General features: G+C 34.9%; 1 protein-coding gene and 1 pseudogene across 1 annotated transcript; one reads left to right on the plus strand and one right to left on the minus strand.

The window, feature by feature from the left end:
• The first annotated feature begins 27,672 nt into the window (after window positions 1-27,672).
• On the plus strand, window positions 27,673-30,480 carry LOC120178769 (probable serine/threonine-protein kinase PIX13). The gene is made up of 6 exons (XM_039184568.1): window positions 27,673-27,888; window positions 28,219-28,538; window positions 29,162-29,297; window positions 29,434-29,576; window positions 29,712-29,835; window positions 29,979-30,480. The coding sequence occupies exons 1-6, from the start codon at window positions 27,822-27,824 to the stop codon at window positions 30,416-30,418; spliced, it is 1,230 nt and encodes a 409-aa protein (XP_039040499.1). The 5' UTR covers window positions 27,673-27,821; the 3' UTR covers window positions 30,419-30,480.
• A 37,477-nt stretch (window positions 30,481-67,957) lies between these two features.
• On the minus strand, window positions 67,958-69,622 carry LOC120178152 (annotated as a pseudogene).
• Between the last annotated feature and the right edge of the window lie 2,467 nt (window positions 69,623-72,089).

Consider the following 72,089-nt stretch of genomic DNA (forward strand, 5'->3'; position numbering starts at 1 on the left):
CCCTGATAAAATGACAATCTATCTCAATATGCGTTGTTCTCTCGTGATACTTTATATTGCAACCTTACTATCATAATATAGCTTCACATGCTTCTTGTCTGCTACTCCTATTTCTGTTAGCAGTCCAATCATCCAAACTATTTCTATTGTAGTCGCAACTATTCCTCTACATTATTCTTCTGTAGAGGATTTCACTGTCGTATACTGTTTCTTCAACTTCCATGAGATCAAGGAGTCTCAAAGTTTTATGCAGTATCCTGTGATTGACCTTCTCGTCACTGGACATATTGTCCAATCAGAATCACAGTAGGCTTCTATCTGATTTTCACTCGAGGCCTTCAACAATAGACCTTGCCCCAGATTCTTCTTAATGTATTTCACTACCCTTAAAGGTAGCATCTAAGTGAGATTGCTTCGTTTTCTGCATAAACTGACTGAGGTAGTGTACTGTATGTCGTAACCGATTTTCGTTCGGGCACGAATTTTTTTACTTGGCGGGAAAAGTGATGTGAATAAATGGTTTTTTTAAAATATTTAAGGAGTTTTTAAGAAAACAACAGTTAAAAGATAAACTGATCTGCGTTTTAACCGAAAATTCATTCTTTTTAATAATAAAAAGGGATTTGTGGTCAATTACGTTTGGGGAAGGATTAGCACCCCACAACGCCCAAAATTGGTACTCATTAATTATAAATTGTCTCTATTATTGGAAATTTAAAAAATCAAAAATATATTTAATTCATAATCCTGTTATTTTGAATTTATTAATATAATTTTAAGAAAATATACTAATATATATATATATATATTATTTTTATAAATAAGATATTTATTTAATTGGAAATATCATAAAAGGACTTCTAGGCGTTTTAAGACAGTCCATTTCTTAATATTAAAAAATAAATATTAATAAAACATTAAAAAAATAATATATAATTTATAAAAGTAAATTATTTATTTAAAAATAATATATATAATTAATAAAAGTAAAATATTTATTTATTAAAAAATATCAGAAAATAAACATCCAGTTGCTTTAAGACTGCCCTTTCTTAATATTAAAAATAAATAAATATTATGAAATTATTATATAGTATTTCATATAAATATTAGTGAATAAAATATAAATAATAACAAATAAATAAAGTACTAATTTAAACATATTGAAAAATAAACGACAATATAGAAATAGAATAAAATTGTATTAAATAATGACTAAAATGAAATAATTTAAAACTGTGGAATTAAATTGTAAAATATATAAAATGAATGGTCAAAAATGAAAGTAATTAGAATATCAGTGATTAAAATATAAAATATCAAAATTAAAGGACATAATTCGAATTATTATAAAAATATACTTACTAATAGTGTAATTTAACCTAATTAATTATTGGGGATCATAATAAAAGTAATTAAAATTACCAGGGACTAAATAAAGTATTTACCCTTAAATATTTATAACTAAAATATAATAAAGTAAAATTGAAAGTTGAAATTAAAAGGAACAAAAACTTATTTCAGTGATTAAAATGACAGTTTACAAACTCTGAAGGGTTGCAGACAGGGTTTTACCCCTATGAAATTACACATATACCCCTCCCCAAAACGACGTCGTTTGGAGAGGGGTATATAAACCCAAAATTTAGCCCTTAAGGGTCAAGCTTCCTCATTTCTTTATTTTTTATTCTCTCTCTAGAGAGAGATATATAAATTTTTCTCTCATCTCTTTCCTAAAATCTCCGCCCGGAGAGAAATGATCACCGGCCGGCCGCCTTGTTCTGACGCCGGCAGCCACCGCCGGCCACCGTACATGGTGGCCAAAAATTACATATCTACCCTAAATCAAAGCCCCAATTACCCTAAAGCCAAATCTAAGGTTATTTTAGCCTAAAAACTCCCAAATCGGCCTAGATCTACACAAAACCGAAGGATTTACCTCGGTTTTCACAAAATCTTCCGATGGTTTCACGGCTGTGGTAAGTTTCCTTCCTTTTTTTCTCTTTGTATTTCGAATGGTTGCTTGTTGTTTGGTAGTTGTTTGCTTTGTTGATTCCTCATTTTTTTCTGCTTGTTGTCTTCGTTGGTTGTGCTTTCTCCTCCTCTTTTTTTTTTTTTTGCAGGGGATGGTGGCTTTTATAGCCATCACCGGTGATGGCTTCGGACTGGTCCCAAATGGCGACCCTAGGTGAGTCACCATAGCTATGGTGGTGACTCACCATAGAGCCCGATGTGTGGAGGGGCAACTGGCCTTTTGGAAAGCTCGACGAGGCTTGAAGCGTGGCAGCAGCAGCGTCGGCAAGGCGGCTGGACGTGGAGGCGACGCCGTGTGGTCCCTAGGGTTATGATAACCCTAGGGTTACTTCTGGAAGCATCAGGGTTGTTGGATCATGGTTAGATCCAACGACTGTGAATTGATGGCAGCTGGGAGCAGATGAGATGATACAAACCCTGTATCATTAGGGTTAGGCTTGGGCTTGGACCGTTTTGGGCCATCCAGGTTTTGTAAAATGGGCCAGAGTTGGGCCTTGTAATATTTATTAAATAATAATAATAATATATATTATATATAATGATAATGATAATTTTAATAATAATAATAATAATAAAATGAAATGAAAAAATTAGTGTTTACACTGCATACATGATGTCTGGTCTTATATTTGTCAGATAGATCAATCTGTCAATAAGCCTTTGAAACCTCACTTTATCTTCTAGCAAGACATCATCATTGTGCGGTTGCAATGTCTTATTATATTCTGTAGACGTGAGCTTTAAATTATGCTCTAAAGGAGTCAAAGACACCTTTGCTTCTCCCAAACCAGTTTCCCCAATCAATTCAAGAGCATACTTCCTTTGGTTTAGCAGAATTCCTTCCTTGGATCTCAACACTTTAGTTCCAACGAAAAATCTCAACTAACCTAAATATGTCAGTTTGAAATTTATTCAAAATTTGCTTCAAATCAGCAATCATACTTGCCTCATTGCTTGTTATTAATAAGTCATCTACATAGATGAGCTTGGCCACTATTTTATCTTCTTGTCTCTTAGTGAACAAGGAATAATCGTGCTTACTTTGACTATAACCCACTTTTAACAACGCCTCAGTTAACGGAATGTTTCATTGTCAAGATGCCTGCTTCAATCCATACGAAGATTTTTGTAGCCGACATACCAAGTTCTCCCCCTGGATACAAAGCACTCGAGGCAAATCCATGTATACCTCCTCATGCAAGTCATCATGTAAAAACGCATTACATACATCCATTTGACGTAGATACCAATGACTCAAATATGCAGTAAGAATGGTATGGACGGTAACAATCATAGCAACAAGACTAAAGGTATCTACATAGTCAGTTCGCTCTTATTGATTGTACCCCTTACTACTAGATGAGCTTTATACTTCTCCACCTCACAAGAAACCTTAAGTTTAACTTTATAGACCCATTTGCAGTCAATTGGAACCTTCCCTTATGGTAAAGGAACTACAATCCAAGTATTATTAGATTTTAAAGCCTAAATTTTCTCTTGCATATCAGTTTTCCACAAAGGATTAAGAATTACTTCAGAAAAAGATTTAGGCTCAACAATTGAAGAGACGTGAATAAAGTTTGTGTTTTAACAGGTAAATGAGAGTAAGAAAACGAAGTAGAAGACTGACTTGGAAGAGAGACAGATTGGTATGAGCAGACGAAATCATGTAGCAAAGATGGTGGTTTGAAAGCCCTAAAAGATTTACGAGAAACAACTAACTCGAGGACACCAAGATTTGGTGATACATAATTCGGGACAGATTGTTAAAAGTGCAAGAATGCCATAGTATAAAGAATTACTCGTTTTCCTTCATATCGATGAATACAAACATATATACAATCTAAAGAAACCAACTACAATGATAATTACCTACAACAAACCCCTAACAACCTAACTAACATAAACTTTACACTCCCCCTCAAGTTGGTGGGTAAAAATGTTTTTAACCCCTAACTTGAATAGTAAATACTCATGTTGTTGGGTCCCCAATGCCTTTGTCATAATATCTGCTAATTGTGTACCAGTAAGAACACACTCATCTTGAATAAGTCCTTGGAAGTTTTCCCTGATAAATAACAATCTATCTCATTATGCGTTGTTCTCTCGTGATATACTAGGTTCGCTGCAATTTGTAGTGCAACCTTACTATTATATTATAACTTCACTTGCTTCTTGTATGCTACTCCAATTTCTGTTAGCAGTCTAATCAGCCAAACTATTTCTGCTGCAGTGGCAACCATTCCTCTACATTCTGCTTCTGCAGAGGATCTCACCACCATACACTGTTTTTTCGACTTCTATGAGATCAAGGAGTCTCCAAGTTTTATGCAGTATCCTGTGATTGATATTATCGTCATTGGACATGTTGACCAATCAGAATCACAGTAGGCTTCTATCTGATTTTCACTCGAGGCCTTCAACGACTTGCCCCAGATTCTTCTTGATGTATTTCACTACCCTTAAAGCAGTGTCTAAGTGAGATTACTTCAGTTGTTGCATAAACTAAGGTAGTGTACTGCATACATGATGTCTGGTCTCATATTTATCAGATAGATCAATCTGTCAATAAGCCTTTGGAACCTCACTTTATCTTCTAGCAAGACATCATCATTGTGCTGTTGCAATGTCTTATTATATTCTGTAGATTTGAACTTTAAATTATGCTTTAAAGGAGTCGAAGACACCTTTTCTTCTCCTAAACCAGTTTCCCCAATCAATTCAAGAGTATACTTCCTTTGATTTAGCAGAATTCCTTGGATCTCAACACTTCAGCTCCAAGGGAAAATCTCAACTAACCTAAATATTTCATTTGGAAATTCTTATTCAAAATTTGCTTCAAATCAGCAACCATACTTGCATCATTGCATGTTATTAATAAGTCATCTACATAGATGAGCGTGGACACTATTTTTGTCTTCTTGACTCCTAGTGAACAAGGAATAATCGTGCTTACTTTTACTATAACCCACTTTTAACAACGCCTCGGTTAACCGAATGTTCCATTGTCAAGATGAATGCTTCAATCCATATAAAGATTTTTGTAGCCAACATACCAAGTTCTCCCCTGCCTACAAAGCACGCGAGGCAAATCCATGTATACCTCCTCATGCAAGTATAAAGAATTACTCTTCTTCCTTCCTGTTAATGAATACAAATATATATACAATCTGAAGAAACTAACTACACTGCTAACTGCCTACAACAAACCCCTAACAATTTAACTAACAGAAACTTCACTAGATATCCAAATAGAAAAAGATAAGGGACAGAAAACCATGCTCAGGACCTTAATGCTTAAAAAAAGTAACATTTTAAATGTCTTGTTCTTTTAACACATGTAATCTATTAAGCACAATGGAAATAGCAGAAAAAAATCTAATATTGGAAGTATGAAAAGTTAACCATCAATGACAAAGTTGCTGGATCAATGTTTAAATTTAGAATAATCAATGTCAAAGAACAAGTAGATACAGTTTCTCAACAGTTTAATAGTTTCAATGTTTGCATTAATACCAAATTCGGACATCAACTTGACAAAAGTATTTCCAGTATCTAATCTATAGCTAAAATTTACAACATTCTGGAGACAAAAGTGAACCTATAAAGGCGGTTAACAATGCGATAGTTTAGCAATTTGTATTACCTGAAAAAACATGGCTCTTTGCTTTGCCATGAAGATAGAAGGTAACAGAAGCGCACAAAGCTTTTCATAGAAATTGGGGTACTCTAGACCATGTTGTGTCATTAGGATGAAGAGGCTGCTAAGTGCCAGTACACTAACAACACCTCTAATATCATATGATCTTGTTAAGAAGTCACTGCACATTATAGTAAATAAATCAGCTTATTGTGATGATCAATAAGTGCTAAAATTATTACGATCAAATTGATTACCATAAAATTATAGGATTTGACATATAATGGATGGCAGCCTGATGAAGAGTGGCAAGAACCTGAGAAAGCACATGGAGGACCGGATAAGAACAAACATAAATATAACCAGAAATAGAAGATACATATTGCAAAGCTTAAAAAAAACAATTAGAGATTACCTCCTTGTTCACATGCTTTAGTAAACTTCAGTTTTATCTTATTGGCAATGGTGGCTGGAGACAACACCTGAATGCATCACTTCCCATCCCACAAAAACCACATAAAGAGGAATAACTTAGTATTGCTAAGTGTCAATTAAAGTTAGTAAAAAAGGCAAACTATATAGTATATACTAATGTGACTAAATCTAAAAGGAAATGATGAAACCTGTAGACACTAATTTTTTCATTTTATTTTTAAAATTATTATTATTATTATTATAAATATTATTATTATTAAATATTATTATTATTACAGGCCCAAACCAGAACCCAATTACAAATGAGAATCCGAAGGCCCAGATCCATAACCCGGAGGCCCAGATCCAGACCCGACCCAAAACCCATATAGGGTTTTCAGCATCTATCTCCAGCCGCCAGTTCTTCATAGCTGTTGGATCTGGCACGATCCAACGGTCCATATCTCTCCCAACAGAAACCCTAGGGTTCACCAAACCTAGGGTGATTTCGGCGCCGCCTTCAACCACTCCAACTGCTCCGCCGCCTCCAGTCAACTGCTCTGCCGCCTCCAGTCAACTGCTCTGCTGTCTCCATTCAACCACTCCGCCGTTATGTCCCTCCATCCAGTTGTTGGCACAACGTTGTAGCCGCAATCGAAGACTTCAGAAGACAAGGATGGTTGCACACGTCTTACTGTCCTATGGTGAGCCACCATAGCTTTGGTGACTCACCAAGGGCCACTCTTGTGACAGATCCAAGACGAGCATCATGGTGGCCTATAAAAGGCCACTGATCCTGTAAGAGAAGAGTAAAGGGGAGGAGATCGAACAGAAATAATAGAGAATCGAGAATAAATCCAACATCCACAATAGCCAAACAACGACCAAACAACAAACTCAAAGAAGAAAAGAGATCAAACAGACTTACCCGTGGTGTTCTGAGTCTCCACGCTTCATCGGAGACTTGAAACGTCGAAGGTAAAACTATAGATCTAGGTCGATAGGGATACTTTTAGAATGAAGAGAGGTTGGATTTGGCTTTAGGGTCGAATGATCTTTGATTTGGTGTATTTTTGTAAAACTCGGCCACCATGGGTGGTGGCAGGCGGTGGTCATCGGTGTTGGAGCTCGGCTTCCGGTGGTGGCCAGATTACCTTCGATGGGAGAATTTTAGAGAGAGTACAGAGAAAATTTCCATCTCTCTCTTTTAGAGAGAGAAGGGAAAAAAGAAAATGAGAGAGATGGTTAAGTTTAGGCCGATTTGGGCAATTTATTCCCCTTCCCAAACGACGTCGTTTTGGGAAGGGGTGTCTGTGTAATTTTTCTCTTGGGAAAAGCACGTCCGTGATCCCTCCAAATTTATATCCTTTTGCAATTTGGTCACTAAATTGATTTTCTAAGTCTTTTAATTTTGTCTTCTTATTTTATTTTATTATGTTATAGTCCCTACCATATTTATTAAATATTTAGGGTAAATACAAGATTTAGTCCTTTTAATTTTTAAAATTTCTATTTTAATTACCAGTTAATAATTATAGTTAAGTTACACTATTATTACTTATATTATATAATATTTCAAGTTATTTCTATTAATTTTGATATTTTATATTTTAATTCTTAAAAGCATGTTTCTATTTATTTTAATTTGCAATATATATATTATATTTTATTTCTTTTTAGTTATTTATACATATATTTTAGATAAAATAGTAGATTTAATCCGTGATAATTTAAATAGTTTTTATTTTCAACTATAAATTTTATTACTTTTTAATTTAATTTTATATCTTTAATTTTCTTTATTTTAATCATTATTAATTTTATTTTATTTTATTATTATCCCTTTTATTTCAATATTTTAATTTATTATTTCATTTTTTTAGTCCCTGTAATTATGAATAGTTTTTATTTTAATCCCTTAAAATTAATTATGAGTTCAATTAGTGATTTTAGTATGTTTAAGTCGATGATTTTAGTTTTCATATAATTATATTATTAAAATATCAATAGTTTTATATTAATATAACTAGATCTATTTTAATATATGTTATATATGAAAATGACAAGTATTGCATCATGGTCAACAATTCCCACGTGAACCTTCTTGCACCAATTGTCAAATTATGGTTTTGAAATTAATATAAAGCTAGTATATTTTATTACCTAACCTAAGAAAAGAAAGCATTAATAATTAAAATATTATTAACTTTGTTCCCACGCATGTTTTTTTCCTTTTTATTTATTATTTTTATTATATTATTATTATTATTATTATATTATTATTATTATATTATTATTAATATATTATTATTATTATTAATTATGTTTTTCTTGAAATATGTGTTTTATTTCTTAACATATTTTTAAATAATCATAAAATCTTATTCTAATTAATTTAACCAATTTTGTAATTTAATTAAAGGACAAGATTTATTTATTTTTGAATATTAAAAAAATGGACTGTCTTAAAGTAACTATATGTCATTTTCTAATATTTTTAAATAAATAAATACCCTATTTATGAAACCTAAGCATATATATATATACTTTAATTTTATAAAAATTATTTTAATATATTTTTCCTTAGAATTATTCGATTGAATATGGAATAATAGGATCGTAAATTAAATTCATATTTGAATTCTTAGATTTCCACTAATAGAGATAATTTATAATCGATGGATAGCAATTTTGGGCGTTGTAGGGGTGCTAATCCTTCCCCAAACATAATCGACCACGAATCCCTTTTTATTACTAAAATAAATAAATTTATGGTTATACGCAGACTGATTTATCTTTTAAATGATGTTTTCTTAAAAACTCTTTTAAAATGTGATTTTTAGGTATTCGACCTACCTAACCCAAAAGGCTCGATGGCGACTCTAAAACATTTCATTAAAAACCATTTATTTTATTCATTCGTTTTTCCGCCAAGAAACATTCGTGCCCGGACGAAAACCGGTTACGACAGCTTGGCGACTCCGCTGGGGACCTGGTCAAGATTTAAAATCAATTATAAATTGTTTCTATTAATTAGAAATTAAAAATTCCTATATTTAATTTATAATTCTTTCTTTTCAAAATTTTTATATATACTTATATTTTTCATAATATTTATATGTATTTTATTTTTTATTAATATTTTTATTTTATTTTATTTTCAAGTATTAAATTTCATTATTTATTTGTTTGTCATAGGTTTGAATATTTCTCCTCACACACAACACGTACATTGCATAACATAAGATTTATAATTAAGCTTGTCTCTTTTAAGTGGGAGTGAAAGCGACGTCTTCGTGAGAATTTATTCTCCGTGTCAGACCTAGTAAGTAGCTTTCGGGGTTCATATGCTCTATGTCTTCGTGAGAATTTATTCTTCGTGTCAGGGATAGGGAAATGTGTCCTCTCGAATTGAACTCGTCCGCTTAAGTCTGTAATGGACTAGGATTAAGGGTTTGGTAGCCCAAGGGGTACCAACAAGGACAGTTCGAGTACCTTTACTCCTAGAACTGAAAACCATGCATATAATAAACCCTAGAAATTCTCCTGATCTAAGGTTGTATTGAACCTCTGTCCGTAGGTGTACACAAAGGAGAAATAAGCTCTAGCTTTTAATTTATTTTATTTTATTTTTCCTGAATAAATGCATGTGAACTAGAAATAACGCAATTAGGTTAATTTTTCCAAACAAAGCATGGAACTGGAAAGCATGAGGTTAGGATTTATACCTTGATAGATAGAAAGTTTTTTCTTTCCATTAGTTGGTACTAACCATTTTATTTTTTTCTTATTTTTTCCCATGCATGTTATTTTCCTCTAACTTGTTTATATTGATTTCTTTTGTTTGCATTGCATGATCATGGCATAACCAAAAGGTGTTGACTTGAAAGGTTGTTCATCAAATTGGAAAGAATTCATAAATGGACAAAACGTTTTATGATCAAACAAAATATGACGCAGCCAAGGAAAGACATCCTGAGGAAACTCTGAGGATAGAAGCAAGCTATGAACATAAAGATCCTGTTATATTAATACCAAAAGTATTACGCAAAGATCCTGCCAGATTGATACCAAAAGCATTCTACGGCAAGAGTATCATTCAGGGAATTCACAATAAATGAGGTTTTTATGAAGCTCAAGCATGTTATTTGAAGGATCAAAACAAGAAATTGAGCACAGAAATGGAAACCATGCATAAAGATTTCCAAAAGATCAGTCAAGCCTTTCAAAATGTTGGCATAGAAAACACCCCAGAAGAGTGGATAACAGGGGTCACCAAACAGAAAAAGAACTACAACATATATGAAGATCTTATCCAAGAACTTCTTGGACGCAAAGGTTTTCTAACAAGGGAAAATGAGAAACTCCAAGAATTGACACAGAAGATGAAGGAAAAAGAGAATGTCATGGAAGAAGCTACAGTCCAGACAAGCAATATGGCCCATAAGCTGATAGACCAAGCTGACTTTACAAGGAATTGAAGCATACTGATAACTCAACTTTTGAGCATGAATGGAAATTATCTTAGTTTTAGAGAAGTTAAGAGGGAAAGTTATCCCCTATATGTAAAGTTTTGTTAAAGTTAGGACTGAAAGTTGTCCCTTACATGTAAAAGTTTTGTTTGATGCACAGAAACTTTTGTGTTCAATGAAATCTGTTCTAAGATAATCACTCTTGAGTAACACCTTTTCATACATGCATTTGCATTTTACATCTTTGCATTTTCATTTATACTTTTATGTTTGCTTTTGTATTGCACAATTTGCATTCTTATTGTTACATTCACATATTTACATTTGCATTTTTGCATTTTTACGTTTGTATTTACATTTTCATTTTTGCATTTGCATCTTTGCATAGTTACATTTTATTTCAAACTATTTTACATGCATTTAATCATGACAACATGGAATAATTCGTGGAGAATTCCATGACATAATTTTTTAAATCAAAGTGGAGCTAACTTGGTCTTCCTAAAGAGGGATAATAGCCATGAATGAGATTTTATCAAGGGTTGGTAGAATCGAGAAACTACAAGAGCAACTTATCAAGACTCAAAAAGAGATGATTGATCAAGTAAAAAAGTTCTGGGATAATTCAAATGAACAAATAGATCAAGCAAAAAATTCCAAGATGGTTCAAAAGAGCAACTAACAAAACTAATGGATATGGTGAATATTGTGATCCATGGAGAGAAACCCTTAGATGATCCTATTGTGAAAGATTTGAATGGGATTATGAATGATGTAGTTGATGCAATAGAAACAAATGATCAAGAACTCGTAAAGAGATGTGGAAATCCAATAAGGATCCCAGAAAAGGCGACAGAGGTCAAGCTGAAGCGAAGTATAGAAGAGGTTCAAAGGCCATTGAAGAAAGTTAAGAAAGGAAAAAATAAAGTGATACATCTCATTCCAATTCCAATCTCATATTCAGACTTGTTACCTTTTTTCTTTGAAAATGGTCTTATAACACCCATTCCTCCTAGAGCTTATTATTGGCATCCAAGTTGGCAAAATATTAAAGAATTATGCAATTATCATTCTGGAGACTTCATTCACACTGTAGAAAATTGTATAACTCTGAAATTAAAGGTCCAAGATCTTATAACAGAAGGGTTGCTATGTTTTGAAGATGGGAAACCTAAGCTCCTAAAAAACGTAAAACTGGTCAAAAAAGAGAAATGTTTGAATTACTGTCTGTCTCATGATGATGGTTAAGAATCAAACATTCAAAGCAAACATTTTGATCATCAGTCACAAGGTCTTAAAGAGAGCAAAGTAAACAATTGTAAGGAGACAGTGATGTCAAGGGAAATTCTACCCAAGTTTCCTTCAATTTCGTACATCAAGTTATATCCTGAGTTACTCAAAGCCCAACTTATTGCCCCATGTCAGGCTAAGCCTTCATTGCCTCCTTACCCGACATGGTATAATGAGAAAGTCTTCTGTGACTATCATGCTGGAGCACGAGGGCACTCCATCGAGAATTGTGGTAACTTCAAACGAAGGGTTCAAGACCTTGTAGTTCAGGGAATCATAGAAGTGGATGTTAGTCAGTCTATTTTGGTCAAACAATTGGGAATCAAAACCCAAAATGGAGTTGGTAGTATCAAAACAAGTGTAGTACATGCCGCAAAGATGAAGAAAACAAAATATTTGAGCAAAAGATAAAACGTTCAATTTTCAATACCTCTCTGATTATAAATGATAAAGAAGTAAAAGGAGAAGTAATTCAAGACTGACCCACAGGTTTAAGAGTGAATGGGAAATATGCAACTCTGAAGAAACCTCAAACACCTGTATCAGATTTTTTGAGGACCAGTGAGGCATTGGGCAGTACAAAGAGTCTGGATACAAAGAGTATGGTGAATATTACTCACGTTACAGCCGCAATATGTGTTCAAAATCAGGACAAGGCTATCTCCTTAGTAAAAGTTGTTTTGAATCTAAAAATGCGCTCAATTTCCAACCAGAGAAGAAAAAGATGATGATGGAGACTACTCAGGAGGAAAAAGAGTTTTATTTGAAAGTTTATCCAAAGGACTTGACACAAAAAATGATCAAGAAATAGGGGGCAAATAAAGATGAAAATCCTGGGCCAAGTACACACCCAACATTAGAGGAATGATATAGCAAGTTAAACAAAACAAGTGGAAGTTGTTATCTACCACTATAGTACCTTTCTATTTTCAGCATCATCTTTAAAATTGTTTTTTGTTCCTTTCTCCTCCTTTTGTGCAATAAATAAATTTGTGTTTCTTTTAAGGTTATGAGCATTGAGTCAATTTTGCAATCTTGCAGTTCTTTGAATATCAACTGGATTAAAAAACTCTTTAAATATTAGAGTTATAATCTTTGACAGAATATCAGGATTGAAAACCAGAAAAATAAGGACCCTTGACCTTACCTCAGAAGAAATATACCCAAACACTACCCTTTCCACAAATATGAGATAGCCTTCTCCTATTGAAAGGAATTATAAAAAAGCTTGGTATTTACATATAAAGGTGTAAAATGTGGGGCATCTTATGTAACATTGCAAAGCTGACTAGATTGATTTTCTATTGATGAAGTTCGACGACGAAACTTTGACAAATCTAGTCTAAATTCATTTGGTTATGATATTTTCTGAACTCCATCAAAACACCTAGACTATAACAGGTTCTTCTTAACAAGCTTAAGAAATTGGATTTGGATACCCATGTTATATTATTATATATATAATAAAGTTTGAGTTATCCCTCTAGAGCAAATGGTTAATAGCCCCGGCTTTATGGATAATATTCCGCTAGTCTGTTATGCTTGAGTTGTCCCTCTAGAGCAAATGGTTAATAGCCCCGGCTTTATGGATAATATTTCATCTAACATACTATATTATTATATACAATAAAACTGTCCCTCTGGAGCAATTGGTTAATCGCCCCGACTTTATGGATAAGTTTCAACTAACCTGATAAAGGTGATTATGTTATTATATACAATAAAGCTGAATTCAGCTAGCCAAAATGGAAAATGTGTTAAGAAATGGACTAAAAATGTTAAGAAACACCTGTTATAGTCAACTTCACATGAGCACTCAGAAATTTCATTATTAGATCGATGTTTTCACATTGCTTTATCAAGGATTTCAGAGAATTGAAATGGAAGTATTCTAGAAGGTCTAGTAACTGTTATGCTAGATTGTGTCATTTTGTACGTATTCGGTTAAAATACCAAGTCCTTAAAGTGAGGCATATGACAAAGTTCACAAAGAGTGAGAGAGGAGTGACATCTTAAATAGATGTAACCATAGAAAATAGGAAAGCCATCCTCAAACTAACACATAAATCTTGATACTTGTCAAAGAGCCATAATTCTCAAACATTAAAGAATTGTTGTTTCTTTTGATATTCTTTGAATTCATGCTTATGATTTGATTCTATTGTGAATCTGTGATAGGAAACACTTTACAAAATTCTTTCATTTTTTGATAAAGAAAAGGAAAAAAAAATTCAAATAGGATAGTCTCAAATGAGGAAGGTCCTTGAAGTTGTTGCCTATTCTACCTCTACTGAAGAAAAAGAATGAACGAGGCCAGAATGATGAAGCATTTCACTTTCTTGAAAGCAAGTGATCCAAGAAGCCAGAAAGTCTGGAGAATTAAACTTGTAGCGATCTCCTGTGACATTATTAGCAACTCATCAAGAAAGATTATCATATTTAAAAGGGACACTTATCTTATGCTGAGGGCGATAAGCATCACCAGAAAAAATTACTTTCCTCATCCACCAATCCATGTCTCTAGCAGATCCTCCAATCACAGAGCCATAAGTTTCATTAGGTGTATTATGGGAATGAACAAGTCCACCACCTGCACTCTGGTTATACCGTGAAGCTAGATCAAGTTTTGTTACATCATTGCTGCCTCTTCCATGTCGATCATTTTCCTTGTCAGGATTATATCCATTATATCCTTCAAAACATTGGTTACAGAATTCCAAAAGTAGAGATAACCAGTTTTTCTATCAGCCAAACCTTTCCATGGTTCGGGAAGAGTGGGATATGGAGGTATGTATCTTGAAGAAATAGAAAAGAAAGTCGTTGTACCAGTCATTGCAAGAAAATGCACCAACAAAAATCTTCTAGTTCATCCTGATGATGTTTATCTTTTCCAGTAAGGTTGTTACACGGGATGCCACCAACAACAAGGTCAAATCTGCCAAATTTACTCATTAATTGCTCCAACTGATCACCATTCAGTTCTTGCGCATCTATTTTCAAAGGTATACCAAGACAGTAGAAGATAACCTTTGTGTCACTAATCCAGAGAAAAGAGACAGGACATTGATACCACCGGGGAACATGTCTCTAGCAGATCCTCCTCCTCATGTATGGTTTTTAGGGAAACCTAGAAGCATTTCCACCTCATCAGGTTCAAGTGTAACAACTTTATTCTTTCCAACCCATACCAAATTCCATTTTTGGCACTCATCAATAACATACTTCTGGATACTCGAAGGTGGCTCATCGTCATAAGCTTCAAGAGCCTGACGGATCATTTCTGTCAATTTGGCACTTCCTGTACATGTTTGTAAACAATTCAAATTTGTTTCTTGGATCCCAGGAAGGCCACCATTTTTTTTGTCAATGGAAAAGCATCATGTATGGTGCATGGAGGAAGCGGAATAAGAAGAATTTGTTCTTAATTGGCAGATTATGAACATAGCCCCTTTTCCGTGTAGCAGCAAAAAACTACTTCGAATCTACAAATTCTGGCTCTACATCGTATAAGTATAGTGACATTTCGGTCCAAACAATAACTGGAGCAAGTGCCACGTTCTCGTAGTAGAAATAAGGAGGCCCAATAGTATCTTATGGAAGTGTTCTTTGAGTTATCTGATTTGGTTCGGTAGAAACCCCATAACCAATCATTGGATTTGGAAGATGAACTACATGATTGTCTTCATTAAGAAGCTTCTTTTCAAGCTTCCTCTACTTCTTTCTTTTCCAAAAATCATAGCCTGAGTTTTGCATTTTCTTGTAATTGGGGTCATTGCATAATGACTTCCTATCTTCTACCGGAAGAAGTGCGTCAGCAACCTCAACTATTTGAACAACACATCTAAAATCTGTCAACTCTACAATTGATGAATCCAGACCACATCTCTTCATGGCTATTGAAGCCTCAGCCTCTGAGTACCCCATTTTCGTCAAGTATTACAGTTTATTCTCCTCATCAAAATTAGAATTCAGGATTTCCTTTGTATCGGAAGAACTATCAATATCTGTGAAATAATCCTTAAAGATCGCTTCATAATCAAATGAGTAGTTATCATAATCAACATGTTGCATGGGTGCAGATTTTTCAAGAGCTTGTACCACTGTATATGTAGTCTTACTATTGCATCAAATTACTGTTCACATAAATTGGTTTCTATCCTACAGAAAAGTATATTCCAGAAATATCATTCACAGAAAATAAGGTTCACTGTGTCGGCTTGGAATGAATTACCAAGCGATTTATACCACTCTGTCCGATTAGATCCCTCCAGATCCAAAAAATGGGCACCTCATTCAGAAGAGGCACATATCTCAGATATTTCTATCAGAATGATTTATTACTTCTTAAGTTTGTGAAAACATGAAAAGAATTTCTCAAATTACTTGAAAACATTTTTGTTTAGTAACATCAGAATGAGAGTATTCAAGATTAACAGATTTGTGCACAAATAGAGACACGAGTACCCTCAGTGGGGCTTTAGCAAAATTAGACCTCGTGGGGATCATGAGATTCAAATCAAACAAATATTGAGAGTAAGCCTTACATTTTACAATTTTGAAGGACCAATTCAGACAGAAATGATCCATGTGGGATATCTCGAAGGCCCATTTCAACCAGAAATTGAATATTGGGGCATTTTGAATGGCCAATTCAGCCATATCCATATGGTGCATTTTAAAGGCTCACATCAGTATGAAAATTTGGGGCATTTTGAAAGCTCACATCAACAAGAAGCAAATGTTGGGGCATGCTGAAAGCCCATTTCAATCAGAAATAGGAATGTTGATACATTTTGAATATTCACATCAACAAATGTTAGGGCTTGCTGAAGGCCCATATCATCTTATGGAAAGATCATTACTTTGAGCAAATATTTCCAATAAGACAAAAATGTATGAAGAATGAAAATGGTGAAACAGTGACAATCAAGATAACTATACATAATTGCTTTGTTCATCAGGCAGTTGCATTATTCTGATAATTTGATGATTGGCAAGCCAAAGCCATCCTTCTTTTCCACCAAAATAACCCACACAAATTTCCCAAGTGCCCCCTCCAAATGAAGATATCCAGATCTTAAAATCCCCTGAAAAAGCCATGAAAAGCAATTTCAAAGTGTTCACGCTCGAACTAATAGTATCTTGGTACTCGTCTAACATTAATGTCTTGTTGTTGAACAAATATTTACTCAGCAAGTATGGTTTCAAATACCCAATCTTCTTAACCATGTGTCACATAACAACGTGTTATCTGTTAAGCTACATCACAGTTGCATGGATAAAGATGGTCCCTATGCAGACCATTCGATCCAGGGTTCAGTTCCTCAAGATCTCGGCTTTGAATTTGGACTTTTATGTGTCGGTGGTTATTAGAAATATTTCTTTGAGGTTCCTGACAGTTAGTTTCAATCATACTATTGGGGTTACAAAACCGTTTTTCACAACAATTTTCACTTACTTGATGACATTGAAGAGAGAGGCTCGGCTTATGTATATTACCCTTATTCCCGTTGTTACTAGGGTTATCATTGCCAGCCAGGCTGAACTGAGTTTTCATCTATTTGGTTTTATCATGTGCGTTTCATCTATAATAGCAAGAATTCCATAGACCTCTTTTGAACATGGCTCCTATAGTTGATGTGTTTCTATGTCCTATAACACTCATTATGGATGAAAACGTGATCGGTATCACCCTTGCCCTAGATGATATTAAGATCAGTTAGTATCTCTTATTCAATTCGGTACTAGTGTTTTTTGTGAATTTGACCAAGTTTTGGTCATGAAACACACCAGTATCTCACTTATATTCCCATTGAGCTTTGTTCTCAAGTGGTCTTGTAACATCATACAAAAGCTTTGAACACTATGCAAAGAGCTTCAGTGATGAGAAATCTGGGCAGAAGCCACAAGAAAAGATTAATGTATTGTCAAATGTTTTACGGAACATCTGTTTAGAAGCCACAGGGAATGATGAATGTATTGTCAAATGTTTTACGAACCAGTGATTATGGTGCTGAACCAATGTTGTGATCCTATGGTTTCTATTTTTGATTCAAGATAAAGTTTGCCTTCTTCAACCCCAAGGTTAGAAGTGAGATATGATGAAGATTTATTTCCACAAAAGGGAAGCAGAAATTTTAACAACAAGAAACTAGTGGAGCCAACTAAGGTTGAACTACAGGTTGTTGTTAACCATCTCGACATGATATGGTCCAAGTTTCCTTGTTAAAGATTCAATTAGATATGGAGACATGAAAGGAATTAGTATAAATTATCCTTGTGATGTGTTTCAAGAGTCAAATTAGAACAGACGCTGCTCTCCTAATTAATCTCTGTTGAGTTTGGCATATTTACATCTACATTCTTCAAAGATTATAGATTCTCTTTTCAAATATGAAAGCTATATTGGATTTCTACACAAGTTCAGACGAGGAAAGCCGATGTTATCAAAGACAAAAATGGGGGCATCAAGGTCATAATTCTTATTACGACAAGAGTTCCATAAATGAAACATTTTCTTCTGAGACTTTAATGCAAATGAAGAAGACACAAAGATGCAAGTTGATCAAATGGTTCTTCAGAAATGAAAGCTTGATAGCATAAGTTGCTACCATGATATCCAAAGTAAACCCTAGAAAGGAATGATTAAGTGAAGGAAGACCGAGTTCGTCACTTTGAAATAAATTGAAGATTGCATCAACATTCATGCATTCATAAGAACATCATTTGCATAAAAGAAAATGCATTACATTGATACATTTGATTGCATTCAAACATAAGGTTTTTTTTTCCAGATCTTCGTATGAAAAAGAAGATTCACGATGAAAAATACTTTACAAGAAGAAGGTAGAATTCAAAACCTTGAATGCATGAATCATGCAGACATCTGAAGAATAGATGGACGCAATCCACAAATGAAGCATTATTTTAAAATAGGGCATGTTACCCAATCAACAAGTTATTTCAATGAGAAAACGATTTACAAAGTTTCTCATTTAATCTTTTCTGAAAATGAAATTGTTGAATAGTAAGAAAACGATTTCCAAAGTTTCTTACTTAGTAAACTATTTCCCACATCCATAAGACCTCCAGTGCAGGATGTTTTCAAATGAGATTTTAAGAAATTGATTTTCAAAGGTTCCTTAATCTTAAATCCTTCAGGTCATCTGTAAGACCTACAGTGCAAGATGATAAGACCTCAGGGCCATCCATAAGACCTCCAGTGCAGGATGTTTTCAAATGAGATTTTAAGAAACTGATTTTCAAAGGTTTCTTAATCTTAAAGACCTACAGTGCAAGATGATAAGACCTCAGGGCCATCCATAAGACCTCCAGTGCAGGATGTTTTCAAATGAGATTTTAAGAAATTGATTTTCAAAGGTTTCTTAATCTTAAATCCTTCGGGTCATCTGTAAGACCTACAGTGCAAGATGATAAGACCTTAGGGCTATCTATATGACCTCCAGTGCAGGATGTTTTCAAATAAGATTTTAAGAAATTGATTTTCAAAGGTCTTAAATCCTCCGGGTCATCTGTAAGCCTTCCGAGCAAGATGATAAGTCATCAGGGCCATTCATAAGACCTCTGGGCAGAATGTTTTCAACATTTCCATCATACTCAAAAGAAGCCAAATGAAAAAATTATTGTCTTTATCGTCTTTGCTCTATTCTTGTTAACATAAGAATGAGCAAAGAGGGGCACCTGTAGACACTAATTATTTTATTTTATTTTTAAAATTAGTATTATTATTATTATAAATATTATTATTATTATTAAATATTATTATTATTACAGGCCCAAACCAAAACCCAATTACAAATGAGAACCCGGAGGCCCATATCCAGACCCGACCCAAAACCCATATAGGGTTTTCAGCATCTATCTCCAGCCGCCAGTTCTTCATAGTTGTTGGATCTAGCACGATCCAACAGTCCATATCTCTCCCAACAGAAACCCTAAGGTTCACCAAACCTAGGGTGATTTCGGCGCCGCCTTCAACCACTCCAACTGCTCCGTCGCCTCCATTCAACTACTCCGCTGTCTCCATTCAACCACTCCGCCGTTATGTCCCTCCATCCAGTTGTTGGCACAACGTTGTAGCCACAATCGAAGACTTCAGAAGACAAGGATGGTTGCACACGTCTTACTGTCCTATGGTGAGCCACCATAGCTTTGGTGACTCACCAAGGGCCACTCTTGTGACAGATCCAAGACGAGCATCATGGTGGCCTATAAAAGGCCACTGATCCTGTAAGAGAAGAGTAAAGGGGAGGAGATCGAACAGAAATAATAGAGAATCGAGAATAAATCCAACATCCACAATAGCCAAACAACGACCAAACAACAAACTCAAAGAAGAAAAGAGATCAAACAGACTTACCCGTGGTGTTATGAGTCTCCACGCTTCATCGGAGACTTGAAACGTCGAAGGTAAAACTATAGATCTAGGTCGATAGGGATACTTTTAGAATGAAGAGAGGTTGGATTTGGTTTTAGGGTCGAATGATATTTGATTTGGTGTATTTTTGTAAAACCCGGCCACCATGGGTGGTGGCAGGCGGTGGTCATCGGTGCTGGAGATCGGCTTCCGGCAATGGCCAGATTACCTCCGATGGGAGAATTTTAGTGAGAGTTCAGAGAGAATTTCCATCTCTCTCTTTTAGAGAGAGAAGGGAAAAAAGAAAATGAGAGAGATGGTTAAGTTTAGGCCGATTTGGGCCTTTTATCCCCCTTCCCAAACGATGTCGTTTTGGGAAGGGGTGTCTGTGTAATTTTCCTCTTGGGAAAAGCACGTCCGTGATCCCTCAAAATTTATATCCTTTTGCAATTTGGCCACTAAATTGATTTTCTAAGACTTTTAATTTTGTCTTCTTATTTTATTTTATTATGTTTTAGTCCTTGCCATATTTATTAAATATTTAGGGTAAATACAAGATTTAGTCCTTTTAATTTTTAAAATTTCTATTTTAATTTCCAGTTAATAATTATAGTTAAGTTACACTATTATTATTTATATTATATAATATTTCAAGTTATTTCTATTAATTTTGATATTTTATATTTTAATTCTTAAAAGCATGTTTCTATTTATTTTAATTTGGCATATATATTTTATTTTATTTCTTTTTAGTTATTTATACATATAATTTAGATAAAATAGTATATTTAATCCCTTATAATTTAAATAGTTTTTATTTTTAACTATAAATTTTATTACTTTTTAATTTAATTTTATAGCTTTAATTTTCTTTATTTTAATCATTATTAATTGAAATTTTATTTTATTATTATCCCTTTTATTTCAATATTTTAATTTATTATTTATTTTTTTAGTCCCTGTAATTATTAATAGTTTTTATTTTAATCCCTTAAAATTAATTATGAGTTCAATTAGTGATTTTAGTATGTTTAAGTCGATGATTTTAGTTTTCATATAATTATATTATTAAAATATCAATAGTTTTATATTAATATAACTAGATTTATTTTAATATATGTTATATATGAAAATGACAAGTATTGCATCATGGTCAACAATTCCAACGTGAACCTTCTTGCACCAATTGTCAAATTATGATTTTGAAATTAATATAAAGCTAGTATATTTTATTACCTAACTTAAGAAAAGAAAGCATTAATAATTAAAATATTATTAACTTTGTTCTCACGCATGTTTTTTTCCTTTTTATTTATTATTTTTATTATTATATTATTAATATATTATTATTATTATTAATATATTATTATTATTAATTTTTTTCTTAAAATATGTGTTTTATTTCTTAACATATTTTTAAGTAATCATAATATCTTATTCTAGTTAATTTAACCTATTTTGTAATTTAATTAAAGGACAAGATTTATTTATTTTTGAATATTAAAGAAATTGGCTGTCTTAAAGTAACTAGATGTCATTTTTTAATATTTTTTAAATAAGTAAATACCATATTTATGAAACCTAAGCATATATATATATATATATACATATATATATATATATATACTTTAATTTTATAAAAATTATTTTAATATATTTTTCCTTAGAATTATTCGATTAAATATGGAATAATAAGATCGTAAATTAAATTCATATTTGAATTCTTAGATTTCCTCTAATAGAGATAATTTATAATCGATTGGTACCAATTTTGGGCGTTGTGGGGTGCTAATCCTTCCCCAAACGTAACCGACCACGGATCTCTTTTTATTACTAAAATAAATGAATTTATGGTTATACGCAGACTGATTTATCTTTTAAATGATGTTTTCTTAAAAACTCTTTTAAAATGTGATTTTTAGGTATTCGACCTACCTAACCCAAAAGGTTCGAAGGCGACTCTAAAACATTTCATTAAAAACCATTTATTTTATTCATTCGCTTTTCTGCCAAGAAACATTCGTGCCCGGACGAAAACCGGTTACGACAGAACCATCATCCTCAAAAAATAATTGAGAACTAACATTATTGATTCGTTTTTCAGTCATAAGCTTTTTATCATGTGCTTCACAATAAAGCACATTTATTATGCAATTTTAAAAGGAATTTGTTTCAAATTGTCAGCAAATTCCTAAGATCACTTACACTAAGCACATGAAACAAAATGAAAGATTAAATCAGAAAATTTTCCACATTAATAGTTTCATCCAGGCAGAACTAAAGAAAGAATCGTAATCTCCACCCCCCAAAAAAAGTCAAGGCTCTAAATGGCAATTGACAGAACCATATTGTAACAACCATCCATCCAGCATTATAAGATGGCATGGGTGAACATAAGATGATTGTAAATTCTTTCTTGTCCATGAGCAAAGTAAAAAAATGTGTTTGACTGATAGTAACTTGACAAGGACATCAAGCTAATAAAGAGGAGAACATGCAACAGAAGTTGCATGTTCATGTCATCCCAAATTCGTTATTAAAGTTCAAAATAGATGTTTAAGCAGATTTATTTTGCAGAGACACGCCATGAGAGTAGAAAAAAGAGTATTTACAAAGATATTAAGTACATAATGACCAAATCTAACCTCTCTCTTGATCTACTCCCACTGTAGGCGTCTCCACCCACAGTTTTGTCATCTAAGCAAGGAAAAACAGAAAAAAAGTTAATCAAACAAATGTGCAACAAAATAAGATTTGAAGATGGCATCGTAAGCAGAGGGTCAATCTACTATTAGAAAGTCCATGCCAATGTCAACTGTGGTAGTATGTTTGACATCACACATGGTGACGAGTTGCTTGATGAATCCTGTTCACTTCTACCGGATAGTCTGAGAAGCCATAGATAAGCCCACATGATTTTGAATATTGTTCTTGTGACGCTAATTTCATCTCTTGGAAAATTTCTTATTGTAACACTTTCATTATCTATCAATATTCTTCTGACGATGAAATCATTATAATGCGACCTGGTACTATTAGTCTATCATCCATAGTTGAATCAACAATTTGTAAAGAATATTGATCTCCAAAAATCAACTTTTCAATCCTCTATAGGTCAGTCTTTTTACCGCAATTCTCATTGACATCCTACTCCCAGGAATTCAATTTCTTACCAAATCACGTCAAAGGTTAGGATCCTTCTTTGATCATATTCATCCCTCTTTCCATGGGGTTAGGTGTATCTTTTAACGAAGCTTGTACCGATGATCGTTATGAAAAATTTGCTCTGATTGGTTTTCTTTTCATCTAGACATGTCCCATGTCCATCGCACCAATTGTTGATGGAAATAGGAGGATTATGTTGACTAAGAATGATTCATTCTTTTAGATTTGGATGGAGAGTCACAGCCGGTGATGGAACAATTGTCAATCAGTAGTATTTGTGTGAAGAGACGAATATAAGTCTAGAAGAATAATAAATAGGTTGTTTGGTTTGAAGAAGTCCCTTTTTATCAATGTCTAAGAGCTTATAAATTGATCGTATATTTATGATGGTGTCAGACCTATGATTATAATTTATGTTAGTACTATGAAGACAAAATGTAGCCAGTAATCAATATGATTATAATTAAGTCTAAGACTTAATTCGTAATTCAAGACGTATGATGCCATTACCCATTAGTTTTGGAATTAAAGCGTGACATTACATCCATTGGTTTCACTCGTAAAATGCACCAATTAAAAAAATTTAAAATAATATCTAAAGTATATTGTTCTCGTATTTATTGTCCCAATTTGATTTTGGTCAGTGATCGCCCCTCTCACCTACTTATCTTTTATTTCCCTAATTTATATTTAGGGTAAATTATCTATTTGGTCATCAATCTAATACTTAGTTTTTGTTTTGATCACCAAAAATTATACCTATCACTATGTTTTGGTTCTGTTTTAGCCACTCATCATTAAAAAATTAATGATGATCCTGATGCGATAATTTTAATTATTTCCCAATGTGATAATTTTAATTATTTCCCAATGTTAACATGACATTATCTTGTGGTGACACAGTAGCATCACCATTATTTTTTTAACAACGGACGAACAAAACAAAACCAAAACATAATGTTAGATATATTTAAAAAATAATAATAATTAGTAACTAAAACATAAACTAAAAAATCTGAGTAACCAAATAAATAATTTATTGTTGTATTTATAATGGGTTATATCAATAATATAATTAATTACTTATTATAAATACAATTTATAATCTTTTTTAGCATAATGTCAACAACAAAAAATAACTCATAGTGTTTTAAATAATTATTTTGATATGTATTCTTTTTTAGGGTATTTTAGCTAGTGACAAATTATTTTAGGGAAAAAGGCTCCCAACGTTGATTAAATAATCACTTTAGCTCTCATTCTTTGTTTTTATAATATTTTAGTCCATAATGTTTCATTTTAAGATAAAAAATTTATATTTTAGAGTATTATTCATTTGTTGATTGACAATTTTCATCTAATTAAAGACATTTTATCCTAAAATTAATTATTATGGACTAAAATATTTTTAAGAAAAAATTAAAATTAAAATAACTCTTAATCAAATATTAAAGATATATTTATCATTATATATTTTTTTCATTTGGTCCTATTCCATGATACATGCCAAACCAACACTGAAATTCAAACAATAAAATAAATAAAACGTGAAGTCCATAAAAGTTATTTTGTTGTAGTATGAAGTTACTTGAAATTTATTAGTAATGAATCGAGGGTCGTTGGGACGTTCGATGTTTTAAAATTTTGGTAGACTGTATCGTTGACCACTCAATTATTTAACCTTCTTATTTTTATCATCGATCTTTCAGTTTTGTCAATCAGACCACTTAACTATTTAATTATATTCAATCAAACTACTTGTAGTTAATATTTAATGGAAGTGCTGATATGACAATTAACAAAACTGGTATAATTGTACATTTAGTCTTTAATACTTACACATTTAATTAATATGGTCCTAATTTTAATTTAATTAATAAATTTAATCCCTTAATCAAATTTTGACACGTGTCACAACATATTTGGAAGGTGTTTCAGAGAAAAAAGGCAAAACATTTCATAAAATAAAGGGCAAAAGGTGTTGCAGAGAAGCTCAAACTCAAAGAAAGAAAGAAATGTAAAAACGCTTTGCATTACGGCAACCCATAATTGATATCTCTTCTACCATGCACGAGAGGAGAGTGAAAACAAGTATATAAGAATAGATGGTCATTTTGAAGAAAGAGCTGGCTTTTATAATGGACAAGGGTTTACTTCTACAGTTTACTTCAATCAAGGGTCGTAAACCAGTTTGCCACGCTTGCATTTCCAGCTCATAGATAATTGGTGGGTTCTCCAGTTTTTGGGTAGTGTTGTGACAGGAACATGAATTGCCATTCAGTATAATATGTTATATTGTAAATGATGCATAATGTAACCATGTAATGGGTTAAGCTCAGTGGTGTTGGCGTTAATATACCCTCCAAATAGCCCAGGTTTGAATCCCAACTTTCTCACTTATATGTTTCTTATTCTACTTATTTTCTATTCAATCGGATGGTACTTATATGTTTCTTATTCTACTTATTTTCTATTCAATCGGATGGTGGCACGTGTTACCATCTGATTGGGTGAAAAATAAAATAGTTAAAATTATGAAAGTTCTCTCTAATTATGTCTATTCAATCGGTGACATTCTATCCAATCGGAAGATGACACGTGACACTATCTGATAGGGTGAAAAATAAAAATAAAATATTTAAAATTAAGAAAGTTTTCTCTAATTATGTTGTGACATGTGTTAAAATCTTGTCAGAGGATTAAAATTTTAATTAAATTAAAATTAGGACCAAATTGAAAATTGTATAAGTATTAAGGACAAATGTATAATTATACCATTTTTTTTAATTATCATGTCAACACTTTCATTAAATATTAACGGCAAGTAACTTGATTGAATATAATTAAATAGTTAAGTGATCTAATTGATAAAATTGATAGATCAATGGTAAAAGTAAAAAAGGTTAAATAGTTGAGTGGTCAGGTATAGTTTACCCTAAAATTTTTAAATATTTATATATTATTTGTTGATAGTATATTTTCATTTTCTTAAAATTTTATAATTTTATTTTTAAAATATTAAGAATTCATCTTCCCTAATATAAAATTATCAGTTAACCTGGTGATACAAATAAATTTAAAAAAAATTCCTTTTTTTAGTTTGATTGTAGTTTTAAACTCTCAATTATTTAGCATTTAAGATTTAATTAATTAATTTATTATAATTCAAGAAAAAGATAATATTTTTAATTGTTATGGTTAAAATGATTACATATTTTTTATTTTAAAGAATCAAAACCATTTTTCTAACATGCAAATTATTATTAATGAAATATTGTTGATTTGATTTTCACGTAAGTTTAATTATATGATTTAATATTAGTAATAAAAAATTCACATAATCATTTTAATGATAATTAATTGTGTTGTCATCGTGATCTACTAATAATATTGCAAAAGTAGAAAACTTAGTTTTGTTAAATTAAAGTAATAATGTATTAAATCACATTTTCAGCATAATACATGGACTAAAACCAGAAATATGACTTTTGCTTTGGCTGTTTAACTGACCTCTTCGACACGGCGGTTTACCTGAGATAACATGTTACGTGTCCGCGGAGAAGCTCACTCGACAGTGTCGGCCGCTAAAATACAAAGACTCGGTCTTTTCATTATTTTTATTTTTTTTAAAATGATGAGAAAAGTACATAAATAGTCACCCGACTATAATAATCTACTTTGTTGAGTCCTCAAACTATTAAAAGTTACAAAATAATTTTATGACTATAAGTTGTTGTTTTGTTAAGTCTTTTGACTATTAAAAGTTATAAAATAATCATCAAACTATTCGTATGCTCCAAAATCGTCCTTTTTAAAAAAAAATTAGCGGCCATATGAGCTAGACAATAACCTACTCGCTGTAATAATAAAGTTTGATGCCAAAATTGTTTGAATTTTATTTTTTGGATCAAGTATTTGCTTATATTACACCATTGAGCCAATGTTTAAAACATTCTGTTGTTGATTTTATCATATCACATCTAGTAGATTGACGTCCAGTTCAAGAGATCGTTAATTTTTAATGAAAAATGATAAATTTAAAATACAAAAATAATTAAGTGATCATTTTATAAATTTTAATAGTTTAAAACCTAAAAAATTAACATTTTATAATTGGACGACTCAATAAAGTAGATTAAGTATCATTTGTGTACTTTGCCAAGAAAAGCATTTTGTAATTTAGTGTAGCACATGCACTTTTTGATTTTTCTGTGGGCAATATTCCATTGTCGAAGTGTAGTATTTGAATTTTCTTGAATAATGAAAACCGAAGATAAACCAAGAATCGAAGTCAACTAAGGGGAAAATCATAGTAACCCCTTTTTTGTGGTTGAATTGAGCTTACAAATTGCTTCGTGAAAACAAGAATTTTCAAGTGGGAATTTGCTTCTTCTTATTCCCTTTGTTTGGGGTTAAGAGATATTTGAAGATGGGGGTTTGCTGGGGTTCTCCAGCTGACAATCCAACTCCAAGCACCACTGATCATCTCAGTTCAGGTATTTATTTCATAGATTGTTTCTTAGTTTTGCTCAATAATACAATTTGTTAAGTGGGTTCGATTTTGTTTTTGAAATTTATTGATGCAATCCATATTCTTCTTTGCACTCGGCACCAGAAATCAAGTTTATGGTGATGTTTTGTTGTTGTGTTTTGGCCCTTGACTTGTGTATTTCTGGAATATGTTTGTTAGGTTCTGTGTTTTGATCACTACATACTGTTTTATTATGTTTTGTTTGCTGCATTATTAGTATTAGAACTCCATGTGTTTGACAATCTCACTGTCTGGACATTGGCTAAGCACATTTCAATTCTGTGGATTTCCATAGTTGAATCTCGGACAACCAGCAACACAACATCTAGGGGCAGTAACATCTCCCGGGACAGCAGGTTCTCGGTTTCGAGCGGAGACGGGGCTTTTCAGGATGGGCAAATTTTGCCCACCCCTAAGGTAAGGGACTTCAGTTTTGCTGAAATGAAGGCCGCAACTAAGAATTTTAGGCCTGATATGGTGCTTGGTGAGGGAGGCTTTGGTAAAGTTTTCAAAGGCTGGTTGGATGAGAAGGCGGTAGGGAAGAGCGGAAGTGGAACCCCCATTGCAGTTAAGAAACTCAACTCTGAGGGCTGGCAAGGATTTGAGGAATGGAAGGTAATTTCATTAATTCTCGAGTTATCGTCACTTGCATTTTCTTCTTTAATTATTGCCATGGATTTTCTCTTGAGATCAAATGTTCATGCATGTAACACATCTGCTTCTAATTAGTAATTACCAACAATGTCTCATTAACTAGAACCAGGAAAATATGCGGTAGACATTGTCTGCTATTTACAGAAAATGATGTCTTTAGAGTTCAAAGCTTGTTGTGCAAAGTAAAGAGGACTGGAAAGTGAATAAGTATTTAAGGCTAAACCATATTAATATGCTTTGCATTGCTACTTTTTACAGTTTGCATTTTGGGATAACCAGTTTCATGCCCCCAAACCTCCAATACCCCACCGAAGCTCCACGAAATTTGTAGCTCCAAGAGTTTTACAAATGCCATATCCCGTATAACTTCATAGTATAGTTCCATGTCATCTTGCGTAGGCACTTTTGGCTTGCACATGTTGTAAAACTTCAAAATCTCTCTTTGTGATGTGCATCTATAGCTCACATATTTCCACCTGCATTTTGGGAACTGTTTACTGCTTGTTTTACTTATTTTCTTAGAATATTTAAAATGTATAGATGTTCGTGGTTGCTAAAGCTTTTGCTGTCATTTATTGGTTCAGTCGGAGGTAAATTTCTTAGGGAGGTTGTCTCATCCTCACCTTGTAAAGCTGCTTGGATACTGTTGGGAGGATAAAGAGCTTCTTCTCGTTTACGAGTTTATGCAGAAGGGTAGCTTAGAAAACCATCTATTCGGAAGTAAGAGTTTAGAAATTAGTTCTTTATATCTCCAATTTTTCATACAAGCATACATGTTATGCGTGCACACTTCCCATCTCTTATTTCCTGCGAGTTAACTTTGTTCATCGCATTTTTCATGGTTTTTGTTATCCAGGGGGTTCTGTTGTCCAATCACTTGACTGGAACATACGGATTAAAATTGCGGTAGGAGCAGCAAAGGGCCTATCTTTCTTGCACTCGTTGGACAAGAAAGTAATTTACAGAGATTTCAAGGCCTCAAATATACTACTGGACGGGGTAACTTTCCGTATAACTTGTGTATTTGTTTAGGGATTAAAGGCTTAAATAATTGATGAATTATAGAGTATTCTCCTTGAGTACATGCAAAGGAGACGTAAATTTAATGTAGTTTGGTTTTTGGTTACATTGCAGTCCTATACTGCCAAGTTATCGGACTTTGGGTTGGCCAAATTTGGTCCTTCGGCTAGCCAATCGCATGTTACAACAAGGGTAATGGGCACATATGGTTACGCTGCTCCAGAATATGTTGCTACAGGTAATCCTCTGAAACCTTTCCAAATTTTAGGTGTTTTCATATGTGATGTCCGTGCATTGCTACATATTATTGCATTTTCAGAACAATAGAGCAAAACCCCATTTTTCATTTCTCATGACTGAAATACTTTACCTATTTAACAGGGCATTTATACGTGAAGAGCGATGTGTATGGTTTTGGTGTTGTTTTAGTTGAACTACTCACCGGGTTGCGAGCACTCGATACAAATCGCCCCAGTGGGCAACATAGTCTGGTGGACTGGATAAAACCGTATTTATCTAATAGAAGGAAATTGAAGAGCATAATGGACCATCGGTTGGAGGGCAAATATCCTTCCAAAGCCGCGGTTCAAGTAGCCCAGCTTGCTTTAAAATGTCTCGAATCTGAACCTAAATACCGCCCTTCGATGAAAGAAGTTGTACACATTTTGGAACAGATCAAGTCAATAAATTATAATCCGAAAGAACCAAGAAAGTGTGCTGCTCGTCAAACAACTCGTAGGCATCACCAGCAGCCATTGCACCAACGTTCTCCGCTTGCTCCAAAGCATGAAACGAAACGTGCATACTCGAATCCTCCGTAGCCTAGGTAAGTTTGGAGCATCTGCCCAATTTGTTGCAGTTTTCAATATTAACATGCTAATTTGTTGGATATATATGGATATTTGTAATAGTTAGATTGTAATTATTTCATTAAGTACGACTTGTGCATGGTATCTTGTTTGCGACATTTAGTATTTTACAATTTTATTGATAATTTGAGATAATTTAATCTTTGTTGTAAAGTAACAATGTGGATTCGTTCGTATTGTTATTCATGAAAATTCAACCATTCATAAATTTATATATTGTTTAAATGTGTAAGGTTCTTTGTGGCACTTAATAACGTTATCAATTTTGACGTACTAATGGATTCTCGATACTATGGCTGGAGAAAACCCAACGACAAACGCTATCCCAAACCCTTGGGAGACAAGGACTTCAGGAAATTTGCTAGAAAATATCGGACCACCGACGATACTAGCAGAACAAAGGACAACAAAAAGGGTCAAAAACTGCGACGATTTAGCGATGGATTAGGAAGATAGATATAACTACATACGCACGCAAGAAGCAAAAGCAACCCTAGCAGAGAAGTATGTCAAAGATGACTCAGCCCCCGATAGACTCTCCTACACTGAAATAACAGCAAACAAGAACCGGAGAGGCAAGAATCCTATAACTCCAATGAGCGAAGAAGAGATTACCCTCACAGATGGAGACGTACCCGTAGACAAATCGGGCACCTTCTCCAAGATCAGGTTCTCCGAAAGAATACATGATCTGATTGACCATAGCATGAGGCAAACGATTATCGTCCGGCTTTTGGCAAAGAAAATAGGGAATAGAATCTATATGCTATGGAAGCCGATCAGTAAATTGAATCTAATCAACCTGGATAACGACTATTTCTTAGTCAAGTTTGAACATATGGAAGATTATACAAAAGCTCTAACAGAAGGACAATGGACAATCCACATAACCTACTTAACAGTCCAACCTTGGTCTAGGAGTTTCTCAACAACGAAAAAAAAACCCCGTCTCAGGTGATAGTTTGGATCCGTCTCCCAAGGTTGCCATACATATAGTACTCGAAGATGATATTTAAATCAATAGCGAGAACAATACGTAGAGTAATTAGAGTCGATTACAATACGAATGCTAGAGGAAGTGGTAAATTTGCAAGATTAACTGTGTAGAGGATCTGAATAAACTGCTATTACCATGCATCGGAGTTGACGACTTCGTTCAGAAAATTGAATACGAAGGTCTTCAACAAATCTGTTTTCCTTATGGACTCTATGGGGATTTCAAGGAGATCTGTCCCACAAACAAAACAGATTCAACACAACCAAGTTCTTCAAGCGCCCCTTCTACTATGAACATCCCGACGCCTGCACCAAAAGAATACAACCAATATGGTCCATGAATGGTCCTCCTACCTAAGCCGAGAAAACCCATAACCCAAACCAATGCCATTAAGAATGTGAATATTGCCCCCAACAGAAGTACATGGTCTCGCTTTACCCCACTCCAAGAAACGATTGAGGATACAGAAGTAACATCAAGAATACTGACCCACAAGCAACCTTTCACTGGGAACACCCAAAAGAAGGGATCCCTAGATTACTCTAAATCTGTTCAGCAGAATCAAAATAGGAAAGGATAGTCCAGCGCCAAGATCGCTAGCAAGCAAAGCTCTAACATAAATAAAAGCGCTCTCCAAAAGAAGTTGATGGAAAAGGGTTCTAGCATCGAAGGATTAATTGATGTCCCTATCACTAAGAGTGATCTAGATATTCCAAGTGTTATAACGAACAACAACACGAGTAGCAAGCCTATCATTATAGCTGATACACATGCAGCCATACAACAACACCAACCGAAAATTGATAAGGAAAACCACTCAGCTATCTCAGTACTGCAAAATGAAAACTGAGTCTTACTCTCAAAGGTGGCAAAAGACAAAACCTATTGCAACAAGGAACAAACCAAAGAGCCTAAAAATCAGAAAACCAGGTGAATATAAGGCTCCGAGCACGCCCCTTCTTTCTAATTGGATCATTTCTACAACTACGAAGGCAAGTCCGTCCCAAACTATGAATGTGGAAGCAGCATCAGACCCGAATATTAAAGAAAATGAAAACGTAGATAAATCGCTGAAGGTGGCACTAGAGGTCGAGAATCATAAAACACCCAACTATTAATAAAATATGGGTAAGCTAATGTTCTGGAATACTCAAGTGGTAGTTTGTTAGATCTCTCCTTAATTGGAGAGGTTCTAGAAAATTCTAGAGCTTTCTGGGGAAGTGTAGAATTTTCTAGAACATTCCTAAGAACTCTAGAGAAGTGTAGAACTCTCTAGAAGCTTGTGGAAGAGTGCGGAATCCTCTGGAATATTCTCGAGATGTGTGGAACCTTATGGAAAAGTATAGAAGAATATGGAAGGGAGTGAAAGAGTGTAGAGCTTCCTAGAGTGTGTGGAGTATTCTCGATAATTAATCTCTACCCTTGGATGTAAGTAATCTCCACCATTCATTGTGGAGGTGGAGTAGTATAAATAGGGGTGAGAGACTTCATTCCTAACCATCTAAGAAATCCAAGCTTGAGAAACTAGAGAAACTAGAGAGTTAGAGAGCCTCTTTGAGAGAGAAGAGAGATAGTCTTTATCCTTAAGCTTGAGTGAACCGCCAAGTATGAGTCAAATTATGTGAATACATCTTTGTAATCCTACTATTCTTTTGTATAGTGGAAGAATCTCCAAATTGGAGAATTATACTTTTGTGCTCTCTTTACTATCCTTAATCTCTAAGTGCCTATCTTAACTTCATAAAGCGAGAAAGGCCGTGATTCCCAACTGTGGTACTAGAGCTAGGTTCATCCATAGCCGTAATTAGCTCGTGCAGTTCAAGATGGAGGATAATGTCACTCATGACGGAGACATGTCCAAGCTAACAGCCAATAACTACTCATATTGAAAGCCGATAATAGAGGACCACCTGTACTGCAAGGATTTGCATAAGCCCATCATCTACAAAGACAAGATAGAAGGCAAGAGTGATGCTCAATGGGAACTACTAAATCGGAAGGTCGTTGCTATGATCTGTAAGTACATTGATAAAACCCTATTTGAGTATATTTCTACTTATACAAATGCTTATGAACTATGGACAAAGCTTGAGTCCATAATTCAAAAGAAAACGCCTTGTAACAAAGCCAATTTAGTACGACGGTTGGTGAAATTGGAGTATAAGGATGGTCAAAGTATGATTGAGCACTTAAATAATTTCAAGGGGCTCATAAATCAATTAACAAAAACCGAGATGAAAATTAATGATAAGTTGCAAGCCCTTCTACTCCTTAGTTCCTTACCAAAAAGTTGGGATACACTCGTTGTTACACTTAGTAATTCAGCTCTGGAAGGAAAGCTCACCATGGATACCGTTAGTGATAGCTTCACGGTAAAGAAGCAAGGAGAATGAAACGAGGTGAGTCTATTCACCACGAATCTAATATTATTGAGAATCGGGGTAGGAATGAAACTCGTGGACGCATAAAAAGCTAAGATCAACATCAATCTCGAGGTAGATCCAAGTCACGCTCGAAGATTACATGCTACTACTGTGTAAGGATAAGCCACAAGAAAATAGAATGTCGATCCTTCAAAAGAGACCAGAAGGCTGGTAATGTTAAGCTAGACTAAATCACCAGAGAGTCTCTTTGAGAGAGAAAAGAGATAACTTGGGAAGTCTTTATCCTCAAGCTTGAGTGAGCCACCAAGTGTGAGTCAAATTCTGTGAATACATCCTTGTAATCCTACTATTCTTTTGTATAGTGGAAGAATCTCCAAATTGGAGAATTATTATCTTGTGCTTTCTTTACTATCCTTAATCTCTAAGTGTATATCTTAACTTCACGAAGCGGGAAAGACCGTGATTCTCAACGTAGTTCACCCTTTATTTCACAGACATTTCAAAGGAATTATTAAGGAATAAGAACCTAGCCTTGTAGCCTTAACCGAGACACACGACAGTGGATACAGAGCAGATAAAATAATCGAAACATTTGGTTTTGACAACTCTTTTAGAGTCAAAGCTCATGGATACAACGGAGGGATATGGCTACTTTGAAAGACACCCCTCAACGTAGAAATCCTACAGATTGCCAATCAATTTATTCACGGTAAGTTCAAAATGGAAGGATCGGACCAATGGCATTAGTTCACAACCGTCTATGCTAGTCCCAATCTAAGCATTCAGATATACCTATGGGAAACTCTGTCCAATCTCCACCCACCAAATAATGAGCCATGTGTCGTAGGAGTAGATTTCAACTGTATCCTCAAACTGGAAGACAGATATGGGGCCAATGCAAATAATAAGGGCCAAAGTAAAAGCTTTACTGATTTTGTTTTCCATAATGGTCTCATGGAAGTAAATTTCAAAGGCCAAAAATTCACATGGCATCGTGGTACGGGTGTCTCATGAATATCAATTGGAATATTACTTTTCTTGGCTCAAGAGTAATTCATCTAGACCGCATCAAGACAAACCACTACCCCATAATTTTGCAAATGGAGACGATATCGAAGACGAAGAAAGAACAATTTAGATTTCTAGCAGCATGGCTCGATCATCCTGACTTTGAGAATTTCTTACAACGAAATTGGGATGAGAGCAAAGAGATATTGGCGAACTTGGAAACCTTCACAAGAAGATTGAAGGGCTAGAATCATAATATTTTTGGAATAAGCAAGGTAAGGAATAAAAGAGTGATGGAACGACTAAGAGGAATAGACAAAGCACTCCAAACACACCACTCGGGCAAGCTTATCGAACTCAAAAAAGAACTCAAAGTTGAAATGAACTCCATCAATAGGGAGGAGGAACTTCTATAGGCTCAAAGAGCAAGGTGCAAATGGATAGAACACGTGAATAGAAACACTAGATGTTTCCATACAAAGGCAGTGGCAAAATATAAACGAAAGCTGATTGATACACTCCAGTTACATAATGGAAGACGATCCTCAGATCCGAATAAGCTCAAGGCACATATCATAAAAAGGAACTATTCTCTAATTCCTTATTAGCACCTCAATCCTACGAAATACATGGAAAATTCCAAGCTTTAAACGAACACCAAGTAAATTGCCTACTCAAACCATACAAAGATCTTGAAATAAGGGAAGTACTTTTCTGTATGGATCCCTTAAAAGCACCTAGAGTGGACGAGTTACATTCAGTATTTTTGCAACGGAACTGGAACTTAGTCAGTAAGGACCTTTGTAATCTTGCGCGAAAAAATTTGGACGGAAAGCTCATTCAATCTGTCGCGGCCGTCTTTCGGGTGAACCCGAAATTGGGCTTCGACTTAGGAAAATGGATTGGAGTCGCCACCGATAATTTATTTTAAAACAAATGGGTTGATCAGATAACCTATTTCTTACTTGATCTGCGTCTTTCCAAAGATGTGTCGGATTCGGGAGTCGGATACAATTAAGGAAGGGTTAGCACCCTTGAAATGCCCTTTCGGTACAACGCAATTTCCAGTTGTCTTAAATTAAGAAAATTGTAATTTAAAATTAAAAGGTAAAAATACGATCCCAATTACTTACCTTAAATAGTTTTAAAGGTGTACCCTTAAGAGAGTCAAGAAACGTGTTAGATAAAAAGGTAAGAAATAAATAAATTAAATTAAAATGAAGAAAAAACAAATTAAATAAAAGATAAGATAAAGAAAGCAAAGATAAAATAGTAAGTAATATAAAAAATATATAAAAAAAGAAGAAAAAACAAATAAATAAAATAATAATAAAAAAGTAAAAATATATATATATATATATATATAATTAAAACATAAAAAAATAGTAAATGTATATATAAATTAATAAAACGGATAATAAAAAAATAACATATATATATATGTAATCTAAAAAAATAAAAATATATACTAAAGTAAAAAAATGCATAAAATGTAAAAAAATATTATATAAAAAAAAGAAAAGAAAAATAACAAAGCAATTAAATAAAATGAGTAATATCGAAAATGTGCGTATAAATAAAGTTAAATAAATAAAATAATAATAATTAAAACGTAAATGTAAGGGACCGAATCAAAAGGAAAAACAAATCGATGGGCAAATTTTGAAGAAAAGAATTGATTTAGGGGGAGAATTGAATATTTAAAAATAGGAACACGCCTCGGGGGTAGATCTAGGATCGGAATCTGAATCAGCACGTGGCTTCTCGTTGCCATTCGGTCTTTTTCTTGGTTTAAAGACCTTGGATTGGAATCGAACTCAGAAATCTTCGTTGACAGATAACTTTTCTTGACTTAAGCTATGCTGCTTGAAAATGGTTGCTTGTCACTAAGGCACGGCTAATCCATGTATTCTTCTCGACTGCAACTGGAAAGTGGTGTGATTGATGTGTCATCGAGCTGAATGGAATCGAACTCGACAATTTTGTTGACAGATAGCCCTTCTTGCCTTAAGCTATGCTGCAAATGATGTGCCCTCGAAGCTGAGTGTAATCAAACTCGAAGGTCTTGGGTTTCAAGAGAAACATTTTCAAAGGTTTTTTTGTGTTTCAAGAGAAACAATTTCAAAGGTTTTTTTGTGTTTCAACAATTTCAAAGGTTTTTTTCGTGTTTCAAGATAAACTGTCTCAAGGGAGGTAAAATTTTGTTTCAAGAGAAACATATTCAAAGATTGGTGTTTCAAGAGAAAATGTTTCAAGAGAGACAAAACTTTGTTTCAAGGGAAATTGTCTTAAGAGAGACAAAATTTGTTTAAAGAGAAACTGTATCAAGAGAGGCAAAACCTAGTTCCAAAAGAAACTGTCTCAAGGGAGACAAAAATTGTTTCAAGGAAAACATATTCAAAGATTTTGTTTCAAGGGAAACTGTCTCAAGAGAGACAAAATTTGTTTCAAGGGAAACTGTCTCAAGAGAGATAAAACTTTGTTTTGGGTAAGTTAGTCTCAAGCGAGACGACCCCTTGTTTCGAGGGAAACAATCTCAAAGGCGATCGATAATCTACATGTTCCTGAAGATAAATGTTGTTGGTGGGTACGATTCCCTTCGTCGTGAAGTTGAAACCGTGGATGGCCCCTTCGTTGCGAAGTTGAGCCTTGAATTGGATATCCTTCGCCATGAAGTTGAAATCCAATGAATGTTTCTGGTAAGCACGATTCCCTTCGTCGTAAAGTTGAAATCGTGGATGGCCCCTTTGTTGTGAAGTTGAGCCTTAACTTGAATATCCTTCGCTGTGAAGTTAAAATTGACTCTGAACGAGACTCTAAAAGTTATTTTGTCATCAGACAGTTTCCCCTTTGCTGTGAGGTCGAGCAACCACCCTCAACTTTTAAATGTGCTTTTGAATCGAGTATTTTTCGTCTTGAAGTTGACATTTGACTCAAAAAGCTACAAAAAATTATATATGCTAAAAATGATAAATGTGATGTCTAAGATGCATGCAACATGAATTAATTCTTTTTTATCTCCTGGATGGAGCCTTATTCTTTGTCTGCTTGCTCCTGCATGTAGAGGAAAAGACATACAGAAGATCTAATAATTTGTATCAGGATTTTGAATCCCCAAAGATGCACCAATATTCGATATTGAATCTTCAAAGATGCCCCAATTATTCCTCATTTTTTGCTTCAGCATTAATTCTAAGCATGAGTTTTGTGTCTGAGAGCCACATGTCATTTACCAATATCCGCTCTAGAGAGATTGTCTTGTTTGGAAAAAAAAAATTCTTTCTCTTTTATTTTCAAAGTTCTGAAATATCAATTAAGTTTCGAAAAATGTTTAATCAAAAGTTTTGAAAATATTACCCCTTTCGCGGTTTTACAGGCGAGACGAATCATAAAACTAGAGTTCATTGGATATCAAAGAATTGATTACATTGTTAATCCTTCAATAAATTATAGCTATTTGACAAGTGCCAAGATCAAAGCTATCTTTGGGAAATGGGTAAAAAAAGTCTCAGGTTATTGTGTTTGGTCAAAGGTTTGGCATTTTTGTTTATTTGATGCTCAAAGGTTTGATGGTGTAGCTTGTATGCTCCTTTACTGGAAGTGTTCTCTGACTCTCAACTTTCATGGTCATTCTCGGATTGTACGATTCCTTATCAAGGAATTTTTGCGATCGCCTCAGCTGCACAATTTTTATATTCGAGCCACCTTTTCAAGTTGTCTCATGAATCCTCCTTTGGTTTCAAGATGTCATTCAAAATTTACGTCTTGAACCACCATTTGTTATTTTTCTCTATCATGCATTAAAGATTTTAAAAAACTTTTTGCAAACAAAGATTAATCCTGACGGGTGGGATGAAATATGAAGATAGTCTCTTCTGTTTAGAAATCCATGTATGATTAGAAGGGACTTTTAAGGCACGTAATGTAGGCCATGGTTCATGGTTATGAAAGAAAATGATAAATAAGTCCAAACAAGTGTTCCAGGGTATTAAACCAAGGATCAATTCATTCTGATGCCTTCAATCATGTCTTACTCAATTTGAATATGCTCAGCTCGTATGTGTTTCTCTTGATTTTCTCTTGATATTCCATGATCTTCGAGTGAAGTGATTCTGGAATGATTGTTCTTGATCAATCTCATAATTTAAATCTCGACGCATCATTTGAATCGAGTGAATCTTTGCATATGCATATTTTCTTCTTTTTTCTTCACTTTTTTCTTTATTTTTGTTTCTCTTTTTTATTTTCTCTTTGCTTTTTATCTCTTTTTTCCTTTTTGTTTTGATTGAATCTTCGCACTTGGCATTTGGTATCTCCTTTGGATTGAAGTCTTCACTCACGTGAGCATATTTCTTCCACCTTGCCCCCCAGTGTGGAGGGTGATCCTTGTTTAGGGTTGGATCAGAAGAAAAATATTATAGGCTCAAAAGGGGACACAAGGGATATATATTTTCTCCTGTTATGAATGGATGAAGAAAGAAAGTCGTTCATCATTTCATACATGGAAGTTTTCAAAGAAGAGGTATCCTCAGGGGGATAGATTTTCAGGATTAATTTTATTCACATGAAAACATTGTAATTAATGCATGATAGAATTATTTCAAATGAATTCTTCTTTCTGCTTCTTTCTCCCAACATGTCTCAATGTTCAGGCTCCCTGCGAGAGCCCCAACTTGTGTCTTAGAAGAATGCTCATGTTCAAAAGAACAACTCAATGCTCTGGGTTTTAATGGTGTGACTTTATTGACTCAAAGAAAGGTTCAAAAGTTTTAATGGGTGATAATGTCAAAATCTGGTCTTTTGGTAATGACTATGAGTTATTTTGGGTAAAGAATCAATGTTTTTTATTTTGGGGTTTGAGACATGATAAGAAAGATATAATCTTGTCATATGTCAAAAATCTATAATTCTTGAAGAATTAAAAGAATATTTAATTCATTTAATATTTGAAGAACTAAAGATTAAGATTTGTTCAATTATTCCACCTTAAAAAGTAGCATAAATTCAGTCGTTTAAAAGATTAAGCAAACATGAAAGATCAAAAATGTGTTCAAACAAAACAATGCTCTCAGTGCAAATGGTAGATGCAATACCCCCTTTCTCGGTTGTTCATGCCCTTGAATCCCTCAGGCTTTGAATCTTGTGCTTCAGTGCCTTACAGTTCTTAGAGGAATGTTTGGAGCTTCCTAAGTGGTAACTGCACACAGCTTCAACATCGTAGCCCTCAGGATATGTGGACTTTTTTTCTCAGATCATCCTGGCAAGCTTGGCCCTACAATCAGCTGATCATGCTCCCACTGTACTGATTTTAGTTTTTTAAATTGTTAAAATCTTTCTTCCATGTGGTGTCACGTGATTAAGAACACTACATCGAATCCTCCATGAAGAAATTTCATGTTTATGAAAATGCTTAAAAATGAAATGTAGATGCAAAAATGCATGAAATGCTCGAGGCATTGATCCGAAAACATGCATGTTATTATAAATAATCCCTACTGGGGACAAAAGTGTTTTATCTTTTAAGAGACAAAAATATCCTGACAGCTTCTAATAGGTTGACTAGTCTTTTGCCTTCGTCTATCACCGGTCGAATAACCTGTCGAACCGCTCCAACTTCTCTGGTTAACACGTGAAAGTGACGAGATGCTCTTTGTACTTGTTCCCAGAAATATCAAATGATTGCATCTCTGACTTTCATCATTTGATGAGCATGTTCTCTAAAGGTACCGCCATTAGAGCCCTCTATCGATAGGAGTTATATGAAGTTTATTTGCATATTTCTTGAATTTGTCAGCAATGACCTCCAATTTCAACTATCGCTTTGTCATCTTGTTCTTGTTGTCTTTGAAAAGAATCTCCATATCAGCAACCTTTGCCAACCCAAAGTTGATTTTTGATGTTCTTAGTGTAAACTTAGATTGTGGGCACCACATCTTCTGGATTGAATGTGACACATAGTCTCCTTGTAGATTGTCCTCTACCTTTTCATCTCTTGTATTACAACCCATTTGTCCATTAAAGCAAACTATTTATGTTTAACAAACATGTTTTTTGGATCAACACCTCTTGCGAATGATGTAAATGATGAAAAATGAAAAAAAAAAACATAAACAAAAATGAAGGGAAAAAGTTAGCGAGACAAGGATAATAAAAAAATGATGAAAATAAAAAGTCCTACCCCATATGATATCTACCCGACATGCTTATTATTCCTATCCGGACATGATCTCTATCCCGCATGTTAATTTCAAATAAATCTTAACCGAATATTTGTCTAGTTCACATGCTTTGAATAGAAAATAAAGCAAGAAATAATTCAGGCATTCTATGGTTTGAAATGAGGTTTTGGGGTGGGCTTTAATTCCATGTTCTCTCTCGGTTTAGGTTCTAAAAAGGTACCCGATTTCTCCTTGCTTATGCTCCATTGGGCTTGCCAGACCCTTAGTCCTAAGCCCATTACAAGCTTGTGTGGACTAAGTTAAACTCAAAAGGAAACATTCTCTTATGCCCGCATGGTGAATAAATTCACATGAAGACATATGGTATATGAATCCCAAAGGCTACTTGCTAGGCCCGCACGGTGAATAAATTCACACGAAGATGTCGCTTTCACCCCCACTTAAAATGGGTTTGGAGCTCAGGTTTAGAGCCTTAGATGAAAAACAAGTTTTGACAAGCTGAAATCATTGAAAAAACTGCCAGTATAACTATTTATTCAAAAAATATAATCAGAAGTAAGTAATAAGGATCGAAAAATTACCTTAAAATTTAAACTTACCATTTTCAATAAAATGACAACTGGAAATTACCTTATCCTGACTCACTTACATGTCCTCAGCAGATTAGCCAAGCTGTCGCGGCCATCTTTCGAGTGGACCCAGAATTGGGCTTCGACTTAGGAAAATGGATTGGAGTCACCACCGATCATTTTTTTAAAAACAAATGGGTTGATCTAATACCCTATTTCTTACCTGATCTGCATCTTTCCAAAGATGTGTCAGATTCGGGAGTCGGTTACAGTCAATGAAGGGTTAGCACCCCTGCAATTCCCTTTCGGTACTACACAATTTCCATGTGACACCCCCAACCCATACCCAACCCGAATACGAGTCTGAGGTGTCACATTGACTTTTCAAACTTTGATTCTTGTCAAAATTAAAAGAAAATTTAAAACTTTCATTAAAATAAAAGCAGTTTATTTACATAAATTGACCAAAATAACCAAAATCGATCAGAGCATATTCAACTCAATCAATTAGTACATGCCAACTATATTCAAATTAATCAAACAAGTTTAAATCATCTATTTTCTGATCTGAAATTTTGTAAGGGAGATGCTGACCAGTTTTGCTCTTCCTCGCTTCTCTTCTCGCTTCTATAACCTATGTGTGAAACAATCACACGCTATATCTATGACTTAGTGAGGCAATAAACATATACTGTAAACTATAACTTGTAAACATGCATGAACAATTATTGCTATCACGTCATACCCAAACATATATCCATTTATATATCAAATCCGCACATGCATATAATTATCTTCTTTCCTATCCTTATCATATTATTACCATTCATATTTCTATTCTCTTTTTTATATAATCCATTATGTTCATATCATATATCTTATAACATATACAATGATCACTAACACACATATATTATATCCTATAACTCATATCCAAACACATATATTAGTTCACAACCGAACACACATCGTATTATATCAATTGATTTATTTACTCTCTTTAAAGTCTATGTATTAGCCCATGTATACTTTTGAGAACTTAAGGTATGTGAGTACATCCACAGCTCGTATAAATGTCCCGAAGGACCTATCCAGAGGTCATAAAGAACCTCGACAACTGTCCATAGGTCCCGAAGAACCTAGGTAAACTGTTCATATGTTCCTTAGAACATAGGTATACTGTCCATATGTCTCGAAAGACATAGGTAATTGTGTACATATGTTCCGTAGAACATAGATAAACCCTCGACTCTTGGCATGCCAACTATACCCCTAGCTCTCATATCACCTAACATGGGCATTATATTCATATCACTTCTCTTATGATCACATGTTCATTTTGTTCTGTCACATAACATATATATGTATAAAACTCTATCTCATATCACATAACATGTAATACCAGTGCATGTAATCACATATTAAATTTAATCACGTAGATTATTTCATATGGTCTATATTATTTCTCATTTGTTCATGCACTTATGTCATATCAACAAGCAATTCACTGTCACATATAACACGGCTTAATATATGTTTGTATTCTTTTTCACCTAATCACATCTACCTCTTCTCATATATCTCATACATAATCTCTATCATATATACATTCCTTCACTTATCTCATAGTTATGTATCATATTACATAATTTAACTTATATCATATTATCATGTTTACATATATCATGGATACTTATCATGTATCATATAAACATGTATTCACACATATCATTCACACATGCAACAATCAATAACACACATGTAACATATCAAGCATATGCTCATATTAATGAATTCATGTATTTTACTATAGGAAATATACTTGTCACAAGTCTTATTTCCATTAAATACAATACACTATCTAATATGCACTCACCTTGGCCCCACTAAGTTTCAATTCCCTTTTATGATTTCCTTGCTTTCGATCGAATCTTAACTTGATGATCACACCGGAACTTGTTCGTGTTCGATATCTACATAATCATACATTGATACATATTAGTATCCAATTAATATACTCCAATCTATCATTTCTTTGACCAAAAGAAAGGTTTATTTCTATTTCCCCTTGAAGTGCATCGATGTATTCTACAGTGTATCGATGCATCCCTTAACATGAGCATCAATACACTTCTTATGCATCGATGCACTAATTGCATTCGATGTTTCCATTTTTAAGGGGTGCATCGATGCACTTCCTATGCATCGATACACACTGAACAATTTCTGGAAATTTACCCTTGATGCATCGGTACACATTGAATGTGCATCGATGCACATAGCCCAGAATTCATTTTTTAGCCCGAAAATCCACTCAAATCAACTCAAATGCTTCATCTTTCATCCCCTTTCATGTTCTTAACTCGTATACACATGCTTAAACCAATTTATATCCATATAACCCATCTTTAACTTCGAAATTCAGTTCCTCATATGTAACTCAAGAATTATACCAACTTTGCAACACGTTTTAATTCCAATTTTATGGCTTCTAACTTCTTAATTAGACCCTTGACAAGTCAAATTTAACTTATCAACTTTCATTCAAGATTTTGTTTAAAAACTTCTAATCTTTAATCTTCCCTAACTCCTTTATCTTTTGATTTTAAGATAACTTAAGCTTTCCTTAAGCTTAGTTATCATTTAATGATCATAACCCAACCTTAAATTAATCAGAAATTATTTAAATAAAAGACTCACCTTTTTGTTCAAGCCTTCACGTATGAAGAAGGAAAAAGAGAAGAGAAGAGAACTCTGGAACCTTTTCTCTCTTCCCACGTGGTTCCCTTATCTTATAAAGGGAAATAAAAAAACTTACTTGTCAATTGACTAGTTTACCCTTTAATTCATTCAATAATTACCAAACAACCTTCAACTATATTTACAAATAAGTCCCTGCATTTACAATCTTTTGAAATCATACTTCAAAGTTTCAAAAATTCTATTTTGGTCACTGACCCGAATTTCGGTATGTTACAAATCCTCCTCCTTTAAAGAAAGTTCGTCCTCAAATTTTCACTAAACATATCAATAAGAACATATCTTCTAATGTTCTCATGTTACCTCCTTTACTTAATCTTTCCTTCTTTTATTTCTTCAACTACCTTTTTCCTTTATACATTCATTTACTATCACTTGTCATTTAAACAACAACCAGTAACTTCAATCCATTTCTGTCTTTTCTCTCATTCTATTTTGTATTTTCCTTTGACCATCTCTTGTACTGATAATTTCTTCCTTAATCTTATACAACTACTTATTTCTTTGTCTACATCATATCTATATGATCAGAATACACAATCAAATCCAGATTCATTATACTGAATTAACTTAACCTTATATATTTTCCAAATCTTACAACTCCATCACCTTTACTATTACAGTTAATAGACATCAACTGTTCAATCTAGGGCACAAGCCCTAATCATTCAATCATATATCTTCTTTTCCGTCAAAATTTTCCTCCACGGTATCGTACTCAACTTTTCAAACTCATACTTTTACTCGTACACTGTACTATTCCTTTGTTTGAGAGTCAAACGCTGTAACTTTCTTTGTCTTATAAACTGTTCACCAATGTACTCATTATTAAACTCTTCTCATCAATCCCCAGCTTTACTCAACTATATGAATCCTCACTTTCTCCACGATATCACCTTACTATGATCAAAATATACAACTGTATCCAATACATTTTCATCACAAAATCTTGTTAGCCCATGTTAACTCTTTCTTTCTATAGTATAAACCCTTATCGTATCCACACTCTTGCTTATACACCATATTATTTCTTTGTTTAAGATCCATAACTCTGATTTCATTCATTTTATAAACGTATCACTGATGCACTTATTATTGAACTCTTCTACAATTCTAACCACATTATTTGATCCTTTAACGTTCTTATGGTGACATTTGTCCACCATAATTTAGCTTTCTCTCATAATAACGAAACTTCTCAATTTAAGTTCTCTACTTTGGAGAAATAAAAACCATCTAACATTATCTTCATACCATTTATTCAAAGCTCTGTAACAACAGAACCTTTCTCAAATTCACCCTTGAACTCAGGTGCTCTTAACTCTTTTAATTATTTCTATACATTCATTCAACATCATGAAACATTCTATAATCTTATACAGGCATTCCCTGAGGTTTTCGCTCTTCTCCCTACCTCGCCAGGGTAGGTGAATGCTATTACCTTCAGGTTTATCACCTTGTGCTTCACTTTGGAAGCTCTCATATATTCATTTGCTCATATCATTTCTTTTATAACATATCACGCGTGCATATGATCATCCAATTCATATCATATAACATATGTCATTTGCATTTGTTCACATATCATCTATCATATCATATAAACATATATATCTCATAAATCATTCTCAGATATTCACTTATCTTATATAACATAATAATTTAACTCTATTAACAAGACATCACACTCCTTACCCTATCAGATCATAAAATTTTCCACTTTGTGTTGGCATGTATACTTTTTAAAATACTTTTGATTTCGTTTTTAGCCTAGAATCGGCTAAACCGTAGCTCTGATACCATTAAATGTAACACCCCCAACCCGTACCCGACCCGAATACGAGTCTGAGGTGTCACATTGACTTTTCAAACTTTGACTCTTGTCAAAATTCAAATAAAATTTAAAACTTTCATTAAAATAAAAGCAGTTTATTTACATAAATTGACCAAAATAACCAAAATCGATCAGAGCATATTCAACTCAATCAATTAATACATGCCAACTATATTCAAATTAATCAAACACGTTTAAATCATCTATTTTCTGATCTGAAATTTTGTAAGGGAGATGCTGACCTATTTTGCTCTTCCTCGCTTCTCTTCTCGCTTCTATAACCTACGTGTGAAACAATCACACGCTAAGTCTATGACTTAGTGAGGCAGTAAACATATAATGTAAACTATAACTTGTAATCATGCATGAACAATTATTGATATCACGTCATACCCAAATATATATCCATTTATATATCAAATCCGCACATGCATATAATTATCTTCTTTCTCATCCTTATCATATTATTACCATTCATATTTCTATTCTCTTGTTTATATGATCCATTATGTTCATATCATATATCATATAACATATACAATGATTACTAACACACATACATCATATCCTATAACTCATATCCAAACTCATATATCAGTTCACAACCGAACACACATCGTATCGCATCAATTGATTTATTTACTCTCTTTAAAGTCTATGTATTAGCCCATGTATACTTTTGAGAACTTAAGGTATGTGAGTACATTGAGGTTGTGCACCACTATGCTGTCACCACAACTCATATAAATGTCCCGAAAGACTTATCCAAAGGTCATAAAGAACCTCGACAACTGTCCATAGGTCCCGAATAACCTAGGTAAACTATCCATATGTTCCTTAGAACATAGGTATGATTCTCATATGTCTCGAAAGACATAGGTAATTATGTCCATATGTTCCATAGAACATATGTAAACCCTCGACTCTTGGCATGCCAACTATACCCCTAGCTCTCATATCACCTAACATGTGCATTATATTCATATCACTTCTCTTATGATCACATGTTCCTTTTCTTCTGTCACATACCATATATATGTATAAAACTCTATCTCATATCACATAACATGTAATACCAATGCATGCAATCACGTATTAAATTTAATCACATAGATCATTTCATATGGTCTATATCATTTCTCATTTGTTCATGCAGTTATGTCATATCAACACGTAATTCACTGTCACATATGACACGACTTAATATATGTTTGTATTCTTTTTCACCTAATCACATCTACCTCTTCTTATATATCTCATACATAATCTCTATCATATATACATTCTTTCACTTATCTCATAGTTATGTATCATATTACATAATTTAACTTATATCATATTATCATGTGTACATATATCATGGATACTTAACATGTATCATATAAACATGTATTCACACAAATCATTAACACATGCAACAATCAATAACACACATGTAACATACCAAACATATGCTCATATTAATGAATTCATGAATTTTACTATAGGAAATAGACTTGTCACAAGTCCTATTTCCATTAAATACAATACACTATCTAATATGCACTCACCTTGGCCTCACTAAGTTTCGATCCCCTTTTATGATTTCCTTTCTTTCGATCGAATCTTAACTTGATGATCATACCGAAACTTGTTCGTGTTCGATATCTATATAATCATACATTGATACATATTAGTATCCAATTAATATTCTACAATCTATCATTTCTTTGACCAAAAGAAAGGTTTATTTCTATTTCCCCTTGAAGTGCATCGATGCATTCTACAGTGTATCGATGCATCCCTTAACATGTGCATCGATACACTCCTTATGCATCGATGCACTAATTACATTCGATGTTTCCATTTTTAAGGGGTACATCGATGCACTTCTTATGCATTGATACACACTGAATAATTTCTAGAAATTTACCCTTGATGCATCGGTACACATTGAATGTGCATCGATGCACATAGCCCAAAATTCATTTTTAAGCCCGAAAATCCACTCAAATCAACTCAAATGCTTCATCTTTCATCCCCTTTCATGTTCTTAACTCATATACACATGCTTAAACCAATTTATATCCATATTAACCATCTTTAACTTCTAAATTCTATTCCTCATATGTAACTCAAGAATTATACCAACTTTGCAACATGTTTTAATTTCAATTCTATGGCTTCTAACTTCTTAATTAGACCATTGACAAGTCAAATTTAACTTATCAACTTTCATTCAAGATTTCCTTTAAAAACTTCTAATCTGTAATCTTCCCTAACTCCTTTATCTTTTAATTTTAAGATAACTTAAGCTTTCCTTAAGCTTAGTTATCATCTAATGATCATAACCAAACCTTAAATTTAACCAGAAATTATTTAAATAGAAGACTCACCTTTTTGTTCAAGCCTTCACGTATGAAGAAGGAAGAAGAGAAGAGAAGAGAACTCTAGAACATTTTCTCTCTTCCCACGTGGTTCCCTTATCTTATAAAGGGAAATACAAAATCTTACTTGTTAATTGACTATTTTACCCTTTAATTCATTCAATAATTACCAAACAACCTTCAATTATATTTACAAATAAGTCCCTACATTTACAATCTTTTGAAATCATACTTCAAAGTTTCAAAAATTCCATTTTGGTCACTGACCCGAATTTCGGGATGTTACATTCCAGTTGTCTTAAATTAATAAAATTGTAATTTAAAATTAAAAGGTAAAAATACTATCCCAATTACTTACCTTAGATAGTTTTAAAGGTGTACCCTTAAAAGAGTCAAGAAATGTGTTAGATAAAAAGGTAAGAAATAAATAAATTAAATTAAAATGAAGAAAAAACAAATTAAATAAAAGATAAGATAAAGAAAGCAAAGATAAAATAGTAAGTAATATAAAAATATATATAAAAAAAAAGAAAAAGAAGAAAAACAAATAAATAAAATAATAATAAAAGTAAAAATAATATATATATATATATATAATTAAAACATAAAAAATAGTAAATATATATAAATTAATAAAACAGATAATAAAAAATAACATATATATATATATATATATGTAATTTATAAAAATAAAAATATATACTAAAGTAAAAAAATGCATAAAATGTAAAAAAATATTACATGAAAAAAAAAGAAAAGAAAAATAACAAAACAATTAAATAAAATGAGTAATAAGGAAAATGTGCGTATAAATAAAGTTAAATAAATAAAATAATAATAATTAAAACATAAATGTAAGGGACCGAATCAAAAGGAAAAACAGATCGATGGGCAAATTTTGAAGAAAAAAAATTGATTTAGAGGGGAGAATTGAATATTTAAAAATAGGAACACGCCTCCGGGGTAGATATAGGTTCGAAACCCACCCCTTTTTGGTCATCGACGCAACCCATGTTTTTGGTTATTCGAATCAAATCTCAAGAAAAATAACATGCACATGTGAGAAATGAACGAATCAAGGTAAAAAAGATGTTACCTTTTATTTCCTTTTCAAAACGTTTACAATAGCTTTGTCTTTGTATTTTTTGTGCTTCCTCTGTATTTTGTGTGTAAATCGTGTGTTACAATAGTAAGTTACAATAGTAAGTTACAATGGCTATTTATAATGCTTGTGGAACCTATTTTTAGGAGTTTGAATCATAGTAAAACTCTATCCTATTTTTAAGAGTTTGAATCCTAGTAAAACTCTATCCTATTTTTAGGAGTTTGAATCCTTGTAAAACTCTATCCTATTTTTAGGAGTTTGAATCCTACTAAAACTCTAATGTTTGTTTTCTGAATCTCACTAAATCGAAGTTGTTGAGAGTGTTGTACCCGGACGAAAAGTTGTGTTGACACAATCGACTTTAAATAGAACCTTACTGATTCTAATTCCGAAAATAGAAAAGCCGGAGACGATTGCCTAGTTTCGTTCCATCTGTCTCTACTCAGTATTATACAAGGTGATAACGAAAGTCATTGTCAATTGGATAAAAATAATATTATCCAAGTTAGTATCCAACACCCAAACTAGCTTTGTCCCAGGTATAAATATCATGGACAACATCGTCCTACTACAAGAAATAATACATTCAACGAGAAGAAAGAAAGGTAAAAAGATGTGGATGGCTATCAAAGTAGATTTGGAAAACGCATATGATCGACTTGATTGGTCATTCATCGAGGATACTCTCGTCGACATTGGTATACCCACACAACTCAAAGACACGATCTTGAATTGTGTTAGTTCTTCAACGATGCAAGTAGTTTGGAATGGTGAGCTGATCGAATCCTTTTAACCTACAAGGAGAATCTGCCAAGGTTATCCGTTATCACCATATCTATTGTTCTTATGTATGGAAAGGTTGGCACAACTAATTAATTCAGAGCTCAAGAAGAGACACTGGAAGCCTATAAAGATATCCTCTTCAGGATCACCATTATCCCACTTATTTTTTATTGATGATCTAGTATTGTTTGCCAAAGCCGATGTGGACTAACTTGATGTTATGAGCAAGGTATTCAGTGAGTTCAGCCAAGCCTCAAGACAAAAAAATCAGTGTCAATAAAATGAACACCTTCTTCTCCAAAAAAAGTGTCGACTCAGTCTCAGAACGTCATAAGTGGACAATTTGGATTCAAAGAAGTTGACGACCTAGTTAAATATCTAGAAGTACCATTTCTCCACAAAAGAGTAACTAAAGAGATATCGGTGTTGTTGGGAAATAAACGAGAACGAGTAATTTCCCTATAACCATATTAGTGATAATGTGAAATAAAAGCGAAAAAATAATACCCGAAATTGATAATGGAGTTAAGCCAATTATGCTTACGTCTCCGGACTGTTGCAGATCTTTTACTAGAGAGAAAATTTACAGGTTTTACAAAACACTCACTACTCACAAGAAAGCTCTCTAGTATTGGAGAAAGAAATGGTTTGGGATGATTTTGAAGCTAAATGAGCTAGGGTATTTATAGTTGAATCTTAGGGACTAATCTTGTAAATACCCTAAAGTGCAATGACTAATTGTATGATTTAACCATTACTAAAAAATCAACAATATCAGCCCCTTTTGACTTCCCTATTTTCGGTGCCAAACATTTGTTGAAAACCAATTTTGCAGTGCCAAACATTTGTCTTGACTTTTCAACTTCAACAATCTCCCACTTGAAGACTGATTTTAATCTGTCTTTACACCTCGATCAATGCAACAACATTTCTAGTCTTGTTATTCTAGCATGCCAACTGAAGCTGAACACAACTTCAGTTTGTCTGTGGTCACCGTCTTTGTCAACATGTCTGCAGGATTTTGAGCTCCACCAATCTTTTCAAGTTTCAAAATCCCATCTTCCAGAAGAGGCCGGATAAAATGATACCGTAATTGTATGTGCTTCCTCTTGGAATGAAAAGACGGATTCTTTGCTATATGGTTAGCACTTTGACTGTCACAACACAAGACATTGTTTTCTTGTTTCTTGCCTAACTCTTCCAAGAAACTTTGGAGCCAAACCATCTACTTGTTGGCTTCCGTAACAGTGAAAAATTCTGCTTCAGTTGTGGAGAGAGCAACTATCTCCTGTAGTTGAGAAACCCAACTCACTGCAGTACCTCCTAGAGTATAGACATACCCTGTAGTCCTTCTTCTGATGTCGATATTTCCGGCTAAGTCAGCATCTACATAGCCTGTCAGTATAGTATCTCCACCTTTGAAACAAAGTTCTTTGTTAAAAGTACCCCGCAGATATCTGAGGATCCATTTGACTGCTTCCCAGTGTACCTTGCCTAGATTATTCATGTACATGCTAACAACTCTCACTGCATGAGCAATATCTGGTCTAGTACAAACCATGGCATACATCAGACTTCCAATTGTTGAGGCATACGACACCTTCACCATGTGTGCACGTTCTTCCTCCGTGTTTGGTGACTGTTCTTTAAAGAGTCTTAAATGAACACCTAAAGGTGTATTTATTGATTTAGCATCTTGCATGTTAAACCTGGAGAGTACTTTGTTGATGTACTCAGCCTGTGATAACATCAAAGTCCTCGGCTTTGTGTCTCTCTTGATCCTCATTCCAAGAATCTACTTTGCAGCGCTCAGATCTTTCATTGCAAACTGCTTCGACAATTTTTGCTTCAAGTTTATAATCTTTTGCATGTCTGAACCTGCAACAAGCATGTCATCAACATAAAACAATAAAATAATGAAGATGTTGTCAAACTTCTTGATGTAGCAACAATGATCTGCTTGGCATCTGGTAAAACCACTACTACTCATGAAACTATCGAACTTCTTGTACCATTGTCTAAGAGCTTGTTTTAAACCATAAAAGCTCTTCTTCAACCTACATACCAGGTTTTTCTTGCCTGCCTCTATGAAGCGTTCTAGCTGCCTCATATAGATTTCTTTCTCCAAATTACCATGAAGGAAATCTGTCTTTACATATAACTGCTCAAGATGTAGATTCTCTGAAGCTACAATTTTTAACACCAGTCTGATTGTAGACAATTTCACGACTGGAGAGAAAATTTCATTGTAGTCAATACCTTCTTTTTGCTGAAAACCTTTGACAACCAATCTTGCTTTGTAGTGTTTGCTCCCGTCGTGCTCTTCTTTGATCCTGTAAATCCATTTGTTATGGAGCATTTTCTTGTTTGGTGGTAATTCAGCTAATTCCCACGTCTGATTTGACATAAGCGAGTCCATGTCATCTTTCATGGAAGACTCCCACTTGACTTAATCCTCCACCTACATTGCTTCATTATAGCACTCTGGTTCACCATTGTCAGTCAGTAACAAGTAGTGCAAAGAAGGCGAATAACGCTGGGTTGGTTTAGGAATTCTGGAGGAGCGTCTCAGTTCTGGTGTGCCTGGTTCTTCTTGAACTGCTTCTGGGCTGATCTGAACATCATTTCGAGAAATCTCCTCGAACTCAACAAATTCCTTTGTTTCAGCTTCAGTATTGGAGCTACTTAATTCTATGGTTAACCTGTCTTTGTACATCGCATTCTCATTGAAAATGACATCTCTGCTTCTGATGATCTTCTGATTTTCATAGTCCCAAAACAAGTAACCGAACTCATCACCACCATAACAGACAAAGACACATTTGTTGGACTTGGCATCAAGTTTGCTTTTTTCAGCAGAATTTATGTGTACATAAGAAATACAACCAAACACTCTTAAGTGTGAAAGGTTTATTTCTTTCTTGTTCCAAACTTCCTTTGGTATTCTGCCATCCAAGGGAACTGAGGGCTCATGGTTGATCAGGTAAGCTGCAATGTTGATAGCTTCAGCCCATAGCAATTTGGGCAATCCGGCATGTATCCTCATGCTTTTGGCACGTTCATTCAGAGTTATGTTCATGCGCTCTGCTACGCCATTCTGCTGTGGTGTCATGGGAACTGTTGTCTCCATCTTGATCGCATTGTTTGCGTAGAAATCTCTGAATCTACTGTTTCTGTACTCTCCTCCATTGTCAAACCTCAATCGCTTGACTTTCAAACCAGTCTCATTTTCCACCATGGCCATCCATTTTCTGAAGGTATCAAAGACTTCTTATTTCTTCTTCAAAAAATAAACCCACACCTTCCTTATAGAATCATCGATGAAGGTGACATAATATAGTGAGCCTACAAGAGATGGAACTGGAGATGGTCCCCATACATCAGTATGAACCAACTCTAATTTTTTAGCCTTGAGTTTCTTACCAATCTTTGCAAAACTGATATTCTTTTGTTTGCCAAAGATGCAATCCTCACATAGTCTGACATCTATATTATTTAGATCCGGTAGCTTCCCTTTTGAAAAAAAGTGTCTTCATCACTTTCTCGCTCATATTGCCAAGTCTTTGGTGCCATAGGTTTGATTTTCCATCAGCATCTGCTACTGCAATGATATTCTCTAAATTTTAGGTTACATAGAGAGTACCAGTCTTCTTACCACGAGCAATGACGAGTGCTCCTTTGGTAATCTTCCATTCACTGCCTGAAAAGGTTGTACTATGTCCTTCAACATTAAGTTGTCCTATAGAAATCAAATTCCTTTTCCGACAATCTTCAAGGTTTCATCATCAGCTAGATGAACCTTCCCAAAATCAACACTGACATAGTTCTCCATGATTTCTTGGCATGGGGTGGAGTGGAAAGATGCCCCTGAATCCAAGATCTATGATTCAATCAGACTGTTGACGCTTAGAATCATGGCATCACTTGTCTCCTCTTTCATGTTGGCAGATTCCTGTGCGCCGGTTTCTTTCTTCAATGCTCGGCAATCCCTTTTAAAGTGACCCTTCTTGCCACAATTATAACAGGTAAAATCTTTCTTTCTTGTTCTTGATTTTCCCCTTTTGGATTTCGATTTGCCACGATTTGAATTTCTTTATGAAGTTCTCCCTCTAGACTCCGTGTGCAAGGTTGAGGAGGTTGATGCTTTACCCGATTCTCTCCTTCGAATTTCTTCACTCAATACCAGATCCCTAACATCATCGAATTTCAATTTATTGTTTCCTGATGAGCTGCTGACTGCTGTAACAATAGCATTCCAACTGTCTGGTAGAGATGATAAGAGAATTAAAGCTCGAACTTTATCATCGAATTCAATTTCCACGGAACTCAACTGGGTTGTGATTGTGTTGAGTTCATTTAGGTGTTGAGCCACTGATACCCCTTCCACCATCCCGCAAATTGAAAAATCGCCTCATCAAGTGAACTTTGTTTGAGGCCGATGGCTTCTCAAACATACTGGAGAGAGCCGCCATAAGACCCGCCGTGGTCTTTTCCTTTGCTATGTTGAAAGCAACATTGCAGGATAACGTCAATCGGATAACTCCGAGGGATTTTCTGTCGAGAAGAGCCCATTCTTCATTCTTCATGCCCTCTGGTTGCTTTCCTGAGACAGGTTGATATATATTTTTCTGGTACAGAAAATCTTCAATCTGCATCTTCCAAAATCCAAAGTCCGCACCATCAAACTTTTCAATTTTCACATTCCCTTCGTCTACAACCATCGCTCCCACTCGAATCTGGCTTCGTTTGGATCGTTTCTGACAATTCTTGCGAACCACCGTGTATTAGAACACCTCAATCGACAAATTCGTATTGCCGACAAAATTTTACTATTCACGAAATTTATTATTCACGTGAATAGTAATAAATAGTAATCTCACAAAAAAATTGACAAAATTCACAACCAAAAGCTCTGATATCAATTGTTGGGAAATAAACGAGAACGAGTAATTTCTCTATAACCAGATTAGTGAGAATGCAAAATAAAAGTGGAAAAATAATACCCGAAATTGATAACGGAGTTCAGCCAATTATGCATACGTCTCCGGACTGCTGCAGATCTTTTACTAGAGAGAAAATTTACAAGTATTTACTAAATATTCACTTCTCACAAGAAAGTTCTCTAGTATTGGAGAAAGAAATGATTTGGGATGATTTTGAAGCTAAATGAGCTAGGATATTTATAGTTGAATCTTAGGGACTAATCTTGTAAATACTCTAAAGTGCAATGACTAATTGTATAATTTAACCATTACTAAATTCAACAATATCAGCCCCTTTTGACTTCCCCATTTTCGATGCCAAACATTTGTTGAAAACCTCCATTTTGAGTGCCAAACATTTGTTTAAAACCAATTTTGCGGTGCCAAACATTTGTCTTGACTTTTCAACTTCAACAAGCATATCATACAAAAGTGCTTGATCGTCTATCGGGATTGAAAGCTACATCACTCTCTCTCTAGCGGGAAGGTTTGTTTTAGCTAAATCCGTCATATCCGCTATTCCCTACTACTCGATGCAATCTACACTCCTGCTCAAATTCATCGCCAGACCTGATCTGCTATGGGTACAAGTATTATGCAAGAAATATAAGGTGGAAAGTATTTGCCCAGATACTCTCCACTCTCGCAACGGCTCCCACGTATGGCGAGAACTAACCTTAGTATGGCCTACCTTCAAATCCAACATCATCTGGAATGTGGGTAATGGTCAAAACGTAGAATTTTGGAACGACGACCGGCAAGGGGACTTAGGACCGCTCCGAGAGCATTGCACGCAACCAAACGAGATCAAAGAGCCTACTGCTAAAGTCAGTGACCTAGTCACGATTGAAGTATGCTGGAATTGGAGTTATTTTAAGAATCTTCTCCCTGAGAAAATTAGACTACACCTAGAAGCACACCCGCCACCCATCGAGGAAGCTACAATGGACATATACAACCCTATAGCTAAACTACAAACCAATCCTAGAATAAGAAAATTTATGTGGCTTGTGTGTCAGAACCGATTTCTAACAAACGCAGAGAGATCCTGAAGACATATGACGGATGACGCCTCTTGTAAGGCATGCGGAGCAACAGTTGAGGACACAAACCATATACTAAGAACCTACCCGAATGCGATAAAGATTTGGGAACAACTTATCAAGCCGAATAATCTAGTGGAGTTCCTAAACGAGGATTTAAGACAATGGCTAGCCGAGAACCTAAAGGGTAAAACATCCTCTACACAAGGCAAAGCCAACTGGAATATACTTTTTAGTACAGTTCTATGGATATTATGAAACAATAAAAATCGATTTATTTTCGAACCTGAACTGATCGAAAGGGAAACAGTATTTGAGAAAGGAGAACGACTCATGAAGGACATAGTGGAAGCAAGGAATTTTAAGATCCTTAAAACTAGCTGGAAACATGCAAATCCAACGAAATGGACACCACCTGAAACTCATTGGTGCAAGGTTAACACTGATGGAGCCAGACATAATAGCACCGGAGAAGCATCTTGTGGAGGGGTGGCATGCAGTCACAAAGGCAAATGGCTTTGGGGTTTTTCGAAGAAGATATGATATTGCTCGACGTTGGAAGCAGAGCTTTGGGGAACACTGGAAGGACTGAAAGCTGCCTGGCAGGAAAGAAGAAGGAAAGTTATACTGGAATCCGACAACTCGGAAGCTGTAGACTTGATAAATAGAAGACCAAACGGAAGCAGGAACCTGATGTATACCAAGAGAGGCAACACATTCATATGATACTGGCAAAGGATTGGGAGGTTAAAGTCAGATATATACCAAGAGAGGCAAACCAGATGGCTGGTTGTATGGCTAAAATAGCATGGCCATCCCAGGTCAACTACCAGAATTTCACTCACCCGCCAGGACAAATCCTAGAAAGGGTTCGAAGTGAAGGCGTAACTTCGGCTTAGCTCGCGTTAGCTTGATAGCTCCTTTACACAACCAATTTTTTTTTGACGTACTAATGATATTTTTAAACAGACATACTAATGACATTTTTAATTTAGATGATCAAATTATACTAAATCAAAATAAATGGATTGCATTCTAAATTTCATCGTAATAGAGGATTAAAACTAAAATTAAATCTTTAATTTTATAAATTAGGTAATAGTTTAAGCCTTCATTTTAATATATTCGCACTATTATTGCGACTATGAGAGTTGAGGCGGCGTTCGACCGCAACATAAATTTAAGTATTTCGGGAAGATTTAAAAAAAATAGTTGTTTTAATGTTTTCTAGAAAATAAGAAATCTAAGGATACATTTGATTTTAGAAACTATAGATTATTTCTATTTTATTAAAAAATAGAAAACATCGAAGAGAATGTGTTTTGTTGTAAATTTAGAAATGGTTTTTTTAAATAAAAACAAAAATAAGTGAAAATATGAAAACATAAAAAAAAAGATATTTTCAGTATTTTCGCTAAAATTATTTTAAATTTTTAAAAAATAAGAAACACGAGATCTAGAGCTCTAATTTAACTTATAGGAGTTAAAATTCATTTTACAACAAATATTTTTTGACATAGTGGTATCTGAAAACCCTCAAACGTTTATAAAAAAAATTAATATGGTCCATGCATAATTTTTACACTCAATGCGGTACTTTTTAATAATTTAAATTTGTAGTATTTTTAAATTAAATATTTTAATATTTTAATATATATATTATTATGGGATCGAGTCTCATGAAGGGTATTTCTTAATTTGGAGGTTTTCTACGGAAGTTGCTTTCAACCTAGTGTTGGGGGCAGCCTACTATCTCACCTCCCCTTTACCCTATTACATATGGGAACAAAGGACATCCATTTAATATATTAATATATTTTATATTTAAACATTTTCTTAATTTTTTCTAAAACATTAAAGGGTCCTTAAACATTCTAAAAAATCAATTAGACCCTCAAACTTAGTTAAAAAAATCTATTAAGTCTATATATCTTATCATCATTCATCATGTACTACCACAATAGAATCATGAACTACCACATCAGTATTCTAGATTGTCATATAAGTTTTGTTAACTGTCATATAAGTGTTGTGACGATTAACGTTTGATTCTGTTGGTTGGAGAGTTAGATTAATTTGTTCTTAGTTAAAAGGTCACATTAAGTGTAAAAAAAAATTTGGGGTTACACTTTTTTTCTCTAAAAATTTGAGGGCCTTAAATACCACTAAACATATTTTTTTTATTCTGATGAAACTTTTGTTTGCTCTTACTTACACCAATATATTTTTTCGTATTTTTAAAATTTATTTGATATCCAATATACATTAACATTATATTCTTATTATAAACTAAAATAACTTTTATGTTAATATCAATTTTATTAACTTATATTTGTTCTATTTGTTCATCTTTATTTGAAGAAATTAGATATCAAATATATTTTTGTTATTTTTATTTTTGAATTCAAATTGTCGTTTATATTAACCAATCATTTTTTAATTTTCAAAAAACTGAAAATAAAAATTTATTAAGGGTGTTCAAAATTAATTGACCTATTGATCCATTGATCCAGTTAAAAATATCAATTATTTATAATAAACATACTCGATTTTCTAAGTATGATACCCAGTACATTGTTTTTCTCAATTTCCGGATCATGTCTAGATCATAAAATATTGTTTAACTGGGTATCTATGGGCTCGATACCTGATACTTTTTAATTTAATTTAGTTTTTATATTATTTTATTAAAACACTTGTTGACGAAAACGGGTAAAGAAAACGAAAGAACACGAGAATTTTATGAGGTTCGGCAATGTGCTTACGTCCTCGGTGCCTAGGCGGCGCTAGAATTTTATTCAATGATATTTTAGGTCTAGGTTACATCTCTATTTATAATAGAAAACCCTGGTACATAATTACAAAATCAACCCTGTACCGTACCGCGGGGGCTACGCCCCCGCACCCCCAACCCACATAATTTGTAACCCCACAACGAGACTTTCTTTGTAAAGACAGTTGATGTTCGCTTCGCTCACTCCGCTCCATCTCCTGTCCTCTTTACTGGTATATTTATGAGCCATACCTAACAAATCTCCACCTTGGCGAATATCCTGCCCCTTGGAAACTTCAATGTGGGTTGGGTTACCTTGCTTCTTTAACAACTCGAAACATTCAACAAGTCCAAGCAATGCTTGAACTTGTCTGTCGTAACTGGCTTGGTGAACATATCAGCGGCATTCTCATCAGTATGTACCTTCTGAAACAAAACCTCTCCAGATGCAACCAACTCTCTGATCTTGTGGAACCTTACATCAATATGTTTAGTTCTAGCACGATACACCTGATTCTTAGCCAAGTGAATAGCACTTTGATTATCACAAAGCAACTGAACTCCACCTTGTTGAACACCCAACTCCTTCACTAAACCAGTAAGCCATAAAGCTTCTTTTGCAGCTTCAGCCGCTGCCATGTATTCAGCTTCAGTTGTAGATAGTGCCACGACAGATTGAACAGTAGACTTCCAGCAAATAGGCCCTCCACCAAGAGTAAACACATACCCTGTCGTAGATCTTCTATTATCCAAGTCACCTGCATAATCTGAATCCACATATCCTACAACCAAAGGATTATCCCGCTGACTCCCAAAAACAATTCCATGTCCCACAGTACCCTTTAAGTACCGAAAGATCCACTTGACTGCATCCCAATGTTGCTTACCAGGTTTAGACATGTACTTACAAACTTGACTAACAGCATGAGCTAAATCAGGACGAGTACATACCATCGCATACATCAAGCAGCCAACAGCATTAGAATACGGAACCTTTGCCATATTTTCAGCTTCCTTATCTGTCTTAGGGCACTGTTCTGATGAGAGCTTAAAGTGATTCGCCAATGGAGTGCTAACTGGTTTCGCGCTGCTCATCGCAAACCTTTCTAGCATTTTCTCAACATAACCCCGTTGAGATAGCCGCATTTTCCTTGAGTCTCTGTCCCTGCAAATTTCCATTCCAAGAATTTTCTTTGCAGCACCTAAATCTTTCATATCAAATCCCTGACTCAATAAAGTTTTCAAACCGATAACATCATCCATGTTCTTCGCAGCAATCAACATATCATCAACATACAGTAATAGAAAAATAAAAGAACCATCATCAAGGCTCTTAACATAGACACAACAATCATACTCACATCGGTTGTAGCCAATCTTGATCATATAGGAGTCAAACCGTTTATACCACTGTCTCGGAGACTGTTTTAACCCGTACAAAGATTTCTTCAATCTGCAAACTAAATGCTCGTTTCCAGGTTGAGTGAAACCTTCAGTTTGCCGCATGTAGATCTGCTCCTCTAAATCACCATGCAAAAAAGCAGTTTTAACATCCATCTGCTCTAAATGCAAATCCCAACTAGCCACCAATGCAAGTACTGCTCGGATTGAAGTGTGCCTGACCACAGGAGAAAAGATTTCATCATAATCAACTCCTTTCTGCTGTGAAAAACCCTTCGCTACCAAACGAGCCTTGAACTTCTCCCCCTCTTTTTCTGTTACTGCTGGTTTCTTCTTATACACCCATTTGCAACCAATCGGCTTCTTACCCTCAGGAAGGGGAACTAACTCCCATGTGCGATTGTGATTCAAAGACTCCATCTCCTCAACCATGGCTGCCATCCACTTGTCGTTTTCCTGACTAGTAATGGCATCATGAAAAGTAACTGGATCATCACTGCTAACAGTAAGTGCAAAAGATACCAAGTCTTCAAAACCCAATCTGTTCGGAGGCTTTATATTCGTCCGTCTCACCCTGTCTCTGGCGAGACTATAATCCTGCAAATCATCCGTAGTGGAACCACCAGAAGTCGGTTGAGAAGTTTCTGGTTTCTCAACTGGAAACTACTCGAAATCTACCACTGTCGTGTCTTGCTTCTGCTGCAACATAGACTGTTCATCAAAAACGACATCTCTACTAATCACAACTTTCTTCGCAACTGGATCCCAGAACTTGAATCCTTTGACACCTTTCTTGTAACCCAGAAAAATGCACTCCTTCGATTTTGCATCAAGTTTGGATCTCTCATCAGCAGGTACATGCACATAAGCAGGACAACCAAAAATCCGTAAGTTATCAAAACTAACATCATGACCAGTCCATATCTCTTCTGCAACTTTCCCAGCCAGCGATGCCCTTGGCGATCTGTTGATAAGGTAACACGCCATATTAACAACCTCATCCCAGAAGTGTTTGGGAAGCCCCGCATTCAACCGCAAACATCTGGCTCTTTCATTCAACGACCTGTTCATTCGTTCCGCAACATCATTCTATTGTGGTGTCTTGCGCACTGTAAAATGCCTCTGAATCCCATGCTCCTTACAGAATTGTAGGAACTGTGAATCTGTGTACTCCGTACCATTGTCAGACCACAAACACTTGATTTTTCGTCCTGTTTGGTTTTCTACCTCAGCTTTCCACAGCTTGAACTTCTCAAAAACTTCAGATTTCTGTTTCAAAAAATACACCCAAACTTTCCGTGAAAAATCATCAATAAAAGTAACATAGTACCTAGATCCACCCAAAGACGATGTCGTGGAAGGCCCCCATACATCAGAATGCACATAATCAAGAATCCCTTGAGTTGTGTGCTTCGCAGTCTTGAAACGGACTTTAGTCTGTTTACCAAGAACACAATACTTGCAAAAATCGAGCTTACAGCTTTTGACACCATGCAACAAGTTTCTCTTGTGTAATTCTGCCATACCACGTTCACTAAGATGAGCAAGGCGCATATGCCACAATTTTGTCGTATCATCACAGGACTCAATAGAGTGAACTCCACCTGCAACGGTACTCCCTAACAATCTGTAGATATTCCCTGCAGTCATCTTGCCTTTCATCACAGTCAATGCTCCTTTAACAATCCGAATGGTTTCCCTATCCTCGTCAGCCTTAGGGATAAAACCATTCTTGTGCAAAGTGCCCAAGGAAATCAAATTCTTCTTCAAGTCTGGGATATGTCGAACACCACTCAACGTCCGAACGGAGCCATCGTGCATCTTAATTCTGACATCACCAATACCAACAATATTGCAACATCGATCATCACCCAAATAAACCGAACCAGAATTAACCGGCCTGTATGTCGAAAACCATTCCCTATTTGGCGTGATGTGATAAGAACATCCAGAATCAAGAATCCAAGCATCCGTCAATTGTGTCGTTGAAATAGAAAGCATATCACCCTCACTGCAATCAGAAGTATCATCCTCGACCACGTTCATAGACTTGGATGAGCCATCACGCTTCTCATCAGTCTGCTTTTTCAACTTCGGACAGTCTCGCTTCATATGTCCCGCCTCCTTGCACTTGTAACAGTGAATCGTCTTCTTATCCCTGGATTTCGATCTGGAATTCCGCTTCCCGGACCCTGCCTTCTCTGGCTTCCGTCCACGATCTCGATTACCCTTGACATATAAGCTATCGGCTTGAGAGCTTTCCCCTGCATTCTGCTTCCGCTGGTTGTGAGCCAACAAGGCTGCAGTAATCTCCTCAACGTTGATAGTCTCTTTCCCATATGTAAGAGTAGTCACCATGTGTTCGTAAGAGGAAGGCAACGAACACAACAGAATCATCGCTCTGTCTTCATCCTCAATTTTCACATCAAGCCGAGCCAGATCAGAAACGATTTGATTGAAGACATTCACGTGTTGCGCCAAATCGTGATCGTCCTGCATCTTCAGCCCATACAGCCGCTGCTTCAGATACAGTTTTGTCGTTAAGGATTTGGACATAAACTGACTTTCCAACTTCCTCCAAATTTCGTCTGGAGACGATAGATGCATGACGTGATACATGACCTCGTCCGCCAAGCATAATCGTATGGTTCCTGCCGCTCGCTGCTGCAATTCTTCCCAATCTTCCTCATCCATCGACGCCGGCTTTATAGGTCGCAAAGCCTTCAAGATCCCTTGCTGCGCCAATAGATCCTTCACCCTCGTTTGCCATAATCCGAAGTTACCCTGACCATCGAATTTTGCGACTTCGAATTTTGCTCCTGACATCTGATACCAATTGTTGACGAAAACGGGTAAAGAAAACGAAAGAACACGAGAATTTTACGAGGTTCGGCAATGTGCTTACGTCCTGTCCTCTTTACTGGTATATTTATGAGCCATACCTAACAACACTCAACAAAAATCCCTGATTCTCAACCTGAAATAGGCAATTTGTAATTGCTAACCCCTCGGCCCTCAAGACTCACGCATGCACGGTCTCGCTAGACGATCAAGCGACCGACCGTGCAATCTCAGTATCATCAAGCAGGTAACAACGAGAGACCCCAGACTCATACCAGCATAGCCTATTTCCCTCCTTTTTTTTAATTTATGTAAATATCCATATCCTGCTGTCAAGCACTGCATACACATCTTTCATTCAATTTTTCACCATTCTTTAGAATCAAAGAAGATTGATAACCAATTAATCATACTTTAGTTAGTTTTCTGTTGGATATTTTATACCAAATGATACTCAACCTTGTCAATTGACTTTCAGCTATGAGTTGGCAAGTGCCCATATCGGCATTTGCAAAGTTTTTCATTTATTTTTCTACTTTGTTCGAATTTTAATTTTTTAGTGCAAATTATTTTCATTTGGAGGAAAAAATGGGAGTACCCTATTACCCGAATCAACACCTAGATTATATGGGTAACTGACTTGTGGGTAACTTGATGTTACGGGCTGGGTCATGGGTTAATTTTTTAATTCCTGGTACTTTGGGAACCCAAGAATAAGGGTACTCAATTTTGAACATCCTTAATGGCTATTAGTAAATTTGGACTTCCGATGCAAGTTTTTTCTATTGGTCTTATTGTAACGCCTCGGATCCCGGGCTAGGAGTTTTGGACTAACCCGAGATGGACTTGGATTAAATCTTTAGCTTGTAGGAAGACTTGACACAAAAACAAGAGGACCAAAATAAAGCTGAAAACCAATTAAGGTTAGTGATCTCACGTCTGGCAACCCTTTTCTTTTTATCACGTTACTTGTCTCTTCTTCTTCCTTTTTCATTTTTTATTCTTCATTCCTTGTAATCTTCAAAGGTGGAAACTTGGTGAACTTTTAAGTCTAGTTCATCAATTTAAAGGTAAGAACCAAACTCAGTACCTTTAGAGTTTCCATTTGAGACCAAAAGGGTAAGTTTTGGACATGGTTTGCAAAAATGGGTTTTGTGGGGTTTAAGAATAATGGTAATCTCAGCTCGTTTTCAGTGATTTCTAGCCTTATGAAATGTTTTAAACCCTTCTTAACCCTTAAATTTAGTTAGTAACCCATCCATTAATTCTTATTTAGTGAGAGAGGTTAGAGAAAACTCCAAAGCAAAAAGAAAGGAGAAGCTCACCTTGGGTTGACCTGTAGGCACTCTTTACTACTTAAGATCATCAGGTAACTCACTTCTAACTCAACTATACCATGTGTAGATCATTTAGATAAAAATTGGTAGGTTGCATAAGCTTAAAGCATTTTCATGATAGATTCACAATTTGGGTGTTTCAATATGTATTAAGACTTCTTTATGACCCCTGATATCAGATAAAACACCTAAACATATGGCGTAGAAATATATGAATTTTTGTGCCAAATCAGGGTATTTCGTAGCAGGGGTATCGATACTATAAGAATAGTATCGATATTGTTAATCAGTTAAGCTTAAAACTAGACAATTTTTAAAGGGTAGTATCGATGCTCATCCATAGAGTACGATACTGAGGTCTCTATTTCGATACCGATTAGATGGTATTGAAACCAACAATCTGGTGTTTAATTTTGGTACCGATACTCACATAGAGTATCAATACCAAGGAAGGGGTATCAATACCCCAAGGGGAGTATTGATACTGGGGAATATTTTCAAAAAAATTAAACCTAAATTTAGTATCGATACTCATGTTAGTATCGATATCCCGGAGCCAGAGTATCGATACTCAACCAGGAGTATCGATACTACCTTACCCAAATAGCTTAAGTCAGTCAGAGGGTATCGATACCAAGGGCTCAGGATTTAGTATTAGTACTGATGGGTAGTTTTGGAAAAATGATCCAAGGAATATTAGATCATACTTGAGGTACCCCAAATACACCAGAATAACAACAAATAAGACTTCAAGCGATAACATTAATTAATATCAAAATAGTAGAAATAGTTATAGCTAGGATTACATAAAACTAGCTTTGTTTGACGCTCGGGAGATAGTCAGGATGCCCTAATTCATTTTAGCAGAAATACAACAATCAGTGGATATCCAAGTCAGTGCCAAGGTACTTCAGCATCCGATTGGGCGCAGATGCACCAAGACTCGATGGAGTAAATTGGCGGGGTGTACATTTCTGATGCAACTCTGGATCTTACCCAATTTTATCCAAGGGGCCGGTGTATGTTTCCAATGCAGCTCCGGATCTCACTTAGGCACCCGAGGATACTTTGACATGCTAGATGGGTGGGTGCGTGAGCTCTGAGATACATAACCATCAGCCGCACCATAATGCTAGCCACAACTTAGTATATTAGAAATTAGCATGTTTCATACTTGTGCTGCTAGCCTTTTCATTAAATGAATGCATATATTATAGTACATTTATAAGTGAGGCACTGAGATTATAAGCTTAGCCTTCGAAATGTGTTTTCGTACGTATGTTCTTAGAAGCATTTTGTGGGGTGATTATTGTTGCCAAATATTCCAGTGCAACATTTCAGACCAACACAGACCACCAGAGTACGTCTTGAGTCATCTTTAGAAGGAATATACTATTTATGGACCCTTGTTATATATTTAGTCGTAACTTTGATTTGTATTAACTACTATATTATTTTGATATACTTTGGGAGCCCCCATTATTTTGTAAACCCAGATTTTCATCACTTTTATTTTATTACCATGGATGATTTATTTTAAGTGATTATAAATAATTTTTAAAGAAAAATTTTGGGTCACTATTTCGGTAATCTCGTGTAACATTATAATCCATGGATCTTCGGGTCGAACTGGATTAGGGTGTTACACTTCTTATTCGTCTGAAATAAGACGAGATTGCGGTTAAAGAGGGATTAGTTTTTCATTCGTTCGCTTTGTATTTTCTCCAAGTTTTCCTCTATGGTTGGTGCTCAGAGACGTCAAAATGTTATTCTCATCATGCTGTCACTGATCATTCACTGCATCACTTCAAATTTTAGGTTAGTAGTCCTGGGTTTACCTGAGAGGCATGTGAACCTCATAAAGTTCATAATTAAAGTCATTTGGGTCAAATGTGGGCTTCATTGGGTTTGGATCGAGCCCAATTGTTAATAAAAATGGATTTTTTATTAGTAGAAAGATGAAAAATGATCAAATAAACAATTTTACCTTTTTACAAAGATGAGAGCTTTTATCACATTTTATCTTCTTATTCCCTCCATTTCTCTTAATTCTCATTTCCTTATTCTTCCTCTTCAAGTTCCATATCTCAAATGTAAGCTTTTGAGCCTTTTTCATACTTCAAATTTTTCCTTAAACCTTTCAGCACGTTGTTTGTGATTCAAAAAGCTTGCTTTCATGTTTTGGCTAGAAAAAGTGGAGGTTAGTCATTCAAGCCTTGGAGGAGAGTGATAACTAACAAAAGGAGTTTTTTTCCGGATTTTGTAACCAAGGTAGTGTATTTCTAATCCTTTGTGGTGTTAAAGCATGATGATTTGTTAATTTTTTTATATTTGAGCATTTTATGGTTTATGCTTGAATTCATGATTAAATGACGTTTTAGGTGTAAAGCATGTGTTTTTATGACATTTTATGACCCTAAGTAACTTCCTAAAGCTTTAGCACATGATTAGGAACCATATTAAGACCTTTGAGATAATTTTTAGTATTTTTCGAGATTAAATAAGACATTTTTGGGTTTGAGTATCGATACTAGATGAACAATATCGATACTGGATGAACTAGGATGAATTCTAGACGTTTTTTAACTGGGATTATCGATGCTACTGGGGAGAGTATCAAAACTGCCTCTCTGGTATAGATACTAAGGGTATTTGGTATCAATACCAGTGCCGGAAAAGGTACCATTTTCCAACGCCGAAAAAGGATATTGATACTAGAAACTAGAGTATTGATACTGCTACTCTAGTATCGATACTTAGGGTAACAATATCGATACCGAGCCAAATTTTCAACAACAAATATCATTTTTTTACTGATACTCATAAGTATTTTAAAATTTCACGTTTTAGTTATTGTAATTTTGTAGTATCTGTTCTAAATACTCTCAACTATTTGACAATGAACGTTCAATCACCTTGTTGCAGTCACTGGTGCTCGAACCTGTGATCTCTAGAAACAACAACGGTTCCTTTAACTAACGAGGTAAGTTGGTTCATGCATACACATTTCATGTGTGTATAAACGTGACCATTGCTTTTTTCAAGTTAATTTTTATATTTGTCAAATTTATTCAATTTATGTAAAAAAATAATAAAAATAAAATTTATTTTTTAATTTTATTTTTGAAATTAACTGTAAGGAGATGTTTGTAATATCTACATTCCAACATTTCCTTGCAATCCCTTCCTTTTGTATTGCTCCCACGTTCTCTGTTCATTCTCCAAAAACCTCTGCTTCTTTTCCATGCCTGGCATTTACACGTACGCTAGTGGCGCCACGGCCAGCGAAGCCACGAATGGACGACCTCTACCCTTCGTTCCTGTGTTCTTCACATCTGGAGAATCTACTGCCGGTAATGCCAGCGCTGTCCTTCTATTCTACCGGCTGATCCCAACGCGACTTCTCGCAATTTCGGTTGCTGCTAAAGCCATGGTCTTCATTGTTTGTCCCTGTTGATACATTCCATCAAGCATCAATACATCGAATCCACCTCCGAGATGGTAGAGATTTCTCGACGTTTGAACCAACACCGACTCCCACTCTGCTTCGTCCTGATAAGCTTTCCATCTAGGTACCGGTGAACCGCCATCAAAGAAAGCCAAAGCGAATTTCTCCGCCTGATCTTAAGTTAACATTGCATGCTCTCCGATAGTTACACAAATCATCCTCTTTTCGCACAACTATACCTTTCGAATCATCTTCTTTTTCTTGCTCAACTGGCGCTTCCCCTTCTACCACTTTAACGTCATCTTCTTCAACTGCTTTCGGTTCATTCTTAGGTAAACCATTCTCGATTTGTTGTGCTGCAAAATTCTTGTCGCGAATAAATTCATCGATAAGATTGAGTTTCTTTTGTGTGATTTTCTCGATTTCAGGATACTGGGTAGATCGTCCAATACCGGCACTCTTGCACCATGAATAGAAATCATAGAGCTCATCTAATTACTTCTCTTGACGGTAGAATACGTCATAAACATTGAGGGATTCAACAAGATCTAGTTCCACAAAGCAATCGATGAAAATCGCCAGTATTTCAGTTATGTCGTAATATAACTGGAAGCTTTCTTTCACTATTTGGTAAAGCGTCGTTGCCACCACCCTGTTGCACTTCAACCAAAAAATGCCACAAATGATATAAATTCAAGGGCTATTCCCTCTTTTATTTAGAAAAAAATATTATGTCAAATGAAAGAAATTCACCTGTTGGTCTGTAGGCTAAGAAACGTTCAAGCAGCTGTCGGTCTTCATGCTACGGAAGTGCGTTGTTTTACGAACGTTTTCCTCGTCAAAGTTCTCTTCCTCTAACTCAGCATCATATGCCAATGTGGTTTTATTAGCCTTTTCCTCATACCTTTCAAGAATCTTGTAATCTAATCTCTCGTTGATGTACAAAGCATTAGTAGGCACAAACGTAGAGAAACCAAAATCCGAAAGGTTAAGAATCAGCGTATCGCGCCTGGTAGAAAAGAAGAACTCTTATTGATATTGTGCATCTCCTTCGGGCAACGGCTTTTGTATCAACATCAAAGACTTGAGTGCAACCATCCAGCTTTTGGTCTTGTGGAGTCCTTCGACAGGGTGTTGACACATGCAGTGATATAGCCACGTGAGTAGGACGTTATGTATATGATTTCTCATAAGTGTCGGTCGTCCGCCAGTTGCTCTTCGTGCCTCGTTGCCTTAACGATGGCAACATTGAGGTCTGTTAATGAGGTGCCTATAGCTTTGGCTAGACTTATCCTGGTTTGATACTTGACGCGTCCAATGGTCTTTTTGAGCTTCCTTGGAGCCATTGGTTTTTAAGTAACACAAGTAAAAGTTGATTGGGAAGAAAGAAAGTGAAGGAAAATGGAGAATGTTGACGTCTCTCTTCTCATCGGGCCTTTACTGAAAGAAAAATGAATTTGTTGACAATAAATGTAGGTTTAATAGTTGTCAAGAACGTTGAAGCCATACCGTTTCAGATTTTTTGTTGTTTGCAATGAACCATTTAAAAACACATTCAATGCTTTTAGATCCATACATATCAAAACCCAATCTCATTCTTATGTGTGGCCTTATTAGGTAAATTGGCCCTTGAACTATATTTGAATTCTCATTTTTTGACCCTTTATTGTTTTCGTCAGAAGTGTCCCTTAAAAGTTTCAATTTCGTTCAAAACGTGAGACTAGAACATGCTCTCATAAAGTGACTACCAAGGTTAAAGTAACTACCAAGTCCATTTATCCGCGGGTCGGGTCAAATAAATTCTTCAACTATTAGATGGATTAATTTAGTCCATCTGCTATGGTGATTGATTCAAATTAGTCATTCTGCTATAAAATGGATCAATTTAGTCTATCTTTTTTTTAAGAAAGTGGATTCATTAGATTCTAATGGCATCATCAATTATAATCGATCTACTACACCCAGGCTCGGCATAATAAAACGAAAACGGATTGAGATTTGACAAAGTCAATTGGGCAAGACTGTGAGCTGCCCTATTTGCCTCATGGTTAACATAGAAAACTTTGAGCCCATTGTTAGAAGCAAGCAGCCCTCGAGCTTCGTTGAGTAACAATCTGATTATGGACATGTCTTCCTTACAGTTAACGAGCCTATTGACAATTGCAATCGAATCTCCTTCTATAATTACTTTATCTCAGCCATTTTTTATTACGAGTTTGATCCCTTATGTTAAAGTCTCGGTTTCAACAGACTTAATGAAAAAGGGGTAAGGGATCTGTATACACATTTTTCCAATCACCATACCTTGTATGTCCCTTGCAACAACTCCAATAGTTGCTACCTTACTAGATATATTACACGCTCCATCCACATTGATCATGATAAAAGAGTTGAGAGGTTTAGTCCATGCTAGAGATCAAATGAGGTATTCTTTTGATATGACCAGCTCGTAGAGACTTCAAAGAAGTCATAGTAAAGGTTCCAGGCTGCAATGACGACGTCTCTATCCTCTTGTACCTTTCCATCATGAAGGAAATTTTTGCACCTATTCTAGATATTCCAAAGTAGCACAACCATATGAGCGAGCCCCATGTGATATAGTTGAGAAGTAGATCAATACAACCATTCTTTGTATATGTTCCCCTACCACTCAAAGATGTCATTCTTGAGTCCTGAGATTTACAGAGTATTCCTCGCCTTGGCACAATCTTTTAGGGCATGGAGCAAATTTTAAATGGTCCCTATAGAATGACATTTTCCTTTAAGAAGGCAGGCTTGTACGAGTTTCTCTCCAATTGGGATTGTGTTGCGACAGATTCTCCACCCAAAGATCTTTATTTTTTGGAGAACTGGCATCTTGGTAAGGGTCTTCCATGCTCTTTAATTATCTCTTGGGATCTCTTTTTAGACCAGTAACCAATTATATCTGATTTTGTCGAGTAACAGCCAGAGGAATGGTGGCTCCAGATTAGTTTGTCCTCTCAAGACGAGGCAATCAGGGTACTTATAACCTTTTTTGTATCCTCCGATGAGAGGACTCTATGAATCTTGTCTTCATCCTATCTTGGTACCCGAGAAGCATAAAATCCGAGCATTTAAAGGGCATGTCACTGTTGTCGACATAGGAGTTTGTCCAACAGATCAGAGACGAGTCCCCCTAGAAGTCTACGAAAAACCTTGTATGACCATCGAAGCCTAATCTCTAGAAGAAACATTCCTTAAGAGCCTCATTTGCTTTGAAGATACTAACCCACACATAGGAAGGCATATCATCGAGATTGGCCTCAAGGAGACCTTGGTTTGGGAAGTATTTCACTTTCATCATTTTCCCTACTAACTATTCAGGATCATGAATAATCCTCGAGGCTTGATTACCTAGCAAAGCAACGTTGACTAATTTAAGGTCTCTGAAGCCTAAGCCCACTTCCCTTTTAGTTCTGCAATTTTTCCCATAAAACCATCACCCAACCTCTCTTTTATTGATTTATTGACCATCAGAAAGAACGAATCTGTGAGGTAATTTCCTCATTGATGCCCTATGGAAGTAGATAACAGGACATGGCATAAGTGTTGAGGGCCTATGCAACTGACTTATGGAAAACCTCTCGGCCTCCAAAAGACAGTAGATTCTTTGTCCAACCCTGTCTAGGTTTGGCGATTTTGTTTCTCACAAAACGAAACCTATTAATCTCTCCTTTACCCATCACCAAAGGCATGCCAAGATAGTCACTTAGTTTTTCTTTCTCAGTGACTGCAAAGATCTTGAGGATGTTATCTCGGTGTTCCCATCGCGTGTTGTTTATAAAGTAGATA

The sequence above is a fragment of the Hibiscus syriacus genome, unplaced genomic scaffold, assembly GCF_006381635.1.
Source record: "Hibiscus syriacus cultivar Baekdansim isolate YM2019G1 unplaced genomic scaffold, ASM638163v2 tig00003507_pilon, whole genome shotgun sequence".
NCBI classification, from domain to species: Eukaryota; Viridiplantae; Streptophyta; class Magnoliopsida; order Malvales; family Malvaceae; genus Hibiscus; species Hibiscus syriacus.

Coding starts and splice junctions, on each gene's coding strand:
- LOC120178769 (XM_039184568.1), top strand. CDS start 27,822: ATGGGGGTTTGCTGGGGTTCTCCAGCTGACAATCCAACTCCAAGCACC. Junction 27,889..28,218: donor CACTGATCATCTCAGTTCAG/GTATTTATTTCA, acceptor GGATTTCCATAG/TTGAATCTCGGACAACCAGC. Junction 29,836..29,978: donor TCCAGAATATGTTGCTACAG/GTAATCCTCTGA, acceptor CCTATTTAACAG/GGCATTTATACGTGAAGAGC.